At 32.2% G+C, this 65,152-nt stretch overlaps 4 protein-coding genes and 1 long non-coding RNA gene across 19 annotated transcripts; 4 read left to right on the top strand and 1 right to left on the bottom strand.

Moving 5' to 3' along the window:
* The first annotated feature begins 11,485 nt into the window (after positions 1–11,485).
* LOC112324940 (uncharacterized) lies at positions 11,486–20,266 on the top strand. 14 transcript variants are annotated; one of them, XR_008058054.1, is made up of 5 exons: positions 11,486–13,831; positions 15,548–15,769; positions 17,473–17,519; positions 19,584–19,630; positions 19,881–20,266. It is a non-coding gene; the product is annotated as an uncharacterized LOC112324940 (long non-coding RNA). The 14 variants fall into 14 exon arrangements; XR_008058056.1 differs by having other exon boundaries at positions 19,878–20,266; XR_002978919.2 differs by having other exon boundaries at positions 19,584–19,746; positions 19,878–20,266.
* A 428-nt stretch (positions 20,267–20,694) lies between these two features.
* LOC7465413 (transcription initiation factor TFIID subunit 5) lies at positions 20,695–26,978 on the bottom strand. 2 transcript variants are annotated; one of them, XM_024589677.2, is made up of 19 exons: positions 26,601–26,978; positions 25,760–25,841; positions 25,573–25,651; positions 25,359–25,456; positions 25,198–25,254; positions 25,020–25,107; positions 24,831–24,940; positions 24,621–24,728; positions 24,277–24,428; positions 23,279–23,398; positions 23,126–23,195; positions 23,012–23,051; positions 22,505–22,669; positions 22,304–22,380; positions 22,021–22,137; positions 21,488–21,753; positions 21,275–21,370; positions 21,115–21,190; positions 20,695–21,010 (listed from the first exon to the last, which is right to left on the bottom strand). In XM_024589677.2, the coding sequence occupies exons 1-19, from the start codon at positions 26,780–26,782 to the stop codon at positions 20,957–20,959; spliced, it is 2,037 nt and encodes a 678-aa protein (XP_024445445.2). In that variant the 5' UTR covers positions 26,783–26,978; the 3' UTR covers positions 20,695–20,956. The 2 variants fall into 2 exon arrangements, with proteins under 2 accessions (XP_024445445.2, XP_002324907.4); XM_002324871.4 differs by having other exon boundaries at positions 23,279–23,389; positions 26,601–26,977.
* Positions 26,979–28,853: 1,875 nt separating this feature from the next.
* Positions 28,854–30,934, top strand: LOC7458415 (putative receptor-like protein kinase At3g47110). The gene is made up of 2 exons (XM_024590335.2): positions 28,854–29,695; positions 29,782–30,934. Exons 1-2 carry the CDS (start codon positions 28,854–28,856, stop codon positions 30,932–30,934), a joined length of 1,995 nt encoding a protein of 664 aa, XP_024446103.2.
* A 14,109-nt stretch (positions 30,935–45,043) lies between these two features.
* LOC7465414 (probable LRR receptor-like serine/threonine-protein kinase At3g47570) lies at positions 45,044–48,666 on the top strand. Its single transcript, XM_002324289.4, has 2 exons — positions 45,044–47,868; positions 48,003–48,666. The coding sequence occupies exons 1-2, from the start codon at positions 45,126–45,128 to the stop codon at positions 48,398–48,400; spliced, it is 3,141 nt and encodes a 1,046-aa protein (XP_002324325.4). The 5' UTR covers positions 45,044–45,125; the 3' UTR covers positions 48,401–48,666.
* A 7,884-nt stretch (positions 48,667–56,550) lies between these two features.
* LOC7465415 (CBL-interacting serine/threonine-protein kinase 5) lies at positions 56,551–58,294 on the top strand. Its single transcript, XM_002324290.4, has one exon. It carries the CDS (start codon positions 56,808–56,810, stop codon positions 58,161–58,163), a length of 1,356 nt encoding a protein of 451 aa, XP_002324326.2. The 5' UTR covers positions 56,551–56,807; the 3' UTR covers positions 58,164–58,294.
* The last annotated feature ends 6,858 nt before the right edge of the window (positions 58,295–65,152 follow it).

Raw genomic sequence — 65,152 nt, 5'->3', positions numbered from 1 at the left:
TGAAAATTGACTCCTCAATATCAGTAAAGCTCACCAGCCAGGTAGAATCGGGCCATCAAAAAATAGAGAAAGGAAGAGAGACCCTCTTTTCCAGACTTCGACGCTTCTTGGGTTGGATGTGTCCTCTGGGTTTTTGTTTTTGTTTTCTTTTCCTAGGCTAATAATATCGCATATTGAGACTACATCTCTCTGTGTTGATCATGGAGGAGACATGCAAATTAAGAGAATGAATGATGCTCATCTGGGTCTGGTAATTCACTTCCTATCTGAGCTTGAGAAGCCCCACACACGCGCGCGCGCGCATTACTATAATGTTCTGGTACGGCGGTAGAGAATGAAGTTTTTTAATTGAAAATGTATTAAAATAATATTTGTTTAGATTTTTATTTAATTATTATATCACTACATCAAAATCATTCAAAATCACAACAAAAATATTAATTTAATGTTTAAAGTAAAAATCAATTCAAAAATCAGGTTATAACGACAAAAATAAACCTAAGCAAAATCCAACAAACTCCTTGTCGGATCCCATTAAATTTTATATTATTGGATGAACACTTTCAACACTCCAATACATTGTTACATTTCTAAAGTAGCCACAATTGACTTCCAACGGCAGTGTTATTATTAAATTGGAACCAAGGCGTAGAATTTTCTCTCTAGGTGTCCTTGTAGTGATGATGCCTCAATATTGCATACCACTGTGCCCAGTACACAAAAATATGTTGTGCCTTATCCAAGTTCTTCTCTCGTTAACAGTGACTTCCTTTTGACTTTTTTTCCTTTTTATTTAATCCTTTCGCAACCACTCGTCAAGTAGTGTTTTGTCCACTTGTTTTCTTATTACAGAATCATATTGCTCCAATATTAATATTCATCTGGGCAATCATATGGTAGCTCTAACTTTCGTGACCTCCGGCCCCAATCCCCACATGCAATAGCAACTTGCTTCCTCCTGCTTAGTGGAGTGCCGCTTTTGTTTGTTGGTTGATGTTGAAACTCTGATTCCAATTCCCTTTTCGTCTCTCTCAATTTCTTACACTTTCTTTGGGGGTAAATGATCTCATTCTCCATTAATTTGTTAGTCAAATGTTACTGCAAATTAAGCAAAGTGTTTAGTGATGCGTGTATCTTTAAAGAGCATGCTAGATACCACGAACCACTTGGTAACCAAGAGATTGTATATTCTCCTCCTATAATGAATTATGAATGGTTGGAGTCATGCTTTAAGTGGGTTGGTGATGAACTTACGGCTAATTCTTCATGTATCTTTAGAAGCTTCTGTCCCCATATAGTGTGCTGAGAGAGTCTAAAAGGGAATTTTGTAGGATGAGACGTGGTGTTTCTTGATGGAGCTAGATGTAAGTGAAAGCTATGTATTCATTGCCACCATCTATATATATAGTGTATATACGAAGATACGGCTAATTAATTAGTAGAGGCATTATCGTTGAGCAACTAGTTCTAAAGTGCCGTAATAATAATTTCATCTTGATTAGTGGGGTTTTTCATGCCTTGGTTGCATAGATTCTAGACATCAAGCACACGCTTTTGAGAACTTGAATAGTTAACATCTACTTGATTTAGTATGTATCAAGCATGTGTTCTTGGCGGATTTCTCAAGTGATAATGTCATTAGCTCACGAGAGCTTTGAATTTACACGTATAACACCAATTGTGGAGCAGATTTAACCACAATTTTGGACAGAAAGTTGTGGTTTGTCAATGTCAAGATCGTTGGTGTGATCTTGAACACTATTCGATACATGTATATTGGATAATGATAAATGACACACGGATCAAGAAGATGAGCAGACATGATGTGGGAGGAAATTAAGCCCCCATGGAGATCTTCAGAGCAAGGTGGTTTAGTTTAGTTGTAGGAGCTCAATAAAGATTTCAATTCCTTGAGAATTAATGTATCGCAGGAAGGTTAGAGAAGACAAGTCTCTTTGAAGTCTGAACATGAATTATAATTTTGGAAAAAATCTCAGAATAGCCACCAAATCATCTACCTATTATCAACAGAATCTCCAAGCTAATAATTTCTTCAATCAAATACCCAATTTATTAATTGTATTAGAATCCCTCAATTGAGAATCCCCATCCATACTGGATAATAATTTTTTATGCAATAAGATAACTATTTTGAACATAATTAAGTTTGTAATGATTTTTAAATGGCGATCCAGTTTAAGGAATTAGTTATAATATGCGAGAGATCCAATTGAGAAGCCTTGTTGTTTGAAAAACGCATCAACAATCAATAGATATTAGATGTAAAGTTTGAAAAATAGTTTGGATTTCTTTTAGTTATCAAGATCATCCAGAAAGTAATTTCTTCATGATTTTCTTAAAATTTGTAATGGTTTTGGATGGGAGTTTAATGGAGGAATTATTTTGAATTTTAGTAGGTGGATGAAGAAACCTAGTTGAGATTTTTTTTTCTTTCTTGATGATTACATTGAAAATCAAACATAGTTGGGGCCACTTTGGGAGAAGTGTGTCTTTTAGCATATATCTTTAGTTGGATGTGCCCATGGTGCTATCAATTCTTATTTTTTTTTTTTTTCCATGCAAGAATTACATTTTCTATAAATTTACTTTATTTTTTCTTATAAAATATAGATAAAGATTCATAAAAGTATACATTTTTATAAGTTTGAGATTTACACTCTTAATCATCAGGTTGATAAATAACACATAAGATAAAATAAGATTTTAAAAATATATAATCTTAAAAACTTAATGGGTCAGTAAACATATCTAAGAATTCAAAGCTCGAGTACAACTTACCCTTCTTTGATTCCTAGTACATCATGTCATACTAACTCAGGATAGGTGGCATAACTTTCAAGAAGTTCAGTTGATCAACTTGCTCATGATGTAGTAGTATCTAAATTGATTATAGGATGCCCACATAACCTAATAAAGCAACACTACTAGATAGAAGGATTGACATATCCAAGGCATAAATTCTGAACATAGTAATAAAGCAACACTACTAGGTAGAAGGATTGACGTACCTAAAGATATAAATCCTGACTATAGTTACATCTTAAGACACGAGTCTAGACAGATATATTCTGACATTGAATAAACTATCTACTCTTTGTACGATTAGTACTTCACATTAAATATCTCACCTTTTCTTGTCATGATTGAGCCTATAAAACAGAGTTAGAGATGCTCATACATAATGACTGACTTACAAGATATCACTCATTATATTTAATAGTGAACCACCAACCATTAAGAGTTGTTGACCTAAATGATTATCACTAAATCAGGTATAGCAATACTTTTCCTGTTGTACTATCATCTCTATGCAAGTTAGCGTAGTTCATGGTTATATATAAATATCGATGATTCATTAAGTCATGTTCTAATTTTCAAATTTCTGAATGCATATTCTTCTTCTTCTTCGATCATTACATCTATTTTAAATTCTCCAAACACATACACTATATAGTTTCTATGGCTCCATTCATCATACAACTGAGTTAACTCAAGCGCCAAAGATCCTTTAAGTCCAGCATAGAATTTGTTCAACAAGTTGATGTACGAATTGGGAAGTTATTTTTCCATAATTATTTTTATTTTAAAAAATTAAATATTATGTATAATAATTTTAGGAATTAATCTCTATAACAACTCTACAATTATTTTAAAATCTCTCTCTCTTCAAGACTGATATAGAACTAGCATAAATAAAACTATTTAACTAGTATTTCAATAGACGATCATAGAGAATAAATACAGATATAGACTTATAATTTCCTTTTTTGAAAGTTCTATCTTCTCTATGCTCTACTAGTCTACTTCCTTTTCTTAGCTCCGGCAAAGTCACAGGTGCCTGCGATCTTCAAGTTCAACGGCATATTCACAGCCTTTCAACCCATTAACCAGATTTTCTTTACAGAAACTGGGCTTGCTAATCGCATGTTAGCTGTGGTGCACAGCATATGCTTATCTCGTTTTGAAAAAAATATTAATCTATCTGTAGATTTTCCCTCTAACCTAGCTCGTCGTATAATATAAAATCAATACATGTCATTTGGGGTTGCGATCCCCAACCAATCAAGATTCCTTGTCAAAGGTTCCCAATGACATGGAGTGTGGGGATAGGTGAGAAGCAATAAGCAGTCTTGTCTGCAACTGAGGCAGCAATATATATACAAACTATTTATTTTTATATATAAATTAAATGACTAATGTTGATTTATTTTTTCCTTTCTCTGCCCCCCCGCCCCTAATATCTTAGATAACTTTTTTTTTTTTTAATTATCCCTTAAGGTATTTCAGCACAAAATTCAAGTTATTTTGAACTAGAGCATACCTACTCACTCAATTGGACTACAACTCATGTATTTAGAATTAAGATTCTGTTGATAATTAAACAAAAATATCTTTCCTTAGTATAAATTAAAAATGGCTTTTTTTCTCCACTGATCAATACTTTTTTTCTTTTTTTTTGCTAAAAAGATTCTGAGATTTACCTTTTTTTGTTCATCGATCATGGCTAATTTTTTACCATGTATAAGCATCTCTCAAGCCATCTTAATTTTTACCATGTTCTTCATGCATAATTTACTGAATTAAAAAAAATAAAAAATAAAAAAGGGATGCTTTAATTTTTACGCCAGTTTTTTTGTTCATCATGGCTTTAAAATTAAGAGGTTGATACATTTTTCTCTTCCTCTTATACATTAAAACCTCAAATAATTAGATTGTAATTTTTTTTTAATCAATTCTCTCTATTATAGGCATTAGATTGCTTGAGAGATTAATTCAATCTCATTATTCTCATGGCCATAAAATTGTACAAAAAAAATAAAAATCCCATTACATTTGCGAGATTGTAGCCTTAGATCAAGTTGTGAATTCAGATTTCATCATCTCCAAATAATTAATTTATTTTAATACTAAAAAAATAATCTCCAAAGCTATTTGAACACCGAAACAGAATTAATTTCACATGAACGAAAAACTTTCACTTTCATAAAATTAGAGCGAGTGCTATACATGTTCCATGAGAAGAGATGAATAAGAATACACATATCACACAATGATCAAGAACTTTTTCCTCTGAAAATAATTGTAAACAAGTTTATATTGTACCAAAATACGTGCTTGCCTTAACTATATATATACGAGTGGTCCATGACCTTAAGCTTACAATGTACCAAACTATGTGCTTGCCCTAGCTATGTATGAGTGGTCCATGACCTTCTCCTTCCTCCATATCCTAAGTTGCAAGCTTTGAAGTTTTTAAATGAGGAAAGAAAAGGTAGATAAGTGGGTCATTAGAGGCTTTAAAGGCGTGGTCTCTGCTTCCCATAAATTCATACTCTTTCCAGTCTGTTTGCACTTATTTATCAATTCGCACAGTATTTGGAGCGCCTGGTCCTTTCAATGTATCGATCGCATGTATAAAATTGTTAGAATGCATGGATAATTAATTAATATGAAATTCTTTCAATTAATTAGTTGTTAATTATAAAACAATTTTCTACAGATGAGAAGTAATTAAAAAGTGGGGATTAAACACATTAATTTGGATGGAAATAAAAAAAGAAAAAAAAGAAAAAAAAAGAGAGAGAAAAGCCATTAGACCGATCATATGGTCCAATTATGTCAAAAAATATAACTTGTACAACCGGATTTCTTCTTTATATATGGAAAACTTCCATTCCATCTCTCTTTGTATTCTTCACTTACTGCCCTTTTATATATATATATATATATAAGAAAGTTCATATGGCTAGTGATAAATCGAAAGGTTACCTCGTAGTTAAATGAGGGTGAAAACGCTTATGGTTATTAGGGTTTAAAGCTTCTCCATGAAGAACAGAGTCAAAGTCCCCACAAAATTCTCAGTTTATTGTGGATATCTTATAAATTTTTAATCAGATCGGAGAGGTAAATTAGATATCATATAGATCCAAAAGAGTTTATGCAAAGAAAAAAAATACTATATATATATATATATACACACACACACACCTAACCACAATTAAGATAAAAAAGAAATGTCCTGTATAAGCCTGTCAGGTAGCCAACAAAAGGTTCCCCTCGAGCATCACTAAGCACTGAATCTCCTTCTGACCCTTCTTCAAATCCAAGTTTTCTTGAAGAGAGGGTGGCCCAGATCGCAAAAAACTTAAAAAAATGTCACTCCATGGAGTTTGAAGATGAAAAAAGGGACATAAATGTAAAAGAAAAGGGATAAAGAGATGAGAAAAAGATAAGACTGGGACTAGAGTATTACAGTACGGTTGGTCCCCGCCCACAACACTGTACATAGGTTGTATTTATTGAAAAGGTTGCCTTCTACTTGGGTTTTGATTATCTGCTTTGCCCTTGTTCTACAGCCTCCACACTCAACAGGGTAAAACTGTAACCAACCAGAATTTGGCACCATGTTCAACTTGATTTCTTAGTCAAGTTGAAGACAGAGCCGTTTGTTCATGTACTTTTTTACTGATAATTTTATTTTTAAGGTATAATCCATTGTTGGAATTTTGGTGTTTAAGACAGAGGGCGAAAGGTGAAGCTAGGCTTTGATTGTTTATATGTTGCGATCTGCGTCATATACTGTAATTTTACATGGGGTTTATTGAAATATTTCTTTTAAAAACTTTAATTAAAAAAAATCTAAAAAATTATTTTTTACATGTTATTTTTTTCAAATTTTTTTATTTTTTATTTCGATACATCAAAATTATCTAAAAACACATAAAATACATGAATTTAACTTAAAAAAAACAATTTAAAAAGCAGAAACTACAACAGTGCAAAACATACACTTAGTTTGAGATGATTCATGTGCTTGATATTTTAGTGTATTGTTCTTTTTAGTACTTTTCATTTAAAAATAATTTTGTTTTAATTTTCAATAGTAGCACATGAAAACCATAAAAAGCACTAACAAAAGTAATTTATTTTTTTTTAAATACATTTTTAAAAAGCAGAAGCAACATCCCTCCTAAAGACACTACAAAAATATTTGAGTGCGAATGGCATAATTATTCGCGTACCTAAAATTCAATCGTGATGATAATTGGTGTGGAACCATTTTTTAATATTCGATGCATAAATGGGAATCCACTTCGAACTTAATTAAAAAAAAAAAAAACCAAACTCCCCCACCATCGATCCCACCCAATAAATATAGAATAGGGATGGGTGAGGTATAACCCGACGGTGGTCAAGAATTTTCAAATTTTATATTATTTCTTTTAGTTGTATGAATTTTTACAATAGTATCCTTATATGTTTTTGAACTTAAAATTTGTAACATTAATTCAATAAAAAAATTTTTATTCGTAAAAAAATAGCAAATATATAGTTTCTCATGTAATCTCGGTTATAGATTTAATTATCTATTTATACACAACACTAAAGTTTTTATTTAGAAAATTGTGCATATGAAATTGAAAAAATACGAGTTATGAGGACAATATATTGCTTTCAAATGAAGAAAGAAGCTCTGTGTATAGAGAAGATCTTGCTATTTGAAAAATGGGTATTGCTAGAATCACTAATTATTCTCACCACTTCCTTATTAATATTTATTATATTCCAGCTTAATGTATTTTATTTTCATTAATAATGACATGAACATGTTATAATAGTCATTTAACAAAAAAAAGAAGAAGTGGGAATAGCAATTTTTACAATGAATTTATATAGCACCAGCCTTAAAAAATAAATAACCAGGATGGAATTAAGTCGTGGATAAACTATAATTTAATAATACTAATTAATATATTTTTTTCTTACATATTTTTCCTACTATTAAACTTTTAATATGATTTTATGCACTTTTATAACATTATCAAAATAAAAAACATATCAATCATCAATGTTTTTTTAGCATATAGGAGTGTTCATGGATATATATATATGGGTTACTTTTATACACAATTATATACAACTCAACCTTTAATATTTTATAAATTATAAATTTAATTTATTAATTATTTTTTAAACTCGAGCAAATTGGATATATCAAGTTAGGTTAAAGTTTTCATAGATATTACGGATATTAATGAGTTGAGGATATGAATTTTCTTATTCTTTGCAAGTGTTGAAAAATAATGTGCAAGTCTGTAGAACCCTCCATATTATAACTGGTATTTTTGTAACATTGAAAAGAATGAAGAAAAACAAGATCCAGCTAAGATAAAATGAGCATGGTTGAGCAAATTAATTATTATCCAAATTAAATACAATTAGCTGGGTTAGCCAAATTAATGGGTGATATGAATTTGGCGGTGGAGCACAACTTAGGGACTTCAATTATTTGACTTGAATTCCAGTCTTAAAACAAGCTAGCACCAGCAATGAAAATCTCACATGTTCCAGTTTTATGAAGTCTTCTCAATTACAGTACTTCAACAGAGAAAATACCAGCACTAGCAACATCCAAAAAGAAAAATAAAATAAAGCAAAAGAAGATAGAATGGGCAATTTTGACTTGTAAGTTTCATGAATAGCTAGCATGCAACAAGAGAATAGGAAATAAATTCAGTAATAGAATAGATATTTACCTAGGGTAATTAATATTATTACCATGTAAATCCCTAATTTCTTCATTGCAAGTCTCTTGCTGCTTGTACCTCAAAACCTAGTTTACTTGTGCTTCTTCCTCAAAATTAAGTCAAAACCATAAAATGAGTCTTTTAGATAACCTAAAAATATATTATCCAGGGAGCTGGGAACCCAAAGGGTAAGCAATGAGCTTTTTTTTTTTTAATAAAAAAAATAACATTAAGTAAATTTCACTCACATGGTCAAAAAAGAACTTCTTTCTTTTAAAAACTTGCCAAACTTTAGGATTTATTCTTGGTAGATGATGGGAAAGAAACTTTAATTTCCCCATCCACACTTATAATATCTATTTTTTTGATTAATCATTATCTATAATATTTATATTATTTAATTTTTACAGTTTAGGTCGGATTAGATATATAATGCAAATATTATAGATTAACCATTTTTTTTCTCAATACCTCACGTATTTAAAATTTAATGAGTGAGATTGATAATTCATGATTCCAGTTCTATATATGTAGTATTGACTTTTTTATGCTACACTAATTTGTTTCTGCCAAAAAAAGAAAAAAAGAAGCTGCAGCTTTTCTCGATTATTAAATTGTTATTCCCACACTCAGCGTAATTAATTAGACAGTAGTAAAACTAACAATCTTTAGAAGTTTTTTCTCCCTCAAATTAATGAAAAAACAACATTATATATATATAATAATAATAATAATAATAATTTAACAATCCATTTTAAGTTTGGATGGTTTTTCGTGATTATAGATATTATGGATTCTTCGATTAAAAAAAAATCATTTTGTTAATATAACATTTTCTTCTCCACCACGAATTTATTGAGAAGATGAATTTAAATCTCTCTGTTCCATGACCTTTCTTGGAGATTTTTTTAGGGGAAAGCTTGTATCATCGAACTATATAAAAATATATGTTAAACCATTTATATATTTTGTATTTTTTTTTAATTAGATAATGCATTATTTATTGAAAACATGATATATAAACAATTCCTTTCAATAAAATAATTAAATGTAAAATAATTTGCAACTGTATTATAGCACTAAAATTTAAAATTTTCTGTACTAATAACCCAATTGTTACACTGACATTTTACCACTGTACATTTTATTTTTTGTTTTGATATTGTTTATATAACTATAATAACATTTCTATTATGTAAATACGTCAGTTCATTAATCACCCATCTGCCTCGAGGGGAACTAGCTAGATGTTATGGCCCATGCTACGGCCTGGGGGTGTCATGGATAAGACTTTGACAAAAGTTTCATTTTAGTCCTGAAAGTCTTTTTTTTTTCTAGGTATGCCTCAAACTTAAGCTTCTTCATAAAAAAAATATAACCTAACACTATTCCATGCCAAAACCTTAATTCCTAAAATCTCAGATCCACTTCTGTTATCTTAGACTTGAATGGTAATAAAATTAAGTTTAATGTAAGAAATCAATGCTTTCTAAAACTTGATCAAGAGTAAATTTAACCTTTTATAATGTAGGATTTCATGTATAGAAATAAGTTGAAAAAATCAATCCGAAAGGATAGATGTAAATTGCAATTTGATATATAATAAGTTTTTATCTGAATTGAGATATGTAAAACTAATTTAAAGGCTGTTTTCAAAGTTAAAATCCATTATAAAATCATGTTTTTAAATTATTGAAATGGTATATATCATTTGGAATATACATAATTTACCATAAATTATCGAGATTTCATTTAATTATTTTATTGTGTTTATTTTTAACAAACACCCTTTATCTTTTTGCTGTAGACTCTGTCAGCAAGAAGAAAATAATAATAATATGTCGGTATCTCAGTTGTTAAAAGAATTATGGAGGATTTGACATCCTAAATTTAGAGGCATCAGGGGTTCAAAACCTTGGAACATCAAGGGCGCTGCACACGACGAGCTGGTTCAAGACGAAGAGCAGTGCGGCGATCTAAAGAGAGAGAGAATACTCTTGGGTGGTGTGTTTGCTGCCATGTTAGGGTCGTAGAGAAGTGCAGAAGAAAGGCTGTTGCAGAGAGACAAAAACCCAAAGGAAGAAAACCAAGAGCATTAGCCTGTCTCCCTAAATGACGCAGTCGCATCACGCCCCATTTCCAAGAAGACACCACCACGAGTAGCTTTAAAGACAAAACATTACCTTGCCATTGGACCCACAACGATGACAATCAAACGGCAGGGAATAGGACTTTGTAAAGAAGTCAAATCAAACGGCTATGTATTAATCAATCAAAGGTCTTAGCTTCAATGAAAGCAACACGGACCTTCAAACAGTCTCCACCAACCAATCGAAAGCTTCTTTCCTCTTGCTTTCTCGAAAAAGCTTCGTGCACTGTACTCCTCCCTCCAAAATCTACCCTTATTAAGCCACATAAGCAGGCAAATCAACAAACAAAACAAGTTTATGTTCGCATAAATGAATAATTTAAATTTTATAAATTTTATTACCATTAAAAATTTATATAGTTTTTAATTTTAGAGTTGTAAAATTAGTTGAAATACACGTAAGCTGACCTGAATATCTATATTAATATATATAAAAAAACAAACCTACAAGACCTAAACCAAAAAAGAAACAAACCCGAGTTCTGTTCCTGCTGCTTGCTTGGAACGTGGTCGTGGTTTTAATTATACCCGTGTTTTTATATCAAAAAAATTATGATTCAAGTTCTTATAATAATATTTTTAGTTTAAAAATATAATTGGAGAGTCGCACCGCATTACCGAACATACCTTTTGCTGGGTTTTACAGGGTTTTACCCTACCCTTTTATTTTTGGGTAAAAATTATGTGGCCGTTTGTTATTGCAAAGGAAAACCACTCCATGTTTTTTTTTTTTTTTTTTTTTAATGAGTGGTTGGGCGTGCGTCTATATAAACTGGTAGATTTTGTTAGAGGAAAGGACACTTGTGTACGTGTCACCGACACCTGTACATCTTGCATGACAGAGAGAGAAAGTGAAGTGCTACTCTACAAAGCCAAGCAGTTTGAGTTCCTATCTACTTCCTTTTCTTTTGGTCTGGTGAGAGTGTGTGGGTAACAAGAGAAGATAAGAGAGATACATACACCGAAGGGTTCTTTCTCTCTTCTTGTTTCTTTGACCTTCTTGCGGTGGCTATTGTTTCTTTCTTTTTATGATCTCTTGGAGAGAAACCCTAAATCTTGATTGGGTTTTGACATACAAAAGAGAGCCAATTGTAGATTTTTGGCAACTTTCCTTAAAAGGGTACCCGTTGTTTTTCAGATCTGACTCATTCTTTTGTACATTTTATGCTCTCTCTTTCCTTTCCATTTTTGGGTATGTTTTATCTTCCACTCAGAGCTCAAAACTAGAACAGAAAAGGTTTTGCTTGCTTGTTTTCTTTCCCGTTTTTTCCAGCTTCTGGGACATTAGAAATTGACAGAAGAGAGTGAGCACACAGAGGCATATTTGTATAAAATTATACCATTGCTTTTGCGTGCTCATTTCTCTTTCTGTCACTTCCAGAGCCGGAATCTGATCTCTTCTCTCTTTGATGATCATCTTTTGGCCTGTTTTTTGCTCCAGAAATTAATTTGTTTCTCTCTAATCTTTTTTAATTCCCTCTCTTTACACACCCAAACAAAGAGAACTCCTGGAGAAGAAAAGATGGTGGTGCATCGTAGGCAAAAAAGGAAAGGAAGCAGCAAGATATCCACTTGGGGTTTCGTTTTTGTTGTTTCAATTTTATTAGTTTATTGTGTATTAAATTGTTGTTTAGTTTAATGGCGTTGCTTTTGATGGTATTTAAGACTGATTACTGTGCAACTTATAGCGGAAAAACACTGTGTAGAGTAGTATATATATACATAGCATGGGACCGTTCCATTCGCGGGATCTCTAGCTAAGTTTTTCTGAGCATGGTCCAGCTTACTTGCAAAGCAAAAACCGTTCTTTTCTTTGCTCTTGTCTCTTGCGCATGCGATTATGCTATGTACTCGAGATACGCATCTGATATGACCTTGTTTTCACCTGAATCTGGCAAGAATATCTAGTAGCTTGTACTTTTTTTTTGTGAAAATGGGTTTTCCTTTTTATTGGCTCAAAACCCTAGTCTAGCTGCAGATAGGGTTGCTTGTTGTACGAGTACAAGAAGGGATTGCTGGTGAGTAGTCTTTGCTTTGCACTTGGTAAAACACCGATCTGATCTTTTTGCATTGGCTCTTGGAAATGGGTTTTGTTTTACATTTGTGTTCTTGTTATGGTACATGTTCGATTTGATGTGAATGTGGTATTTTTTGTACAAAGAAGGGACAGAAAGTCTTTAAACTTATCGTATGATGTTCTTTCCAGAAATAGGAAATTTCTGCAGCCATAGTTGCTCTTTGTTGTAGTTTTTTTTTTTGAGCTTTTGCGGATAAGCCATGGATAGTCAACTCATTTATCATGGAAGAGACAAAAGCAGGTCTGCAAGCACTTCAGATAGCAGACATTCAGCATTTATAGCACAGACATCTGTTTATTTTATGTAGTTTTTGACTAGTAAGGTACTTTCTCTACTGTATATTATGCTTAGTGTAATCTCTACTTCATTATTATCTTCATTTGTTTGCTTAAGGATTATAATTTGAACTTATACATGGTTTTATCTATCAAATCAAATCATCTTGTTTTGTGATTTTTGCATTGCAAATTTAAGCAACCTCTTACATGGCTTGTGATTCTTGTTTTCAAATTGAAACACCAACCAGTTTCTTTCTTCTATTCTGGATTCACATCAAGATATAGTCCAAGATTCTTGATAAGATTAGAGAAATGAAGGTGTGTTATCAAGCCAAAGAAGTTTCCAAATGTTGTGTTCTACCTTAGTCTGCACAGTCTTGATAAACTGTAAGTTATGATACAGCATGAGTTTTGATTAAACATTTACAGAAAATTCTTAAGACATTTTTCAGATTTCTCATCTTTTGATATTTCCTTTTTATCTGTTGTCATCATTCTTGGTTTCAGCAACAATCATATAAATTGGATTGAACTCTGTGCTATACTTCAAGAAAATTTCATTACTTTCTGTGTAGAATCAGAAAGAGTCGATCTCTAATTTTTGTGTTGTGACTGCAATACAGCACAACATTTTGTTTGTTATATCATGGCAGGGTCATCCCGAAGAGTATGAGCACGGTGATAGTTTTGGATGATGACTCAAGGGCCTTCAATTGCTTTAGAGAACAAATGGTGGCAATGATCCATGGAGTGTTTAATAACTCGTTGTTTGCCAAGGTAACCATTTTTTTTTATCTCTTCAATTCTTTTGAGCAACGAGACTTTGTTAAATTCTTGAATTTTAAAGTAGTTGATACTGCTATTCTAGTAGTTCAATTCTTGAAATGCTTTGTGTGAGAGTTCATGTTACATCTTTCCAACATTTCGATTTCTTTGTAGCATGCCCTACTTCTGCTACTTCAATTAAAAATTACTTGTTTATATCAATTTGCCTAAAGGATCCTACTCTATATGTAATCATCTCTTGCACAAGATGCTTAATTAGTTCACCAATCCGCCTGTTGGGAGAATTTTAGGAATAATTATCTAGATATTTTAGCTGGCAATTATGAGGACTTCCTAGCTAGGAAGTAAAATTAACTGCTCTTTTATGTTATCGAGGTGGCTGGTGCATTCATTAGGGATTTCAGCAATATTTTTTGTTTGTTTCATCTCCATGATTACACGAATGTGGACGCTGGCTTGATACAGCCTGTCTTTGTTTTCCCTCTTGTTCTTTGTCTTGTTTTTCCCGATACAATGTATCACGAATTTACTTCTTAAATACAGTAAAGGCCTGGTCAGAATGTTTTGCAATTGCTACACACAAAATTAAACAATTTTGTAGTTGTTTGTGGGCATGCACCCAAACATCAGAGGACAGCTAGTTGAGAAGTTTTTAGATGAAAGTTGGTATGGGGTGCTGAACATGAATTTTATATATTTTCTTTAAAAGAAGGAAGAATCTTAATTATATTTTCCAAGCTGATGCCGATGCTTTGGAGAATTCAAGTTCTTGATTTTGAAATGTGGAATGAATATATATGAGCTCAACAATCATATAACAAGATATGTGATAAGAGGAAATGCCTAAAGGATGATGAAAAAGAGGTCCGAAACAGCATGAATTTAAGAAGACATTAAGAACTCTGATATGTAATAATTGAGGGTCTTTGTGAGCAAATACTTCAACTCTAATACACAAACTAGATGACGATGCTGTCTGATTCGGTTTCGATAATCCGTCGGGGATCGGTATATATTTTAGGCCAACCTATAATGGAGGAAATTAACCCAAAGAAAAAAAACAATGTGTGGTTCTAGCTAAGAAGGTCAGATGATTAGCCTGTTTTAGCTTTTGGTGCAAAATGAAGGCACCAACTGATGATCACTTTCAACTATTGGGTTGGTCTAGTTAGCCTGATCAGATGAGCCGCCTCACTTTTACATTACTCTAACTCAATGCATCTAGCATGGCCTTCGTTGCTATTTCTATCCCTTTCCAAGCCAACGATTTAGACAATTTGGTGCTTGTTATAATGGATGGACAAGTGATTTCAAGTCAGCACCACTGCTTGAAGTTCCATGGCATCCACTTACATTTTGTAGCTGTAAATTTTAACTCAAAAGGCATGTAACTACTCTATCTCTAAAATTTTGTAACCTCCAGGCATATTAACACGTAGCAGAGGGTGTCCGGGAATAATAATGATTGTTTTTTTGAATAATTTCTTGAAAACACCGTTTCAAAAACGTTCCTAAACAGCACTTAATCTTATCTTATCTTATCTATGTGGTGAATCTTAGTGATAAGTAATAGTCTGTCCTTGGGTTTGCCTTCCCCTCGTATTTCATGGTAGCATCACACACACACACACACACACACACGGTGTTGAGGTAACATTTTTTCTACTATTGACAAAGTTGAACTGCCATCTGCTATTTTTTCTGCAGGTGATTTCAACAGTAAAGAAAAGAATAGCTATCAAATGCATATGTTCTTGAACTATTAGGTGTACATCAAGATTAAAATTTAGGCTTAAAGCTCTGCGAAACCTAATTAGGACAAGGGAGATTGTGGAAACCTAGCTAGTGATGACACCTTAAGGCAATGGGGAATCTTATCCCATAGCAAAGCTTGGATTGTTCATCACCCTTTTGGCCTCTTCTATTTAGGTGAGATGATGTAGTACAAAGGTACTTGACATGTGACAAGATGTAGTACAAAGGTTCTTCACACACATCTTAATTAGGACTTGCAATCTACATGCATGATAAGCCATAGCCATAATCCTTATTTAATCTTACAACATGGCATAATATTGTGACTCATGCATAAGATCTTGTATCCCTTTTTTTTTAAGTTGAATTTTATGATTTAATTCATAGATGTTTTAATTTTATTACTCTTTCCTTCTCAAGAGCATGCTTGTTTTTGTATTTTAAAAGTATTTTTGAAAAAAAATGATTTTTTTTATTTTAAATTTTGTTTTTGTTTTCTGATCATTTTGATATCAAAAATAAATTTTAAAAAATAAAAAAAAATATTATTTCAATGTATTTTTGTTTAAAAATTATTAATTTTTTTTTTATATAAATAATAATAAAACTTGTCGTGAGGTTATGATAGTATATGGCGCAAGTCTCTACTTAATTTACAAGCAAACTTCCTCTATAAAAATGAGTTTTTTTTTTTAATTAGGAAAGTTGATAAAAATAATTAGTAAACTATAGCATAGCTAAGAAAAAACTAAATTGTTGTGCCTCCTTATAAATAAATAAAAAATTAAGAAGGTTGAGCTACATCATTAAAAAATAATTAAACTATTTTAGACTAGCTCATGGATCTATTAAATGAGACTATACCTACAAGTAATTTTGAAAAATTACCTAAAACCTTGAGCTTTTCCTTTTGACATTGAAAAATTATACTTTGCATATTTAGTTGAGAAAAACTTATATACTGACCTCCAATTGTTATTATAATTGATTTAATGTTCAAATGCTCTTTTATATATATATATATATATATATATATATATATATTATTTTTTTATAATCTTCTTCTCCCTCCTACCATTGCTTTGGATTCCATATCAAAACCCAAGTATTTCTCCTTTGCCCACCACTAAATCAACATGACTACTACCACTCGGATCCCTTCGCCCACCATGCACTCTCGATTTATCCCAAAAGACAAACAACCACTAGTCAGAAAAGATTCTAGACAATTCTTTCAACTTGGCGAATCTAGGGTTCTTCCATATAGCACCCACTAACTATGGATTTGCTTTGTTCTTGAAAGAACCTGGATGCACTATTACATAGGGAAAAACAAAATTAACTAACATAGATGGAAACAACACATAAAAACAACAATTAATGATCAAGAAAGCTAAAATTCTGCTGAAAAGGTTTCCATCATAAGAATTCTACTTCAATTTTTTATTATTCAAATATTTTCAGCTACTTATATACTAAGAAAAAAAATCTTAAGAAATAACTAAAGAATTTTAAACTAAAAAAAAATCATAAACATTGTAAGGACTACACAATGACTTCTAAGCCTAAATTAAGGGCTTAACAATCTCACATGGCTAAAAGATAAAATCCTATATGGAGTAGGATCTTATGATCTCCTCGAAAATTTTTAGTTTTATCTAATTATTGGATTAAAATTTATACCCTTTACCATAAGACCATGTTTAGCCAAAAATTATGTGTATGATCACACTTTAAAATAATTCAGAGGATAAATATTTTTTTTATTATTATTAGGCAAATTGATGCAAAGCTTCTTTTAGATTATTTTTAATGGGTTTTATATTTAGTAAACACAACATACGACTCACCTTTTCTTACTTTGGCCAATGTAGCAGGACCAATTAACTTGACAAGGAAGCTGAATCTCTCCCACATAATCAAGGTATCAATCACTTTGTGTCTTCTTTTCTATTACTGTTTATATATATATATATATATATATATATATATATATTGATATGTGGAAATTTCTTTTTGGGTTTAATAAGTTTCTTAATATGTGAAAATTAAGCGTGACTTGTATTTGAAATTTGTTGTCTTTTTTGTGTTTTTCTATGTCAATAGCATTGTTCAAGCATAGATTATTTAACTTTTGTGAATGAATTCTACTAAGAGGTGTCATTTGAATTTGAGTTGAGAATGAATGAAATTAATGTGTAACTTTATTTGTAGCATGTTAGTGTCAAGGTTGTATATTCCAATATTATTGGTTGCATGTTGTTGTTAGGATTTTGGATAATATGATTGCTGCGGTTGGGGATTATAAGATGATTTTTTTTTTGTAATCTCAGACGGAAAATTCTGCCGGGAGACTAAATGATGATGAAATTGCTGACAGAAAATTCCGTCTGTGTTTTTTAATTTTCTAAAGATATGGTGAGTGGAGTTTGGAGAAATATTCCTAGGCAAGGAGGGTTGTGGTGCATGTAACGGTTGCTTAGAATGAGTGTAGGATGATATTAACTAAGATAGGGTCTTGTGTTTAATAGGTTGGTGAGATCCAAATGCTAGCAAAACCAATTTATGTACTCTGGGGAAGGAAAATATTTGGTCAAGTATCTGTGGGAAACATCTTACATGATGAAAAATGCGAGCTGTGCTAGTTCGTTTTCCTTAAATCAGTGAGGAAAGTCACTTCTTGATTTCACAATCTGTTAAAACCAATGACCAGAGTGCCACAAGAATTTCTTCATGCCTTTTTTTTATTTTTGAAATTTTATTCTTAATTAATAATATCCTGTTTACACTATCAACAACTTCAAGCAGGCTCGAAACTACTCCTTTCAGCCAATTTATCAGAAGTCTCATCCTAGCCGCACTGAATGTATTTCTATGCTGAAAACATGAATCTTGTCGCTGAAAGTCAGACGACGCCAAGGAATCTAAAAATCAAACTTTCCATGAGAACAACACAGGATGGAGAGATTCTTTTTCTGGTTTACTTAAGCACACGAGAAGGGGAGTAGCTTCTAAGTTAAAAGTATGACCAAAGATGCAACATGGAGGCTGATCTCCAAGGACAGCACAAGGGCAAATGTTTGAACTGTATATATATGATAACTTTTTCCTGTATGTCAGAATATAGCCTGGTGAATTCCAAGCAGTTTTAGGAAATTTCACAGGATAAGCAATACCACTATCAATTTTAGGGTCTACCATAGTCTCTCACAGTATACTGGGCAGACTACTTGCTCAAGTAGTTGACGAAATTAGGCTTTTCTTCTTTTATAGTTTGTAGTGGGGAATTGTAACTTGGGCAAACTCCTAAGCCTCAACCTAAATTTTTTTTCTCGCCGATCATGATCATATGGCTGATGAAATTGCATGTTACCTATGTGTTGAGTTAATCTCTTGAGGGTTATTGGTTCTTGTAATGATCACTAGACCATTCTACACTATGAAAAGTGCCTGGCTGGAAATTGTTTTCACTTCCAATCATGCCCCAAGAGCACCTTGTTCATATGCTGAAATCTCAAGAATTGCAGACATTAAGCGAATGCTACTTGCATGAATGGCAATTCATGATGTCTAGTTAATTCCAGCATTATTTTCCTATGTATCACATACTATATATATCTATCATCGGACTGAGCAAGCTGAATTAAGCTCTAGAGTTGAATCACCTGGTGAATTCTTTAAAGAACCCGAGTATGAGGTAGTCGGTGCAAGAGTTGAGGGTTTCTATGTGTTTATAATACCAAGATTTCAAATTCCAAGTTGGGATTAGTCCTAAATTGAGTGATTGCAGGATTGTGATGCACTAGATTAGCATATAATTCGCAGGACTTGTGAATTCTAGTTGCAATTTAATACTGGTAATTAACGAGTTGAGATTTCTAGGTTTCCTGTTGGTTTTGATTTACAACTTTTTCTTTCTTTTTTCTTTCTTTTTTTTCTGTGGAGTTGTCAAAAATCAGATGGCTAAAATTACAACACTCTCTTGCAGGTAGATGATGAAGAATATTGAGCCTCATGCTTGCTTGTAAAGACAAGGTCGCCTTTTGCCTACTTTCTGGTTTTAGTTTTCTTGTGAATTACAGAGAACCATGCCTAGGGTTTCGTTACCTCTACCAAAAAGCATCAACCAAAATAAATAAATAAATAAAAAGGTATCTATAAACTCTGAAATCATATTGAAATAATTGAAAGAAGCAGCAGAAAATTTTCAAGTGCATGCTTTAGGTTCTATAATGCAAGAGAAAGCAAGCAGATATTGATGGCTTACATGAAACTTGGGCAGCAGATACAAGGGCGGACTCGAGTTTTCACCAGGGCCCTGCATACATCGGCTTCGAAAGCCTTCAAAGATCTTGCATGGAAAGAGAGGGGAGATGCTGAAACAACTGCACACGATTTTTACTAGATCTTTGGAGAGAAAAATCTGCAGAAATATGACTTACCTTACGTTTTTTCAGTGCCTGAGCTTGTTTTTATGTATTAACTTGTATGGCAATGTGTGGAAACAGTTTATCCACTTATTTTCTGACTGATGGGGACACAAAAAAGTGCTATGGCGGGAAAATACAGGGAGGATTCCCAAATCCCAACTGTTTCTTCTTCCAGTAGGCTGTACCGTTTTCTGTACTGTTTTTGGGAAGTACTGTGTTTTGAGAACAGGGCATTTTGTGACTCCATGATTTCACTTCTTTTTTTTCCTTTTTTTTCCCCTCTAGGATGCACAAATTGGGCTCTCCAATTCAAGGTACAAAAGGGTTCTGAACTTAAATGGTACATGAATCCAAGCTTCATCGTATGGATTGTAATGATTAGAAGTAAAAACTCTGACCAATTGGATCTATGCATACTTGTTGATCCTGTTGAATTCATTGGTTGGCAGCTTTAGCTTTTGTTGAAAATTTGGAAACCCTAAGATATTTTATCATTTGCCCTAGTAATGGATAGACACAAAATTAATACCCTACCCCTCTTGCTTGTAGACTAGTACGAAACTAAAAGCCTGATGGTTATGTGAACGCGAGCCGGTAAGTACTATCATAAGTATGACATGACAAGTAGCTAATCCAGACGGCACACAGAACACGGCACACAGCGAGAAATTGCTTAGAAAAACGAGGGGCTTCCTTCTTCCGTTCCGTTCTAGTTAAATTGATTATGTGAATCTTGATACACAACCTTGAAATTGCTAAACAAACTGTGCCAAGCTAAAAAAAAAAGGGCAGTGTCATAACTGATTAAGATTGTACAACAATTTTGATTTTACTGCTAGTCAGTGTCAACTGATGGTGGACTTGCCGGGGGGGAAACTCGGACCATTTTCAGTTGGTCAACCCGTCCAGTCACATCATGCTTTAATAATGGTCACTGACTTTTAGCGAGGGCTCCAGCAGCGAAAAGCAGATTCCTACGGGAAAACTGTCCAAATAATATGGTGCAAAGGTTATATACTGGAAAACCAATATCGAAAGGCATAAATAAGAGGAAATCAAGTTCAAGGAGTTGAGCTTTTAGAGAATTACCCTCAAAGTGTAAACTGGAGTAGACTTCGTCGGCAAAGTTTTTAACAATCTCAATCTGTTTGTATTTCCACTTTTGCTGATTAAATGAAACAGGTACTGTAAATGGCCCCGCAAAAAAAAAGTTCAGAACATAACGAGCTACTTTAACAGGGAAACTAACCTTTCTTCTGTCCTTGGGGCCTTTGTGCTCGTAGTTACATCCCATAATTTTACAGTACAGTCAGCTGAACCAGATGCTAGAAGTGATCCTTCACAACTGGCATTCAAGATGAGAAAAATAGGTTTTGTTAGAAATCTAGCCATCAATGACTAAATATTGACAGAGTCCAAAAAGTTGTTTTGAAATTTCTTCTAGTGTCTCTAGGATTTGCACCTGAAGGCAAGTGACCATACACATGAATTGTGGCCTATCAAAGGTGATATGCAGCGTCCACTTGAGAGGTCCCACATCATGATTGTGCCATCTTCATCAGCAGATGCCATATATCGACCATCAGGTGACATGGCCAGTGATAAAATCATACTCCTATGACCAATAAAAATGCGGACACACTCCCCGCTTTGTACATCCCACAGTCGAACTGTTTTGTCACTGGAGCCAGTGGCAATGTAGTTGCAGTTGGCATGCCATTGCAAGCACTGAAATATATGGAATCCAATTCAATGTAGCTGATATTGCAGAATTAGAAAACAAAGGAAAGTATTTTACTAAATTTGCTGACTTAATATTATACATAGAGCAGGCTCAACATGATAAATTCATCCTCGGTGGATACAAAAATTTATGAGGGAGGTTAACTTGAAGAATGCATTTCGCCCATTTCTTCTATTTAAATCTCATGAACTACTTTGTTGCAACCAAATCCAGACTACCAGACCAATAAAATAGATGTAAAAGCTACTTACATCAACATCAGACAAATGACCTGCCATTATCCTCAAAGGCTGTATCCTATCCATAGACCAAATCCTTGCTGTGCGATCATGTGAAGCACTGGCAAAATATTGTCCCACAGGACTGAACTGCACCAATAGTTTAGTATGAACACATGAGAAGTGAGGTATGGCCATTAGTATTATGGAAATCTCTGCCATAGTCTCCTCAATTTTTATCATGATCATCAAAAGACGATGGATGGATAAAACAATAAAATCAAATCAAAATGAAGTGGGAAGTTCCCATTTATACCTGAACATCCCAGACAGGGTAATTATGGCCCTTGTAGCAAACAAGATTTGCATTGAGTTTTGTGCTCCATAATCGAACTGCAGCAGAGCAGTGTGTCATTTGCAAAAGAAATAAAATAAACAAAATATCAAGAACAAAAGAAAACTTTCATGTTCGCAGAGAGAGAAATAAGCAGTGAAATGATAATCTAAGAGAATATACCTGTCGTATCTGCTGAAGAAGACAAAATAAAATCCCCAAGAGGGCTAAAAGTGGCTGAATGAACTGGACCTGAATGACCCTGAAACAATGTATAAGATCTTTTGCCACTGTTTGGACTCTGGCCTTGTTCACTCGGAGCAGTATCATTTTCACCCTGCAAAATAGCTGACAGCAGAAACATTTACCATTATAACTCCTCTTTGCCACAATGACAACCATATCAGAAAGATATAAAATTCTGGATTATGATGAACTAACATCTACAGTGTTTTTTCATTATGTCTCTGTAGTAGCTCTTTGGCTTGACTATAATTGAGAATTTTCCAAATGGATAATGTACAAAAAACACACAGAACAATTCATCAAAACTTGGTATTTACACCGTCTAAAATACATTTTGAATTAGTAAAGTGTCATAAGATATGATTTGTATAGTACTTTACTGCTGCTGGAGTCAAAGAAATAAGAAATTATCAAACAAACTAATCCTTATTTGGAGAGACTTACAATTGCCAGCTTGATGTCCAAGCTTTGCCATGTCCCAAACCTGTAAAGGCACAAATCAGAATTAGCAAGAGCAGCGGCCAACATGTTGGATTTGGGTCAAGTATGGGAGGCAACCTTCAGTGAGGAGTCTGAGAATCCACCAGCAATCAAGGATCCATCATGTGAAATTGATGAACAGTTTAAACTGGAAGAAAAATAAAAAAATGAACAATTGATCATGTAAAAAAACTGAGAAGCTTGATAAAAACACATAAGTTCTGAAATTACCCATTATGCGTGTTGATAAAGGTATAAAAGCTGACAGATGGCAGTGTCACACTACTCAACTGTACACGGTTTCTCAAGTCCTCAAGAATAGACTGTTCCACCTCAGTTGGCCTGAAGGAACCGTTAATTTATTAATTATCAGAAATTAAGAATGCAGCACTAACTTATATTAGCAGGAGAATCAAATGTTTATTCCTGTTGGACCTAAGTCACGCAAAAGCCTTATAGCAGAGACATCATAAAATATAGTCATGTGGGAAAAGATGCATGACCAAGCTCACGTTGTATACATTATGAGCCTAATTAGGTTCCAGGGGTCAATGATAAAGCATGGTAATATAATAGATTAATCAAATGAGGAAGATGACAGGATAAAGGAAATGAGACTTTGAACAGTCAACAAGCGTGCCTGTAAAAACCTTATTAATCTAGTTGATAGAGACGAGGAGTACAGTGATTATGAATCCATAGACCAGTTCCCCATGGAACCCAGCTTCTGTTCATAGCCACACTCACACCATGCTGAGGACATGTAAAGTAACAACTTACCTTGGTTAGGTGTTATTAAACATTAGTGCATGCTCATGTTTTTCAGCACCTAATTAAAGCGAGTTTGTCACCTTGCATGTCCTCATAACATGCCTAAATGACATGTCCATTTTATTCTAACACACCTGAAAGCACATATGATGTGTTACAAGATGTAAAATATCATGTGTTCAAGTGTGTTGAACAAGCTTTGTTGAATAAGAATTCCTACGTGTATAACATGCAAGGCTTCTCAATAGTCTATAAAAGGGAGCCATAAAGATTGTGACAGGATCAAACTTCCTATGTTCGTATACATTTTCTTCTCTTTAGCCTTGGCCTTTTATGCAACACCCTCCTCTTTGTTAGCCTTGTAGATATTACCACCATCCATGTCCCATTTAGATAATATATATCACAACAACGCCATTGATCTAGTGAAGAAAATGACTTGGGATTCGAGAAAATACATTACTGGCAAAGGAAGCTCGGGTTTGACTCGTGGTGCTGCAGATACTGTATTAGCTTCAGGACGAGCAATTTTAGTTGTTGCACTAGCAGCTTTATCCTTTTTTGACTTTTTGATTGAAGCTCCTTGCTTTCCACCATCTATTGATCTTTTCTGAACAAGACATTGAAGACATCAATGTAAAGAATAACTCAAGCTTTAACAGAAAGGAAAACCTATAGGACAATCAAAGTAGAAATAACATATATTACAAAATTAAATTAAAGATAAGCAAGAATTATTAAGCATATGAAATCCGCATCAAGGAAATTATGGAGGAGAAGCAGGATTTGATGAGTATTATACCTTATTCTCATCCATGTCCCCCTCTTTGGTTTCTCCTTCCGTCTTTTCAGTATCTGAGAGAAAACCCCCTGTCTTCTCCAATCGTTCTTCTAAAGAATCTTCAAGCAACTATAGCAAACAGAGAAGCTCAAAGTTAACACCTAAACAACAAAAGCAATAAAAATAACTAATAACTTCCTCAATTACTACCAAGATGAAGAATGCACTCACCCCCCAATGTATTTCTTTTTTATTTATCTGATTAGCTGCATCCTGGCTGCTTCCAATTAATGTTACAGCATCAGGATCATCAGAAATTGAGATGGGCTGTCCAGGAGAAACTGCCAACATAAAAGAACTTGTACCAAATTCTTCATGAACTGGACATGCAGATGCAACTAATTTGGAAGTAAAACGTACCTTGGAAGTTAATATGCTCATTGACAATCCCGAGAATTATAGTCCATTTTGACTTCCGAAGATACTGCATCAGGAGCTCGTTGGAGTACTGATAATAGGGTTAAAACCAACTTTTGAGAAATATACTCCACCAGAATTCTTATATGTTACAAATTACAGAAGAAAACCCTTAAATCACCTGACATATCTTAATGTTGACTTTACTCTGCCTAAGAGTATGAGCAAATTCCATTTCCTGACAGAAAAAAAATTAAATAAAAATAATGAGATCTTCTACAGAAGTAATTTAACCAAATTAAGAATGGAAAATGTAATGCAAAATCTTAGAGAGGTATTAACCTCCAGATGAGAGGGAGAAAGAACTCCTTCCAACTTTTGAAGGTCTCGTGAGTGCATCATCTCATGATCTTCACGGAAGCTATTGAAAAAATTTCTTGCTGGGGATGTAAAATGATAATAGCAAAAATATGAGACAACTGCCACGCTAACGAGCCACTTAGGAATTTACAGGTTTCAATAAGGATTAAAGAAGAGGAAAAAACTCAATATTTACCCTCTTGGATATGTCCTTTAGCAACAATATCCATATAACAATGGACAAATACTGGATAAAGCACACGAAGCAACTCATGCTGCAGAGTTCAAAGGCAACCCACATCAGCAAAGTACAAAAATCATATGCCAAAACAAATATGTACATATCGAACCATGCACAAAGAAGAAATTAATCACTAGTTTACCTTGTACAGATCAAGCGAACTATAAGCCCACGACCTTAGTTTACTATACTCATCTTGGTAACGTGCCGGACTATCCTCTGGTCTGAATGACAAAAATAAAATTATTTTGGAAATGAATAACCACAGTCTCCAGACCGAATGAATAACCAAACTATTAAAAAACTTGAAAGAAAAGGACATTCTCATTCCCTTGTAAATAAAATTCTCCAAATTGAGCATTTTCCAGGAGCCATTTCTACTTTCAAATTCTTATTCAAAATCTTCACTCTCGACCAATCAATTTTAGAATCATAATGAGGGTTTCTCGCACACATTGTTGTTTTAAGTGCCTCTTATTTCTTTTTTTCCAAAGGATTGTTACAGTGTCATTGAAATTCCAGTAAGTAATTGAACATAAAACTACTTCCATGACTAATTTCCACTCTCAATGTGAATTAAAAGTGCCTATTTTTCACTAATGTTAAACAGTTTACTTCCCTCACTTCAGCTAAAACCCTAAATACATTTCTAAAAAACTCAAATCTTTAAACAAAAAAAGTCCAAATTAAACAGTATAAAAGCAGATAAATTTTTCACTCTCTATGCTCACTTAAATTCGTAACATATTCGAATCACAAAAATACACTAAAATTGCTCATTTCACATTGCCCATGAAAGCCATTTCTTTCTTCTCCAACAATAAAACCAGTGCACAACCAGCTAAAACCCTTGACTACTAACTTATTCAAGAACCCATTATTTCTTTAGCAATTTAGAACTCTGTGCTAAAAAAAAAAAAACTACAAAAGCATCAAGCTGAGTAAAAACTAAAAAGAAAGAAAGAGTAGGGTTCGTGAGTTACTGAGAGAGGGAGTGAAGGAGGGAAGAGAGATCAGGATCCGAGTGGATACTGATAGCATTATTGCTGTTGTTTTGTTGTTGATGCTGCTGCTGGATTTCTTCATGGAAAGCGAGCTCTGCTTGCTTGAACCCTTTCTTCTTTAAATATGTCTCCACAAATTTCACTACTGCTTCTTCGTCCATAACTGCTCTTCCTCCTCCTCTTCTTCTTCAAGTAAAAGACCAAGGCAACGTGGCCCTTCTTTATCTTCTTCAAAATGAAGCACGCATCTCTCTTCTTTCTCGCTTGTTTCCTGGTCGAAGCTTTGCTGATTTGGGATGGCGATAGGGCTTTGATGTATCAATCTGGAGCCCAGCAAGAATGTCATTTTGGGTTCGGGGTTTGTTTGATAATTGAGTCTTGCGATTGTTGTTGGAACGTATTTTTTAGATTTTAATTTTTTAAAATTAAAATATTTTTTATTTTCTTGATTTACTGAAATTTTATGTTAAAAATAGTAAATAAAAAAATATTATTTTTATATATTTTTAAATAAAAATCATTTTCTAAAACATCATACATCACAATTTTAAATACAAGTCTGAACCTGAATCTAACTATTAAGTTTGTATAATGGGTTTTTAATATATATATTAAAAATACTCTCTCGCAAAATATAATTTTAATTATGAAATTCAATTAAATTCATTAAATTAACTCAATAACTTTATGATTCAAACTTTATATAAGTTAGATTTATTTTTAATCTATATACAAAGTTGATGTGATAAAATTAAAATTACTTAATTATCATCTCATCACTTCAATTTTTCTTATTAAACTTATATAAAATTTAATTAGGTCAATTCAAAAGATTTTTTTTAAATATTCAAACAATATTATTTTGAAATTAATCTACGTATCTATACTTATAGGTTTACTTCGCAACTTGAGGTGAGCAAAAAAATAAAAAAACCAATTAAACTGAGAAAACCGGAAAAATAATAACTGAAAAAACCAAACCGTGAAAAAAACCGATTAAACCGATTAAAATTTTAAAAAAACCGACCAGTTCAATTTGATTTGAATTAATTTCGGTTTTTTTTTAAAAAAATTAATTTAATTATTTTTTTTAATAAAAACTAAATCGAATAAAAAATAATTATTGATGTTGGACTTGAGTTGAACTTTGAATCGTGTCTGTAACTATCAATATAGCTGACGAAGAACTATATCTTTACATGAATGAAAAAGAAGGGAGAACAACACCAAAATATACTTAAAATATGAAATAATCTTTGCGAAAATATAATCAACCTATCCAAATTAGATATGTTGGGACTTAGAACTAGCTTTCATATTTTTTGATATATTAACGAGGAACTGCTTAGTAATTGATGTTTTCTGTAATCTTAAGTTTTAACGATCAAATACTTCTCTAGATTTTTCATGAAAAATTAAAATTTCTTGATCATATTTTAAAACATATCATATGATTAAAAAAAAATTTAAAAATTTTTTAATTTTTTTATATCACAACCATAAAAGTTACCATTACAATTTAAAAATAATAGATTTTAAAAATTTATATTTACTTAAAACTGCTATGAAATAAATTTTTATATATAAAATAAATAAAAAACAAGTTTTCATGAGTAAAAAACATATTATTCTAGCTTCTACGAAACCAGAATTCTTCACTCTTTATGCTTACTGAAATTCTTAACACACTCTGATCACAAAAATTGTTCATTTCATATTGCCTATTAAAGCCATTTCTTTCTTCTGCTACTGTAAAATCAGTGCACAACTAGCTAAAACCCTTGACGACTACTCAAGAACTCATTATTTCTTTACCAATTTAGAACTCTGTGCTCAAAAAAAAAAAAAAAACCCACAAAACCATCAGGCTGAGTAAAAACTGATTTACTTATAATTTAAACTACTAAGCCTACCTGTTTGTAATTTATAATGGGCAAAACACATTAAGATTAAAAATATTTTGCACATGGTGTCCCCTGATAATTTTGTCAAAAACAAGAGAAGAAAAGGACATTAAATGGCTAAAAATATATACTTGTAGATTAATTTGTAACAAAGCTCGATGGTATATGCTAACTAATTAAATTTATTCCTTAGAATCGCCGAAGCCTGTCCAAAGATCTTCGTTCGTATGTCTTGTTGTCTCATGGTAGTAAAGAAAAAAGACGTTGTCTTCAACCTGCTTGCTATCAGTCTATCACTGTACAATCGTCATCCCTCTAAATTCCAAAGATGAACCTATTGTCTTCATTTTGTGTCCAGAACCTTGTTGCTGTGCTCATTGTACTGATGCAAGGAAAAGCACTGCCACTGATTTCAACCTACTCTTTCCTCCTCACTGCAGCTTCAACAATCACTGCTCCTCGTAGCTTTGGTGGAAACGAGACGGATTATGAAGCCTTGCTAGCCTTCAAAGCAAAGATACAAGACCCGCACAGTAATACCTTGAGCTCGTGGAATGATTCTCTCGATTTCTGCAACTGGCCAGGGATCACATGTGGCCGTCGACATGGAAGGGTCAGAATTATCAATCTAGTGGACCAAAAATTGGCTCCTTACGTGGGAAACATTAGCTTCCTTCGAGAAATAAGACTCGCAAACAACATAATTCATGGTGAAATTCCACCTGAAGTTGGGCGTCTGTTGAGATTACGAGTTCTGATGCTGACCAATAATTCCATAGAAGGCAAAATTCCAGCCAACTTGTCAGGCTGCTCCAGCCTTGCAGAGCTCTATATTGATCGTAACAAGCTTGGGGGTGAGATTCCTATGGAGCTTGGTTTCTTGTCAAAGCTCACAATACTCTCTTTTCGTCAGAATAATCTCCAGGGAAAGATACCGCACTCCATCGGTAATCTTACCTCCCTTGAAAGTTTGTCTTTGAGAAGAAATGTTTTGGAGGGAACTATTCCTGATTCTTTAGGCCGACTGAAGAGATTAACTAGTCTTCTGCTCGGTGAAAATAAACTTTCGGGTTTCATCCCTCCATCTCTATATAATCTATCGTTGATTACTACTTTCTATTTGGGTGGCAATGGATTTCGCGGAAGTCTTCCGTCGAATTTAGGCTTGCAGTATGGCAGAACCACTTTTCCGGACCGATTCCAGGGTTATTATCCAATGCTTCTGAGCTTGATATTGTTTCTTTTACATATAACAGTTTGACGGGAAAAATACCTGATATTTTTGGAAAACTACATCATCTCTCTCGACTGCATTTCGGAAGTAATAACCTGGGAACCGGAGGAGATGATGAAATGGCGTTTCATGCTTCTCTGACCAACTGCAGCATGTTAAAAGTTGTGAGCATCAACAACAACAGATTAGAAGGATCGCTGCCGATTACAGTAGGAAATCTTTCAACATATATGGCTTATTTTGGGCTCTCAGGAAATCACATAGTCGGACGGATCCCTTCAGGTATAGGGAACCTAGTTAACTTAACTTTCCTATACATGGATCGAAATCAATTCACTGGTGAAATTCCAGCTTCTTTTGGTAATCTACGAAAGCTAGAGCAGTTTTCACTCTTTTCCAATAGACTGTCAGGAAAAATTCCATCTTCTTTAGGAAATCTGTCATTGTTGAGTGTCCTTTATTTAGATGATAACAAATTAAAAGACACCATCCCTGCTAGTCTTGGAGGTTGTAAAAACTTGGTGTCGTTGGGCCTTTCTAGAAAAAACCTCAATGGCAGCATACCAGAACAACTTTTCGGTACCTCCTCTGTATTATTTTCACTGAATCTATCTCATAACCAATTTACTGGTTCCTTGCCTTCAACCATTGGTAGTCTAAAAGGTCTGAGTGAACTGGATGTCTCTTGGAACATGCTGTCTGGTGAAATTCCAACTAGCCTTGGAGGATGCACCAGCCTCGAGGTCCTGCACATGGAGGATAATTTCTTCCAAGGATCTATTCCTTCATCATTTAGTTCTTTGAGGGGAATTCAATTTCTTGACCTTTCTTGTAACAATCTGTCAGGCCAACTTCCAAACTTTCTTGTGACAATCCCTTTCATAAGTTTAAATCTTTCCTATAACAATTTTGAGGGGGAGGTTCCGAGGAAGGGAGTTTTCACAAACGAGAGTGCAGTATCAGTTGTTGGAAATGACAAACTTTGTGGTGGAATTTTGGAATTGCATTTGCCTGAATGTCCCAACAAAGAGCCAAAGAAGACAAAAATGTCTCATCTGCAATATTTATTGGCAATCACAATACCTTGTGCTCTTGTTGGAGTCATCACTGTCTCATCTTTCTTGTTTTGCTGGTTCAAAAAGAAAAAAAAGGAGCACTCTTCTAATACTCAATAGAGTCATTTCCTCAAATCTCTTCCGAAAGGCTCTTTAAAGCAACCGATGGATTTTCTACAACCAACTTCATTGGCTCATGCCAAAAACATCTCTTAATTCAATTGCAAATTTAAGTATTTTATTTTACCTTATCAATTTGCATGCAATCATTTTTAAACATTTTAAATTGAACTAATTTTAAATATATTACATATAATCTCTTAGATTAAACTATACATTTGTAATTTAATCAAAATCATCTTGTAAATAGTTTATCATTATCATATTTCTAGACAGTTACACCTGTACTTAATCCTTTGCAGGCAGCATCTCATGGGCCCGTTGCCAGGTTCAATGGTTTCAAAATCTGATGGGGAAGACTAAAGAGAACTAGAAAGCTTCGTAGTGTTATAGCCACCATGAATGATGTAGTTGACGTGCCTATGTCAGCACCACAATATTCTCGCCGCCTGGAAGACTTTTTCTAAAGAAACAAATTAGAACACGTCCGATGTCTGTTCTTTAAGATAAATAATACTGTTGGGAAACGCGTTGATATTAAAATTTTTAATTTTTTTTATTTAAAATTAATATATTTTTAATATTTTTAAATTATTTTAATATACTGATATCAAAAATAATTTTTTAAAAATAAAAAAAATATTATTTTAATATATTTATGAATGAAAAGTACTTTGAAAAGCTACCACAATCACACTATCAAATATAGTCTAGTGATAATAATAACATTTATTTTTAAAATATTTTTTATTTTAAAATATTTTAAAATAATATATTTTTTTTATTTTTTTAAATTATTTTTAATATTAACCCATCAAAACAATCTAAAAAGATAAAAAAAAATTATTTAACCTAAAATATCCTAAATTCTAAGACAATCACGGTTAGATATAAGAAGTCTATTAGACAAATACAAAGCCATGTTCATTTATGTGAACTCTCTCTCTCTCTCTACACACACTCTTTATTGCGATACCTGCATGTGTAATTGCCCTCCAAATTTATTATCTCCGACACATTATATAGCATTTGTTCGTCAACATACCTATTTCTGATTTATTTTTAGGGGAGAAGATGGGATTAGTTGAGCTCCCACCTACATCTGACTCCTCGAGTCTCAAATGCTTTAATTTGCTGGCTCTTGGGCATTTCTTACGGGCTTTTAAAGTACATCATTGGACCAATTAAAGCTTTTTATTTCTATGTGTTATAAATAAAGGCCAAAAAAATCATACTTTATTTTATTTTCTCTTTCAAATAATATTGTCAAAAACAAGAGTAGAAAAGCACATTGAATTGCAATATATATATATATATTGAATTGCAATTTAATATATAAAAGGCTGGAGAAAAACACTATGCATGTACTATTAACATATACTCATTGTACTGTGAACTATATTGTAGATATAAAGTGTTTGAACTGTGGACGACATTGTAGCATCATGGGGTGTTGTCTTGTGTTTTTTAGTCAAAAAGTGTTGTTGGGTCTAGCTTGGCCATTAGACCCAAGGCTGATGGGTTTTGCACGGCGGCCAAACCTAAGGATATCGGGTCTGGATGCCCAACAGGACCCACTAGCGTTGGTTTCGGCTGCCTAGCAGGACCCAATAGCATTGGGTCCTGCTTCATCCTCTATGAAGTTAGCGAGCTACAGTGTTATGAGGGCTTTTATTTGCGCGTGGGCAGTTTCTATTATAACACAAGGAATCAGTGTCCTTAGTCTAAGCTAAAAAAAGAGCGGCCTTCCACAGTCTCTTCAAGATATTTTTGTTATATTCGGTGCCTCCTTTTTCACTCTGGGCTCTAGTAGTCAACCGTTTACTCGATGAAATGCCTAATGCTCCAGCCTATGATTATACCTATTAAGAATCTTTGGATGATCATGACTACTTTGCTTCTATCCAAGGATGCAGGGATGCGATTCATTTTCTTACTCTCTAGTGAAGAAAGTTAGAGAGTCAGGTGAGATTTTTCTAGAGGAAGGATTGTAAGGCGGCTTTCAAAGGGTGCTGGTGATAGAAGAGGAGGAAAGAAACGTTGGGTTCTGTCTCCTAGTAGGACCCAATAGCGTTGGGTCCTACTACCCAATCAGACCTAACAACTTTTGGACTTCTAGGCTGCCAGACCCAAGGATATTGGTTTTGCAGCCATATCTAATAGCGCATTGGGTCTGACATTACCGTCAGACCCAAGACACTTAATATATTCTCTATACTCTTCATAATTTTTTACATTTGAAAAAAAATTATTATTGACCCGTTGCAGAGCGCGGGCCAATATGCTAGTATATATATATGATTTGTTGGAAAACTTAAGAATATGATAGCTGATAAATTAAAAATATCCCTCAATAATCGCAGAAGCATTTCATTGCTTGCTAACTAAGACTATAATTATTAAATCTGAATCGAAAGTTTAACTATGACAAGGCTCAAATCATTTATTAGACAGGTTATTTAATTTTTTTTTAGACTGATTAAAGTATTTGAGACTCGAGGAGTCAAATGTAGTTGGAAGCTTAACCAATCTCATATTCTTCCCTAAATAAATTAAAAATAGGTATGTTGACAAACAAATTCTATATAATGTGTTAGAGATAATATATTTGGAGGGCAATTATGCATGTAAGTATCGTAACAAAGAGTTTTTTTTATATATATATAGAGAAAGAAAGAGAGAGTTCACATAAATTACATGGTTTTGTATTTGTCTAATATATTTCTTATATCTAAGCATGAGCATGATATTTATAATTATAGATCAAATTTTATAGATGTGTATATTAAACTAGTGAGTAATGATGTTTAGTTTATCATAACAAGTCATGCTAAACATAAGAAAGTTTTCAAAAAAAACCTAGAGTTCATACAAGTTTAAATCTATAAGCATGCAATAAATAAATAACTCGTAGCAAACATGTTTTCAACACAAATATAATACTAGCATGCATACCAAACATATATCCAAACTTATAATTAATATTAATTCAAAGAACTAGCATGCATACTAACAATAAAAATATCCAAACTTATAATTGATATTAATTCAAAGTCCTAACATGCATACTAATAATAAAAATATATATGTTTAAATTAAAATAAAGGAAGGTACTTACTTGTTGAAGCACTTTAAAGTAATGAGACTTTTGTTGTTGTCAATGATGATTTTCTTTTTATTCTTAAAGCTTTATTACTCCTCACTTGTGCAATTAGGATGTTTGCAATATGCCTTTCAAGATTCCAATAACACCACCTTGGTTTAGATGTATTTTTAAACAAGCTTTTTGAACCAAAGATTATATAACTCAAATATCTCTCAACAAGATGAACTTAAGCTCTGGATTTGAGAGGAAAATCAAAGCATAAAAGGAATGAAAACACTAAAAATAAGGTGCGTAAAAGTGTGGAAAACCCTATAGAGTTGGCATAGCAGAGAAGAGCTGGGACTTGGCAGTGTGCTCTTGTCCAAGATCCTAGGTTCGACTTTTGTCAGGTGTAAACAATTCTATGGGGCCATCGGAATTTGGCAAAGCCCATGACTTAACCATGGTGCACTTGTAGGAAACTCCTTGCCGAAAGCCTGTGCACCCTCAAGATTAGTCGGGCCTCGACCTGAATACCTGGTGTTAATACAAAAAAAGTGTGGAAAAATACAAGTTCTAAACTCTTTCTTCACCCTCTTTTTTATAGTGAATTTTGGAAGCTAAAAGGTTGAAGAATTAATAAAGATTGATTCCCACCATTATCAATCATTCATTAGTCACCATAAATAAAGAACTAAATCTAGAAAAAGCAAGAGTTTTTTTAGTGGAAAAACCAAGGGTTCTTTGAGATTAATTTCTTATTCACCCATAATTTATTCATTTAAAACAAAATTTTAACAATCCCCTATATATATAGAAATTGTCTCACTAGTTTGAAAATGATTTAAAGATTTGTTGAGAGATACTGATTTCGTAGATTATAATATTAGGATAGGTAGCTTTTAGCTTTGAACTTTCTTGAGTGAAATACTATCGGATTCACTCGACTAAATAGTGAACGCGAAGTCTTGAACTATTCAGCATTTTATATAAACCAAGATGATAGTACTTATATAGTTCTCTACCTAGAGATTTCCTTTAGTTTTCACTATTGTGTTCATTTTGGCCCTGAACAACTCTTGGATTCTTGAGTGCTTTAGAGAATTCAGCCTTTATCAAAATTCTCAAAGAAACAACCACATTTCTCACTCATATAGGTGATCTTTCATTAAATTTTTTTTGCTATACTCCACTTGGTGTACCAAGAAATAGAAATCATTAAGAGCTTGGTTCACATTTTATCACACTGCAACTAACACTTATTTTATCATAGGAATAAGTAGGAAAAAATAATTTTCTAGTGCTACCGAGAATGTTATATGACTTAGTTTTCTATTTGAATCTAGATCTTGGAATCTCCAATCAACTAGGTATGGTTACCATCATTACTCTCTTTCATTTTTTAAAGGCTTTAAGCTCATTCCCCTTATGAATTATACACAAGCTCTATTGTCAAACCTTTGGTTAAGACCCTGCAATGTTTTTCTTTGACTTTACATAGTCGATGAAAATAATTTAATTTGAGAGCAAGCGTCTAACGATATTATATCAACGATTTATATGTCTAGACTTTCCATTATACATACTACTTTGTGCCCTTTTAATTGCTGACTGACTATCGCAATAGACACAAATAACTGGCTCTAGTTTTGGCCAACATGGAATATTCTCTAAGAAATTCTGAATTCATTCGGTTTCCTCTCCAGCTTTATCAAAAGTAATAAACTTTGACTCCATCGTGGATCTAACGATACATGTTTGTTTGGAGGATTTCCATGACACAACTACTCCACCATATGTGAAGAATTATATCCACTTATAGATTTCAAATTCTTTGTGTCGGATATCCAATTAGCATCACTATAACCTTCTAATATTGTTGGGTAACCATTATAGTGTATAGTCTAAGGTGTATTTATTTCCTTCCAATTATCCATACTTGAATTACTTGTAAATCTACTCAGTTTACTAATTGAGTAAGCAATCTGAAGCTTTATATAATTCATAACATATATTAGGCTTCTAATATTCCAATTGGTTTATTCCCTTACCTCTATTCTTGGACATATGTACACTTATATCAATTAGTGTTTTGACAGTGTTATTGTCATCTTTAAAAATATTTCTCAAGAATTTTCTCAATATAATAAGTTTGAGACAATACTAATCAATTAAATGTCTTATAAATTTTTATTTCTAGTGTCGCGGGGTGACGTCGAATGGCGGGCTAGCCTCTTGAAAAGTATTGGGAAAGGAAAGGGTTTTGGGTATAATCATAAAATTATGATTATAAGGTTCAGGAGTCGCCACCTAGTATTATGGTTACTAGAAAATTTATGGTCTATAAGAGTCCGGGTAAAGGACTGGTTGTACAAGGGGAAGACGCATCACCCCCAGTGCACCCTACCTAAGGTAAGCAACATTGTTGTTTGATTGTTTTTCTAGGTCGCTTTTATGTCCATTGGTCTTTTTCTAAGGTTCAAGGCAAATCTCCCGACGTGAAAGAGTCTCTATCTTATTGAGTGAAATCCTAACCATTCTAAAATCCAAATTATAACATCGCATTTATTTTCTAAATATAACTAATTCCTAACATTTTAAACAAAATAATTATTATGAGTTTTTTTTTTTGTCAAACCCTAATGGATAATCATGAACTGGTTATGATATTCATTTTTTTTTAAAACAAAGCATGATAAAAATGTTGTGATTTTTTTCTTTTCAAAAATATACTTGGAAAACTTTTAGGATTTGACCATATGCAAAAACAAAACATTTTTTGCTTTTTTTAAATGAATTTTTTTTTTAGTTTTTGAATTTTATGATTTGTTTTTTTGAGATTTCAGAGGAAACCAGATATTTTTTAATCCCAGATCTATATCTTACAGTGTAAGTCTACAACCTGATATTATGCAAAATTGGTAGAAAAACATGCGAGAAAATCATGAATGTTTTGAAATGACCCTTGGAATTTTTTTGATTTTTTTTGTTTTTTGTTTTAATTATATTATTATTATTATTATTATTATTATAAATTAGGTTGGACCCGACCCAAACATCCAAGTTGGCTCGAAACGGGTTTAGCCCGACTCAATCGGGTTAGACCAATTGGCAGTCCAACATACCCTTCTTTTTTATATAGGCTCGGCTAGACCTAACCAGGTTGGGTTGGGCCGTTAATGACCCAACAAACTTGACTTTTTTTAAGTGGGCTGGGCCAGAATGAGTCCAACCCAGCACAACTTAGTCACTGGCCCAGCCCTGTGACTAAGTTGTGCTTGTAAATGGCAGAATGTGAATTACAATTCGCATTTTGCACATTTACATGCAACAAAAGATGAAGATAAACAAGGGAGGGAGGAAGAAGAAGGAAAAGGTTACCTGTATAAAGGGGTGTTGTTGTCGTTGCTAGGAGGTCTGGTATGGTGGTGTGGCTGCCGGAGAGGGTGAGGTGGAGAGGTTAATGTTGCTAGGGTATAGGAAGACCGATGAAAAAGAAGAAAACGAAAAAGGTGGCATTGGTGGTGGTTTTTATTGCCGACGAGGAAATGTGTTGATGGAGGGGTTTATGTTGTGGTTGTTCACGACGGTGCTGAGGTTGTGGCGGCTGAAAACATGGTGGAGAGAGAGAGAAAAAAGAGAGAACTATCAGCTGGAAGAAAAAAACTAAGGAGGGAGGCTGGTTTTTTGTCAACTTTGCAACCAATTTTTTTTGTTCTTTGGCTATGAAATCCACTCTTATTTATAGGGGGTGAAAGAGTGATGTTTTGTCTTTAATGGTGCAAAATTTTGGCCTTTGATTCGACTCGAAAGAATCCTAACTTTTGGCTTAAAGTTTCCATTATGGCTTGAAAAAGTTGCTGCAGAAAGGCTGGTTGGGTTGGCCATTTTGGAGCGGCATCGAGGCAGCTGTGATGTCAATCGGCCATAAAGAACCATACTAGGGTGTAATCAGATGTCAGACCATCATTTGTGTACCTTGAAAAGGAGGCCATCCGAGCAGCTTTCGGGCGAAACCAATGATGAAGAAGATGAACAGTTCCAGACAACACATCGTCTAATCAGTCCTTTTTTTTATTGTTTGGTCAAAACAGTGCCATTTTGGTTAAAACATGTCGTTTCATTTAAATAAAACGATGTCATTATGACTTTTAATTTAGGGGTTTGGAAAATGTCAATTTGGTTATCCGTCTTTTAATTTCTCTCAATTTCACCCCTAATTGACCATAAACTTCTAATTTTATGTAATTTTGCCCCTGCTGAACTTCAATGTTAGCCCTGAATTTCAGCGCCTTTTTCATTTTGATCCTTGATCTTGGATTTATGCAAATTGACCTTAATTGACCATTTAACTTTCAAAGTCTCTTCATTTTCACCCCTGATTTCAATCAATTGGGTCCTCATAGTTCGACACCTTTTGCAAAATAGTCATTGGCTGTGAATTTCTTCGATTTAGCCATTAATTTGAACCAATTAACTTTGTAAAAATTAAATTTGGTCTCCTAAAATTTCAATCTTCTCAATTAAGATCAAATTAGACTCCAAAACTTATTTTTTCACCAATTAAGCCCCTAATAAAATTAATTTGAACCATTTAAAGTATAATTAAGTCCTTGCACCTAATTAAATCTTTTAATTGGACCCAAATTAATTCTTAAACATAATTAAACTTTTAATTTGGCCTATGATTAAATAAAATTAGCTTATTAAAAATCTAATTATGTCCATGAACTTAATTTTTATGGAGATTCATCCAATAATCATGTAACTTGACATTGAATCTGTATTGTCTTTCTAGTTTTGGGTAAAATGGGGTACAATTAGGCTTTCGATTCCATCCAAAATTGCAGCTTAATTTTTTCTACATTTGAAATCCTCCCAACTTGGTTTTGTCAAAATGCTAATCTTCTTGCTATTATTATTTTATTTATTTTATTTTTTATTTTGAAAAGAAAAAAGATGAATTTGGAGAATAACCCAGAAATGAGTTATGACGCCTAGTATGATATTTACAATACCTAAGTCTTTCATGTCAAACTTGTTAGTTAACATTTTTTTAGTAGACTTGATCATGTGATCATTGCTGTCTAAAATTAACATATCGTCCACATAGAGACATATAATGACATGGCCTTTATATATGTTTTTTACATAAACATATTTAGCAACTTCGTTGATTTTGAATTCATTTGACAACATAACTTTGTCAAACTTCTCATGCCGTTATTTAGGTGCTTTTTTCAAACCATCTAATTATTTAACAAGTTTACAGACTTTCTTTTCTTGTCTATTGACAACAAACCCTCAGGTTGTTCCATGTAAACCTCCTCTTCAGGGTCACCATTTAAGAAAGCTATATATATATATATATATATATATATATATCCATTTGATGTATTTCAAGCTTATTAATAACTGTAATGGCTATTAATATTCATACAGAAGTTATTCTTGACACATGTGAATATGTGTTAAAATAGTTCACACCTTCTTATTGTCTAAGTCTAATTTTATATTGATCAATAGTGCCATCAACTTTCATCTTTCTTTTAAAGATCCATTTATGACTTAATGGTTTACTTTCGAGAGGAATTTCCACTAGTTCTCATGTATGATTATTGATAATGGATTCAATTTCAGTATTGACTGTCTCCTTCTAATAAAAAGCTTTCAAACAAGATATTTCCTCGGAGTAGGTTCAAGTTTCATTTTCTAACAAGTATGTTAAAATATCAGGACCAAAGGTTTTGATTATGTTTGCCCTTTTACTCTTTCTAAGCTCAACTTCATCATCTTCTAATTGATGATAACTACTTGAGCTAGCCTCAAGCGTTCTCTTAAATGAACGATATTCTCATGTTTCCTTCCATGGAAACATATTCTCAACTAATATAACATTTCTTGATTCCATAATAGAATTAGGATGAATATCTTCAATACTTGACTTGTGTACAAGAAATCGATATGCACATCTATTGTATGCATATCCGATAAATACACAATCCATAATTTTAGGTTCTATCTTGACCTTTTTAGGATCAAGTATTGTTACCTTTGCAAAATACCCCTACATTTTGAGATATATATTGGAAGGTCTTCTACCTTTCTATAATTCATATGGTGTCTTATTTAACTTTTTTTTGGAGTACTTTATTATGTATATAATTGGAAGTTAAAATTGACTCCCTCCATAAGTTCTAAGGTGCTCTCGAACTTATCAACACGACATTCATCATTTCTTTTAATGTTCAGTTCTTACATTCCACAATGCTATTTTGTTGTGGTAAATAAGGAGCAGTAGTTTGGTGGATAATATCATTTTGGGAACAAAAATTCACAAATGATGCTTCGTATTCTCCACCCCTATCACTTGTTATTACCTTTATCTTTTTGTTAAGTTGATTTTCAATTGTATTCTTGTAATGTTTAAATATTTCAAGAGCTTCAACTTTGCTTCTAAGCAAATAGGTATAACAATACCCTATACAATCATCAATAAAAGTAATATAATACTTTTTTTAACTTTTAGTTTGCACAAACTTTAAATCATTAATATCTAAGTGGATTAAGTCTAGAGGTTCACAATTTTTTTTAATTGTTTGAAAAAAAAAAGTTTTGTGAATTTTGATTCTACATAAATTTCACATTTATGATTTTTCTAAAAAATCATACTTGATAATAATTCATGGTTTATTAACCTTTATATAGAATTATAATTCACATGACCTAACATGTCATGCCACACATTACAAGACTCAAACAAATAAGAAGAAGAGGCAATCTTATTTTTGTTTTCATCATTGGTTACAATGCTCATTACATAAAAAGAACGTCATGCATATACCTCTTTCCTACAAACATACCACTCTTAAGAGTATAAATTTATCACTCTAAAAAACCATTTTAAAACTACTTTTGCTCAATAATAGGCTATACATTAAGTTTTTTCTAATGTCAGCAACATACAACACATTGTTGAGGGTGAGGAGTTTTCAAGAGATCATTTTTAGTATGACATTTCCAACACCAAATACCTTAGAGGTTGATGAGTTCGACATGTATAGGTTTTCTCCATCCACTTCTTTGTAAGTGGAAAACATCATCTTCTCAACGCATATATGTCTTGTAGCACTGGTGTCAACTTACCACTGTTTAGGATTATTGATAAGGTTGACTTTGAAAACAATACAAGACAAGTTCATTTCCGAACTTCATTGGTAAGGTAACCAACCTCGGTGACATTGGCTTGAATAATCATTTTCATAGGGTTTCTTTACTTACCTTTATTTTTGTAATCTTTAGCTAGATTCTCAATCTTGTTACAGATAAAGCATTTTCCATTGAACTTCTTGGCAATTTCTTTACTTTTCACAACAAGCTTCATTTTATTTTTGTTATGAGACCTCACCACTTGTTCTACAACATTTGCTTTTAGGACACCAGAAAAGTTGGTTCTCATTTCAGATAACTTATTATCCTTTTTTATCCCCAACCTCAAAATAAGGTCTTCAATTCCTATCTCATTATGCTTATGCTTAAGATAGTTCTTGAAGTCTTTCCAAGATAATAACTTTCAATGATTGCAGCTACTTAGAAGGACTCACTCAGAGACATACCTTCAGCATGTATATCATGTAAGATGAGTTGAAACTCTTGAACTTGGCTCATTATCGTCATTGAATTAACCATTTTGAAATCTAGAAAGTTCTCAACTATGAATTTTTTCATACCGACATCTTCAGCTTTGTACTTTTTGTTAAAAGCTTCTTATAATGCCTTTGCACTCTTAATTGAACTATACACATCATATAGTGTATTGTACAACCCATTCAAGATGGAGTTCTTTTACACAAAATTAGTATGATTCCATGCATCCACAATAGCCACAGTAGTAGGGTTAGATTAATTTTCTGATGATTTTGGCACTTTCTCAGTTAAGAACTTTGTAAAGTTCAAGGTAATCAGATAGAATAACATTTTCTGTTGCCACCTCTTAAAGTTCAATCCATTAAACTTTTCAGGTTTCTCACCATGCACCATAGAAGGTGATGGTCGAATCTTCACTATCAAAATAGTACTTACCGATCAACATTGGTGGGCACAACCAAATCTTGAGTAGTAGAAAACATGATATAATCTAAAAAAATAATAGCCAATAATATTTATAAATAAATATTTTAGCTCTATAATAAGCAAGTAATAAAATAAAACTTGTAAAAGAGTGGCTTTTTAATAAAAATATTTCAATTATGCAAGATAAAATCAATGGTGATTCACTTACGAACTTACCGTATAAAAAAATAGCATCGTGTGAATAATACTTTCACTAAGTAAGTTTCTAAGAAAGATTGGTGGGGTCACAAATAGTTCCTCTTAAAATCCAATCTCATTAGACAGAATTTTCTAGATTGTATTTATTCATCATACTAACTTTCTATACATGTGAACAGTAATGTATATGTGAACAAAACTAACCTAAAAAATTTAATGTCAATCTTATAGAATATAATAAAGATAGCACAAACTATCATAAACAAATCAAGAATTATCTTATCGGAAAAAAATAGATCTATAAGATTTATAACATGCATCAAATCATCCAAAAAGCATGAAAAACAATTTTAGAAGATAAACTATAAATTTTAAACAAAGATATATAACAACCTTCTAAAAATTAAACAAAAAAAGTCATAACATACCAAAAAGTTATAGATTAAAGCTTAGAGAATTAAAATTAAATCTATATGTGAGAATATAGCATAGAAAATGAAGTTAAATTATAACTTAAATTTTAAAGATGCTAAAAAATCTTTAACAATTAATCTATATAATCAATATTATTAATATTTTTTCCACATAATAAACTAAACAAAGTCTCATATAAAGAATAAAGCTTTAAGAATTGTAGATCAAATTTTGTAGATATGTATATATTAGACTAGTAAGCAATGATGTTTAGTTTATCATAACAAGACATGCTAAATATATAAAAAAAGTTTTCAAGAAAAGCCTAGAGTTCATACAAATTTAAATCTATAAGCATGTAATAAATAAATAACTCATGACAAACATGTTTTCAACATAAATATAATACCGGCATGCATACTAAATATGTATCCAAACTTATAATTGATATTAATTCAAAGTCCTGGCATGCATACTAACAATAAAAATATATATGGTTAAATTAAAATAAATGAGGGTACTTACGTATTGAGGAACTTTAAAGTAATGCGACTTTTGTCGTTGTCAAGAATGAATTCTTTGTCCTTAAAGCTTTATTGCTCTTCACTTGTGCAATTAGGATATTTGCAATATGCCTCACAAGATTCCAACAACACCACCTTTGTTTAGATGCACTTTTAAATAAGGTCTTTGAACTAAAGATTATGTAACTCAAATATCTCTCAATATGATGAACTTAAGTTCTGAATTTGAGAGGACAATCAAAACATAAAAAGGAATGAAAACACTAAAAATAATATGAGAAATAGTGTGGAGAAATCTGAAAAATACAAGTCCTACACTCTCCCTTCACCCCCTTTTTATAATGAATTTTGGAAGCTAAAAGGTTGAAGAATTAATAAGGATTAAATTCCACCATTACCAACCATTGATTAGCCACTATAAATCAAGAAAAACCAATAGTTCTTTGAGCGGGAAAACCAAGAGTTCTTTGAGATTAATTTCTCATTCACCCATAATTTATTTATTTAAAACAAGTTTCCAATAATAATTGGGAAACAAATAAGAAAATAAGTGCTTTAGAATGCAAAACATGTAAAATTAAAAGGTATTATATAAATTTTTTAAATTTTAGGACTAACACATAAAAGTTTTAAAATTTAGGGTATCATGGTTGCCTCACCCTTCAATGTAGTTCTGTCCCCATTGATATATAATATTAAACTTGGCCTTATCTAGGGGGTCACTCTACTGATCTACTGACTTGAAACTTGATCTAAATAAGTTTTTTTTTCCGAATTGTTTTGAAAATTGACTCGGTCAAATCTAGGTGATCAACAAGTCAACCCACGACTAGGTTGACTTGGTCAAATCCGAGTGAGACCTAATTGAGTTAACTTCAATATTATTTCTTTTTAACTTTTGTATAAAATGATGTTATTTCAGTTTTTTTAAAAGTTTATTCAAAACGACATCATTTCAGAGTGACACGGGTTAATCGGCTGACCCTTGGGTTAACTTAGCAAGTTCATAACCTCAACCTTAAATTAGATCAAACCTCTGAATGAGTTTGATAACTATGATTAATACATGTAGCATTGAATGAGTTTACTTTTTTTATTTAGTTAAAAACCACTCGTCTTCTATTTATAATCTTCAAACTTAAATGTTAGATTTGGAATGTGACTAGCAAAATCAAATAGAATTCCAGGCTTTAGATTATGTATATTTGGTATTGTAGTAGTTTTTGCCATTATAGATTTAAAAAATTAGGTTTAAGAAAAACACTTTTAGTTGTGATTTTAAAAAAATTAGTTTTAAAAATATGTATTTTATTGAAACTACTATGAGATAAATTTTTGCATGTAAAATAAATGAAAAGCAGGTTTTTAGGAATAAAATAGAGGTTATTTTAGCTTCTACAAAACAAATGTTTAAAATGCAATTATGTGTAGCGTCCATTGCAAAAAGCAAACGTTATTTAACTAACTAAATAATTTTTCTTTATAATGAGAAAAAAAAACAAATTATCACAATATTAAGCACTCTGATTTTTTTAGCATTGCGGTTCAACCGTGTTTTTAAAAAAAATTATTTTTTTTTAGCTTCAAATTAACTTTTATGATGTTTCTGGATCGTTTTAATATACTGATATTAAAAATAAATTTAAAAAATAAAAAAAATATTATTTAAATATATTTTCAGATAAAAAAATTTTGAAAAATAATTTTCCATGAGTCATTAGTCATGAGCATATTCTCTCTATTATGTAGACTTTATAAAGTCTTGAGCAATCCACTAACATTATCTACTGAATGATGAATGATAGTGACCTATTATGTAGACTTTATCAAGTCTTGAGCAATCCACTAACATTATCTACTGAATGATAGTGAACTATTATCATTTCCAAAAACAAAAATGATGAACCTGTTGTCTTCATTTTGTGTCCAGAACCTTGTTGCTGTGCTCATTGTACTGATGCAAGGAAAAGCACTGCCACTGATTACCTCCTCTTTCCTCCTCACTGCAGCTTCAACAATCACTGCTCCTAGTAGCTTTGGTGGAAACGAGACGGATTATGAAGCCTTGCTAGCCTTCAAAGCAAAGATACAAGACCCGCATAGTAATACCTTGAGCTCGTGGAATGATTCTCTCGATTTCTGCAACTGGCCAGGGATCACATGTGGCCGTCGACATGGAAGGGTCAGAATTATCAATCTAGTGGACCAAAAATTGGCAGGCACCTTGTCTCCTTACGTGGGAAATATTAGCTTCCTTCGAGAAATAAGACTCGCAAACAACACAATTCATGGTGAAATTCCACCTGAAGTTGGGCGCCTGTTGAGATTACGAGTTCTGATGCTGACCAATAATTCCATAGAAGGCAAAATTCCAGCCAACTTGTCAGGCTGCTCCAGCCTTGCAGAGCTCTATATTGATCGTAACAAGCTTGGAGGTGAAATTCCTACGGAGCTTGGTTTCTTGTCAAAGCTCACAATACTCTCTTTTCGTCAGAATAATCTCCTGGGAAAGATACCGCACTCCATCGGTAATCTTACCTCCCTTGAAAGTTTGTCTTTGAAAAGAAATGTTCTTGAGGGAACTATTCCTGATTCTTTAGGCCGACTGAAGAGATTAACTAGTCTTCTGCTCGGTGAAAATAAACTTTCGGGTTTCATCCCTCCATCTCTATATAATCTGTCGTTGATTACTACTTTCTATTTGGGTGGCAATGGATTTCGCGGAAGTCTTCCGTCGAATTTAGGCCTATCCTTTCCCCATCTTCAATGGCTTGCATTATGGCAGAACCAGTTTTCCGGACCGATTCCAGGGTCATTAACCAATGCTTCTGAGCTTCAAATTGTTTCTTTTACATATAACAGTTTGACAGGAAAAATACCTGATATTTTTGGAAAACTACATCATCTCTCTGGACTGCATTTCGGAAGTAATAACCTGGGAACCGGAGGAGATGATGAAATGGCGTTTCTTGCTTCTCTGACCAACTGCAGCATGTTGAAAGTTGTGAGCATCAACAACAACAGATTAGAAGGATCGCTGCCGATTACAGTAGGAAATCTTTCAACATATATGGTTTATTTTGGGCTCTCAGGAAACCACATAGTCGGACGTATCCCTTCAGGTATAGGGAACCTAGTTAACTTAACTTTCCTATACATGGATCGAAATCATTTCACTGGTGAAATTCCAACTTCTTTTGGTAATCTACGAAAGCTAGAGCAGTTTTCACTCTTTTCCAATAGACTGTCAGGAAAAATTCCATCTTCTTTAGGAAATCTGTCATTGTTGAGTGTCCTTTATTTAGATGATAACAAATTACAAGACACCATCCCTGCTAGTCTTGGAGGTTGTAAAAACTTGGTGTCGTTGGGCCTTTCTAGAAACAACCTCAATGGCAGCATACCAGAACAACTTTTCGGTACCTCCTCTGTATTATTTTCACTGAATCTATCTCATAACCAATTTACTGGTTCCTTGCCTTCAACCATTGGTAGTCTAAAAGGTCTGAGTGAACTGGATGTCTCTTGGAACATGCTGTCTAGTGAAATTCCAACTAGTTTTGGAGGATGCACCAGCCTCGAGGTCCTGCACATGGAGGATAATTTCTTCCAAGGATCTATTCCTTCATCATTTAGTTCTTTGAGGGGAATTCAATTTCTTGACCTTTCTTGTAACAATCTGTCAGGCCAACTTCCAAACTTTCTTGTGACAATCCCTTTCATAAGTTTAAATCTTTCCTATAACAATTTTGAGGGGGAGGTTCCGAGGAAGGGAGTTTTCACAAACAAGAGTGCAGTATCAGTTGTTGGAAATGACAAACTTTGTGGTGGAATTTTGGAATTTCATTTGTCTGAATGTCCCAACAAGGAGCCAAAGAAGACAAAAATGTCTCATCTGCAATATTTATTGGCAATCACAATACCTTGTGCTCTTGTTGGAGCCATCACTGTCTCGTCTTTTTTGTTTTGTTGGTTCAAAAAGAAAAGAAAGGAGCACTCTTCTGATACTTTATTGAAAGAGTCATTTCCTCAAATCTCTTACGAAAGGCTCTTTAAAGCAACCGATGGATTTTCTACAACCAACTTGATTGGAGTTGGTAGTTTTAGCTCTGTGTACAAAGGAAGGATTGATGAAGATGGAACACTGGTTGCAATCAAAGTTCTTAACCTGCAACGCCGTGGAGCGTCTAAAAGTTTCAAAGATGAATGTGAAGCCTTGAGAAACATTCGGCATCGAAATCTTGTGAAGATCATAACTTCTTGCTCAAGCATTGATTTTCAAGGTAATAATTTTAAAGCTCTAGTTTATGAGTACATGCCTAAAGGGAGTCTGGAGAAATGGTTGCATCCTACTCAAGAAACACATGATGATCAGCAGATAAATCAAGTTCAGCGTCCAAACCTTCTTGAGAGAATCAACATTGCCATTGATGTGGCTGCTGCACTTGACTATCTTCATCACCATTGCCACAGCCCAATCATTCATTGTGATGTAAAACCAAGTAATATTCTTCTTGATAAAGACATGATTGGCCATCTTGGGGATTTTGGGCTAGCTAGAATTTTTCAAGAATTTTCAGAACCAAGTCTTGAAAGCAGCTCGGCTGGAATAAAGGGAACTACTGGATATGCTGCACCAGGTAACAATTGTTCATTTCCATTGCCCATTCCCCTTAACATAGCCAACATCTCCTAGTATATTTGTCATGTAATAAGGGGAAAAAAAATCTTTTTCAGCTATATTTACATATATCTAAACTTTCTCGAGTGACAGAGTATGGCCAAGGAAGAGAGGTGTCAATAGATGGAGATGTCTACAGTTATGGGATCCTATTGTTGGAGATGATGACAGGGAAGAGACCTATCGATGACACATTTGAGAAAGGCCTTAATCTTCACATGTTTGCCAAGATGGCCCTGCCCGACCATGTTATAGAGATTACAGACCCAGTGCTTCTAAGTGAAAGACACTTGGAAAATGCAGCAAGCATGGAGGAGTGCCTGACTTCTTTGGTGAAAATTGGAGTGGCATGTTCCATGGATTCACCTAGAGATCGAATGGACATGAGCAGGGTTGTCCGCGAGTTGCTCATGGTCAGGGATACTTTTCAAGGAACTGCAAGTAGGCCCGAAAACAACAAGTATCCAGGTGCTCATGGTTTTCACAGCTAAGGTAGGATTCTCTGGAGAAAACAATGAACAAAAGTGCCTGAATATGTCCAGACTTGCTGCTTAGGATGGCGATTATGGCATTGAATTGTGAATGATTGAGCCCAACAAGACTGCCTCAATTTATTTTCTGGGCTTGTATATTGAGGATCTTGCCAAGCCCGGTGATTAGCAATTATTTATGGGTGGCTAACTATGTGTGATATTATTTTCAAACCACCATGAAAATTACCACCGAATTTGTTTTAAGAACATGATTTTGAGGCTAATATGATTCATTTAATTTTCATGTTAAAATTTTATTAAAAATTGTTCTTGAATAAAAATATTTTAACATAGAGTATTAACATGTTTAAAATAAATTGTGGGTGGATAAAACATTTTAAATTGAACTAATTTTTAATTTATTAATTACATATAATCTCTTAGATTAAACTACACATTTGTAATCAACATCATCATGTAAATAGCTTATCGTTATCATCATACTTCTAGAACGAGAAAGCTTCATGGTGTTATAGCCACCATGGATTGTTCAATTACTGAGGTTATTGGGGGTCTCTGGGGTTGAAGTGCCTATGGGAGCAGCACAATATTCTTGCTGTCTGGAAGAATTTTAATTTCTAAGGAAAAAAAATTAAATATTTTTCGTATAATTAAAACCACGTTTAAATTTTTGAATAATCCATTTATATCTGCATTATATATTTTGATAAATTCCTTTCTACTGTATACTACTGTATACAAAATCGAATTTTTAGCTTGTATGTTTGGCAATGTGGTAGAATTTATTTTTCAAATAACTTTTCGTGTCGAAATGCATGTCAAAGATGTTTTTTTTATTTTTTAAAAATTATTTTTAACATTAGCACATCAAAACAATACAAAACATATAAATTATATTAAATTTTAATAAAAAAAAATTAATTTTTTTGGGAACGGTTTCTTTTAGAGTGGGGGGTTTCTAAGGGGAGGCTAGCTACACTGCTTCCTTTTTTAATCATGGATTTTCTTTTTTCATTTATTATGCTATGAGAGGGAGAGAATTTAGAGTATTTCTGGAGTAATTATTAATATTTATTTTCTGGAGAATTTAGATATATTTAGATATGATTTTGATATATTTATTAATTTTATAAAAATCATAGGCACATTATAAGGGGGAAAATCATATATACTTTATTTTATTTTTTATTTCAAATAATATTGTCAAAAGCAAGAGCAGAAAAGCGCATTGAATTGCAAAATAAATAAATAAATATTATAAATTAATTTGTTGGAAAATTCGAGGATATGCTAATTATTATTATTTTTATTGTTACAAGAGGATAGCCGATAAATTAAAAATATCCCTCAACAATTGCAGCAGAAGCATTTCCCAAATATCTTCATGTGTCTCGCTTGCTAGCTAAGACCATAATTATTCAATCTTACTTTCAGGTTCACCTCTCACAAATGCTTGGGTTATTGATTAAACAGATTAATTAATTTTTTTAAAAAACTAAAAACAAAATTGTTTTAAAAAAATTTAATCAAAGGCAATAAATTTTAACCGGATTTTATCTAAATTAAATAGATCATGAGTAAACTTATATTTTTTTACCGGATTATACAAAGTTAACTCTTCTAACCCAGGCTAGGTCTTGGATTGAGCCGGTAAGCCAAGTCGGGTTTAATAATAATATTGTAACATATACTAAAAGGGATCGGTGTTTTACTGTGGACTGCACAGTGCAATCCACAATAAAACACTGATCCCACATTGATGCTTTAGGTTTTTTTTTTTTTTTAAAGTTGTCTTAATTGTTTTTAGCTGTTTTTTTTATGCTTTTCGGGATTATTTTTTTCTTCTTTCTTTGTTTTTTTTCTTTTAACAAAATTTTTTTGTTTAATTTAGTTTATTAATGTTTAATTTTTTTATTTAGTTATCAGACTTTCATGACACGTTTTCCGGATTTAATGGGTTAACCTGGTTTGACAAGTTAACCCAAATTTTTTTTTTTTTTTAATTAATTTTTTCCATTTAGTTTAGTTTGTTAATGTTAATTTTTTTCTATTTAGTTATCAGACTTTCATAACACATATCCCGAGTTTTACGGGTTAACCTGGTTTCACGGGTGAACCCAATTAATTGTAACATATACTAAAAGGGATCAGTGTTTTACTGTGGACTGCACAGTGCAGTCCACAGTAAAACACTGATCCCACACTGATGCTTTATGTTTTTTTTTTTTTAAGTTGTCTTAATTTTTTTTAACTGTTTTTTTATGCCTTTCGGGATTATTTTTTTCTTCTTTCTTTGTTTTTTTTCTTTTAACAAAATTTTTTTGTTTAATTTAGTTTATTAATGTTTAATTTTTTTTATTTAGTTATCAGACTTTCATGACACGTTTTCCAGATTTAATGGGTTAACCTGGTTTGACAAGTTAACCCAGATTTTTTTTTTTTGCTTTTTAATTAATTTTTTCTATTTAGTTTAGTTTGTTAATGTTAATTTTTTTCTATTTAGTTATCAGACTTTCATGACACATATCCCGAGTTTCACGGGTTAACCTGGTTTCACGGGTGAACCCAGTTAATTATGGGTTGACCGTCAATTTTTTTTGTTTTTTTATTTTCATAAATTGTTTTTGTTTAATTTAGTTTGTTAATGTTAATTTTTTTTTATTTAATTATCAGACTTTCATGACACAGATCCTGGGTTTAACGAGTTAACATGGTTTGACGAGTTAACCCAGATTTTTTTTTCTTTTTAATTAATTTTTTTTGTTTAGTTCAGTTTGTTAATTTTTACTCTTTTTTTTATTTAGTTACCAGACATTCATAACACGAATCCCGGGTTTAATGGGTTAACCTAATTTAACGAGTTAACCTGTAATTTTTTTTTTTGCTTTTTTTTTCTTTTTAATTTTTTTCCGTTTAGTTTAGTTTGTTAATATTAAATTTCTTTCTATTTAATTTTTTTTTTCTTCTTAGAGGTTTTTTTTCTTTTATTTTTTCTTTTTAATTAATTTAGTTTATTAATATTAAATTTTTTTCTAAGTAGTTCTCGGCTGATGCCTTTAGTTTTTCTTTTTGTTTTTTTGTTGTTTTTATGCCTTTGACTATGAACTGCACAGTGCAGTCCACAGTGAAAAGACTGATGCCTTTTGTTTTTTTTCTTTTTAATTAATTTTTTTTGTTTAATTTAAATTGTTAATGTTAAATTGTTTTCTATTTAGTTATTAAACTTTCATGACACGGATTCCAGATTTGACAGGCTAACCTGGTTTGACGAGTTAGCCCAATTAATTCTAGGTTAACCCATTATTTGTTTTTTCCTTTTTAATTATCAAACTTTCACGATGCGAATTCAAGGTATGACGGGTTAACCTGGTTTGAAGGGTTAACCCAGTTAATTCATATTTTTTTTTCTTTTTCTTCATTAGTTTTTTTCTTCATGTTGGTTTTTTTTCTTTGTTTTTTTCTTTTTAACTAATCTATTTAATTATCACACTTTTATGACACAACCTTGCAGCCAAACCCACGTCCAATGCTATTGGGTCTGGTATTGCAGTCCATACACTTTTATGCTAAGGGTTAACCCAAGTTTAATGTTATTATTAATATTATAAATATTACTCTTGGGTCAGGCGTTGCAACCAAACCTAAGACTCTTGGGTATAACTTTGCAAAAAAACCTAACACTTTTAGATCTTGATTTTTTTTTAAAATGCAAAAAATAATTGACCCGCGGCATCGCGCGGGGATGTAACTAGTAATAGCTAAAGCACATCCAATTGCCAGTAGCACTGGACGTAATGACAATAATATTTGATAGAACAGTTATGAACACAATCCAAGGTAACATTTAGCTGTCCAACCGGTAGATCTTATAAAACATTTTAAGGAGCATATGGATAGTTAGCCATTGATGATATTTAAGGATGACAACAAGTGTGGGTTTTATGGGTAAGGTTTTTTGCTATTTGAGGAGATAGAGCGTTAGAGATGACAATGAATATTTATGGATAAGGTTTTGTACATCCGAATTCCAACCTAAAATAATAATTCAAACCTAACCTGAACCCAATTGAATATGAATTTTTTATTCTAGATTTGATCTGATGAGTTACTCATAACATTATTATTTTTACCTTGAAATTTTACAAAAATTCTCCAAACTGTTCAGAGTTGATTAGAATAGATATCTATCTGTTTCGGGTGAAATTATTATATATTTTTCACCAGGATTATCCCTATAGTACACGATACATCTCTTGTAATGATTGAAGAAAAATAATGTGATTTTGCTTCTTTGTGGTCTCAGGTTCAAACTCTATGGTTGCTCATATGATGATCACTGGAGACTTACATGGTCGTTAACTTCAGGACCTGTGGGATTAGTCGAGATGCGCGCAAGCTAGCCCGAACACCCACGTTAAACTAAAAAAAAAAAATATAATGTCCTTTCTCGTTTTGGCAAATCTTGGAAGTTCCAAGCTTTCGTGACCGCTCGTAGCAAGCTCAGTTAGGAACCACCAGTCCGGTCAGATTAAAGTCTGAATCAAAGAACCAACAGGCAGAACCGCTGTGTGGCAGTGGCTAGATTTGGTGGCTGATCATAAACCCAAGAGGAAATCACCACCTGGTTTGGTGGCATGCACAAGCTTGCTTGGAGAGGGAGGGCCCAACCTCTCATGGAATGTGGCGTTGCTCTCACTCACGAAAGCTGACACTTTGAACCACATTCCATGCTGAATCTAAGCTGTCAAAACACAATAAGGCTATAGTGGAGTCAAGTCACATAGAAACTCTTTCGAAGTACGTTATTTCCTCGATAAATTAATAAAGAATATTTTTATCTATTTTTATTTAAAGTTAATATTTAAATAATATCTCAATTAATTAATAAACCTTCATGATCTAAAAGTATTAATTTAAAATTAATTTTTAGATTCAAAGTAATTCAAACATGGTTAATTAATTAATTTTTAAGCTTACTAGTATTTGGAACAAGTTATTTCATTGCTGTTGGATAGATTCAGATTTCCATCAGATAGTAAAATAAAAAAACTCTTTCAACATAAAGTCTCAATTTTGATTCGATTCTCTGGTTTTTATTTTATTAACATGAATATTCGGGTCAATTTACGTGCACATCGACTAATCCCACAGGCCCTGAAGTTAACGACTATGTAAGCCTCCAGTGGTCATCATATCAGCAACCACAGGGCTCGAACCTGAGACCACAGGGAAAGTAAATTTTTTAATCTCAAACTTTTACCACTGGATCACCTACTAGATGGTTTAATCTCTAATTTTTTTTTTTTTGTCTTAGAGAGATGGATTGTTCGTGATCTATTAACCAGGATCGAAAAGATTTTTTTATTATTTTACTATGATACAAATGTAATAAAATTTCTTCAATGTTCTATATCCTCGACAAAAAAAAGGACAATTTGTTTTTTAATGAGAAGCACGATAAACTTTGAGTTATTGCAGGACATACACTTAATTTATTTTTTTTTGGAATCTAATACAATTTTTTTATTATTTGAATTTAATTAAAATCTTCATAAAAATATAGTAATTCTTAATCACTGAAATCTCTCGTTAAAGCAATCACATACACTTTGTCTAGAAGAAAGATTCAAAACAAGGACATACACTTTGTAGGGTGTAGCCCATGTAATTATGTTGCTGTTCTTCGGCATGAACCAAAATGTTCAAGATCAAAAACACTTGCATCAAGTAGCTAGCAGGATGCTTAGGAACTCAAAAACAATACATGAATCAGCAACTTTTCAACAAAAATGCAACACCCAATAGGCCTTTTGTCATGATGTAGAGTTCATCTCAACGAACCCTAATTGTAATTGTATTTCAAAATAGTGCGTGATGATATCTAATAAATCTCAAAGAATAGAAAATAGTGGATGGTGCTGCGATGCCTGGCTTACTTGCAAAAGCAAGCAGTACGCATGGGACCTCTTCTGCATATTTCTTTGCTAATAATGCAAGCCCTTAAAGTTTAATTATTGAAAAAAGAAGTGTTTTGGTTTTGTATTTTGTGCAAAGACATGCAATTATGCTTGCCACCACCCTATTTATGGGATCCAAAAACTCAATTATTTCACTAGTGGGGAAGATTAGTGCAAGAAGATGTAGACAAATCAAGCAAAATAAATATATTTTTTAACTAAAATATATACATAATTAAAATTTAAAAGGGTATGCTTTTATGAACATAGAAGATATTGCTCATTTCTCTTGGTATTAGGCCCCCCATCGCTGTAGTGGGAAAAAACTACATGTGATATATATCTTATAAACATGAGACAAACACGTATTAATTATTAGGATTTGAGTTTATTTTAAATATTCTTGTTTATCATGAATTAATTAAAATAAAAAAAGAGCAAATTATGTATTTATCTTGCATTTTTAGTTATTAAAATAAAATCGATTGGTAGGCCTTCAATTTATTTTCATTCTAAAATCTCTAGTTTTTTCTTTTAACGTTTTTTTTTCCACAGTAATATTTTAGGACTTAAATAATACGAAAGGTTGTAAGAAATTAATAGTGAAAATAGTAATTTAATTGAGAAACAATTGTGAAAAAAAAAATAATGTTAAAAAATCGATTTGAAACTACCATATTGGTAAAGAAAAATAGCTTAAGTTCTTGGGATTTTGCTGATGTGTTTTCATGTTTAAGCATGTTTAGTGTTTTCATTTTTAAGCATGTTTAGGATATGCGGTGCAAACCGTGTTTTTTTTAATTTTTTTTAATCGTTTTGATGTGCTAATGTTAAAAATAATTTAAAAAAAATAAAAAAATATCATTTTAATGTATTTTCAGGTGAAAAGTATTTTAAACCGTCATCGTTATTATAATTTCAAACAGGCCTTTCATCACATATAAAACAGTTTGGAAAAAAAAAAGGTAAAAAAAAAATATCTTTCTTCTCAAAACAAATCCCTATATTTTTAAATTATCCATCTACTTTTGTCTTCAAGTCCTCAAAATTTTTCATGAATTTTGTTCTATGTCGGCATCTGATTTGAATATCTGTAACCCTGGAAGCCTTGAAATATCTTCAGGAGCCGGTCAGTAATTGACAAATAAATTAGCTGAAATCATGTTATAGAATCACAATTATTAAATTCCGTCTGTTCTGGTAAGTCAACATGATCTTCAACATGATTTTTAAAAAAAATTCAACTCAAAGTTTACTCGATTTGATTGATAGATTCAACGAATTAACTTGAAATCTTGTCAAAATTTATTTTAATATTTTTTAGAAAACAATAATATTTTAATTAATTAAAGTTAACCTGGATCGGTTTCTCTAACCACGTACAGAAATGAGTTTAATAATTTTAAATAATTGTATCCATGAAATATCTTCAGGCGCCGGTCATATTATGAAACGGATAGAAAAAAAATACTAATCCTCTCTTTAATTACAAGTAAAGTACGTATTATTATTTAATCATATCAAGGAGCGTAAGACTTGTCCCTTTAATTATCGCTCTAATTAAAAAAATGATTCAAACTTTGAATCTTATCTTTCCTTTCAAAATTCCAAGTTTCTAACTGAAGTGATTCTAAGTTTTTCTATATAAATAAATAAAAATTTAATATTTTAGAGGTCTCCCCATAAAATTAAGTATTTTATTTATATCAATACATCAAAATTATCTAAAAATATTTAAAAAATTAATTTAATATTTTTTGAGTTAAAAATCAATTTATAAAATATTTTTTAAAAAAACATGTAATAGCACAGAAATAGACACTCAACGTCTAAAAATACACGCCGACAAGAGTTGAACATTGTTAAAAGAATATCTCTCAGTAACCATAAATCACTAATCAAAGACTCCAATATTCAACTGTGAAGCATCGAACCCAACAAACGTGTCTTCTCCTGTAAGTAAAAATAGATACTTGTTAACTAGATAGTGATCCAGATAATAACTTCAGATTAAAATATATATATATATTTTTTTTTCAGGTTCGAGCCCTATAGTTGCTTATATGGTGGCCACTGGAGACTTACATGATCGTTAACTTCAAATCCTATGGGATTAGTTGAGGTACACGCAAGCTAACCCGGACACACGTTAATCTAACAAAAAATTGTTTATATTTCAATTCTTGCAGCCCCCGAGGGGAAAAAAATAAATTCCTTGGTGCTCCTCTGTTGGCCTCAAAACAATCAACAAATATCCCTTCTTCTTCTCGATTTTATACGACCATCTCCTTCTTTTGACAACCCCTTTAATGGGATCCATCAAAATTAGCATCTCTTCCATCCTTTCTTGGATTCCCTTACATCATGTTGTATAGCCAAATCACTAAAGTCTCAAATTAAACCAAGAAAGAAAATCTCGATGACAAGTTGTTGAGCTTTATTCAGTCATGGAGGAGAGGCATGTTCTTTTTGGGAAGTATGAGATGGGGAGGCTACTGGGGAAGGGGACTTTTGCTAAAGTTTACTATGGGAAACACTCGGTAACCGGAGACAGTGTGGCTATCAAAGTTATAAACACAGATCAAGTCAAGAAAGAAGGCATGATGGAACAAATCCAGACAGAGATCTCAGTGATGCATCTTGTTCGTCATCCCAACATTGTTGAGCTCAAGGAAGTCATGGCTACAAAGACTAAGATCTTCTTCATCATGGAGTATGTTCGAGGTGGAGAGTTGTTTGCCAAAGTAGCCAAAGGAAGGCTCAAAGAAGAAGTTGCTCGAAAATATTTCCAGCAACTAATCAGCGCGATTGATTATTGTCACAGCAGAGGTGTTTATCATCGAGACTTGAAGCCAGAGAATATATTGCTTGATGAAGACGAAAACTTGAAAATCTCTGATTTTGGCTTGTCAGCCTTACCTGAACAATTGCTGCAAGATGGACTTTTGCATACTCTGTGCGGGACTCCTGCTTATGTTGCCCCAGAAGTTTTGAGAAAGAAAGGCTATGATGGATCAAAAGCAGATACATGGTCATGTGGGGTGATTCTCTACGTGCTTCTTGCAGGATTCTTGCCATTTCAAGATGAAAATGTTATGAAGATGTACAAGAAAATCTTCAAGGCTGAATATGAGTTTCAGCCTTGGTTTTCAACAGATGCTAAGAGGTTGATTTCAAGACTTCTTGTTGCTGATCCTGAAAGGAGAATCACAATTCCTGCCATAATGAGAAATCATTGGTTTCTGAAAGGGTTTTTAAGACCAATGGCCTTTTCAATTCAAGAATCAATCATGGATAAAACAGAAGAAGATCAAGATCTTGATTCTTGTTCTGTTGTCAAGCCTAAAGTATCATCACCAAGATTCTTCAATGCATTCGAGTTCATCTCTTCAATGTCATCTGGGTTTGATCTGTCCAGTCTTTTTGAGACTAAGAAGAAACCAGGGTCGATGTTCACTTCGAAAGTGTCAGCAAGTGCTATCATGGAAAAGATTGAAGGAGTTGCAGAAGGGCTGAATTTTAAGGTAGCAAAAGTTAAAGATTTCAAAGTGAGGTTACAAAGTCCATGTGAGGGAAGAAAGGGGAAGCTGGCAGTGACAACAGAGGTGTTCGAGGTGGCACCGGAGGTTGCGGTGGTGGAGTTCTCCAAGTCTTCCGGAGATACCTTGGAGTATGCCACGTTCTGCAAGGAAGATGTCAGGCCTGCACTAAAAGACATTGTTTGGACATGGCAAGGAGACAATGTTTGTACTAATGATAACAACAATAGTCAAGTAGAAGATTGTGAAATTCAATTGTTGTAGAAAGGCTTTGATCTTAACTGGGGGAGTTTTACGATTTTCTGTCATCTGTAAATAAGTTTTGGTAAGTAAATTAATGCAGAGGTTGAGTGTCTTCGTTAAGCACAAAATAACCAGAAAGTTTTACACTCTCTTATGATCATCTTATTTAGTTTCAATATTGGATCATCTTAATATCAGTTTTACTTGCAAGAAACTTGTATGCTCGATGGAGGAAAAGAATTTTGGATGCCACCAATATAATTTGATTGTCTTAAAAATAAGAGAAATTATTCAGTTTAACATAAGTTAATGTTCTTCTCTCTAACATATAATCTCAATATACGCAAGACCGGTCCAAAAAGACTTAAACTAGTTTAGAAAACAGTTCCACTGGCTGGTAGGTGTACAAATGGTAGGAAGAACTGAAAGTGGTTATGCTTTCATTGTCGTGTTGGTTTCCCTCCCAGCTATCTATGTTAATGTTCTTTATTTGAGACACGCGTTCAACTATCATGGGTTTTGGCATGGCAAGATCCAAGGAAAAAGGGGAGGCATTTCTCTAGTAGGAGAGACAAAAACCTCATCACCTTCATTGGCTGGTTTCCCACTATCCAAATGCTTTTCTTTTCTTTTTTTTTAATTTCTAAAACTAGAAACTATAAGAGAAGTTTTGGATTTTGCTCGATGTAATATATGATTGGTGATGACGTACTATGATCAGGCACTATATTCAAGTATCAGGTTGTTTCATATTTGAACCGTGGTTAATTAAATATTTATATTATTATTATTTTTTATTAGTTTAGGAAGTACCACACTAAGGGTAAAATTTTAGTACCTACTATCTTTTTTTATCATAAAATCAGTAATTTTAAATAAAAAACAATAAATAAATAAAAAAGCTTTAAATTTCAAGAATAAAAATATTTGTTCTTATATTTTTTAGTGTGATTAATGCTTTAAAATACACAAGCCTTTTAAAGTAAAAAAAGTTATGAACTCTTTACTTGGATAGTTCAAAAGGTATTTATAACCTCTGAATCCTGACGTCTTTATAAAAAAAAAAAGACCAGGAAGTCCTTCACTTCTGATGACATTAATGAAGGATAAATATTTTTTATAAATCATTAATGAGATGAAAAATATAATAGGCCAATTGAGAAACCTTTTATACATTTATATATGTAGGGATATGATTACCTCCTACATGAACAGTTCATATAGATAAAACTATATGGTCATAACATGAATTTCTAAGTTTAACTGGGTCTGGCATCTTACCAAATCCACGGTGATTTGAACAACTCATGGATGAATCCAAATACATTCAGTCTGATATTTTGTCAAACTCATGGTGACCTGCGCTGAACTCATGGTTGTACCTAAGTATATTGGGTTTGATATCTCGCTAGACTCATGGTGACTTGGACTTAGTTCATAACTGAACCCAAACATATTAGGTCTAATATCCTATTAGATTCATGTTTGATTGGGCTAATATATTATCTATGGGTTTGAATTGTTTCAAAACATAAAAATATTGACTCATGAAAAACAAGTTTGGACCATTCATGGGGATGAAAGTCCTATTAAACATTCGGAATGTACCACTCCCATCTACCTTTTGTTCTAGCTAACGAAGTTGTTCATGGCTTCTTCTTTGCTTAAAATTAAAAGTATTGATTCTTGAAAAACCATAGTCTAACTATGAACTTCGTCTTCTTCTTCTTGATTTTTAGGGTTAGGATTTTTTCAACTTTCCGTGCTAACAAATGTTTTTTTAATGATTTAATAAAAAACAGACTACCCATATTTTTTTATTGGATGGGTTATTTTAGAGATAAAATTACGTGATATTCCATCGTAGATTGTTTAGTTATGGAAACTTTTTATGCATGGATGGGATCATGATGCTGAACATATATATATATATATATTTGGGAATTTTATAAGCTTTTTCACATATATTATTTCGAATACTTTATTTGAGAATTTGGAAGGATGCGTTGACATCAAGACTAAAGATAGTGTAAATATAAATCTCCTGGTGAAAATGATACGTAGATTATCCATTACAACGTATCCTAAATGGTGTGGGGAAATCACTGTTTTTCCACATACAAAACACTGTGGATTACAACAGTAATCCACAGTGCTTTTTTTTTTCTTTTTTCTTTTTGTTTTGGTAACTTTTTCCTTTTTTTTTTATTTTTGTTTTTTTTTTTCAAAATTACTTTTTTTTTCAACTTTCCTATTTTTTTTCATTTTTTTTTCTTTTGTTTTTTCCAAAATTATTTTTTTTATTTTACTTTTTAAATAGTGATCTGGTTAAAAAATTTTCTTTGTAATTTTTTTCTTTAAAATACTATGGATTTCTGCGATGTTTTTCCACATAATTTTTCTATTTTATTTCTTTATTTTTTAAAATTATATTTGTCGATTTTTTTTAATATGGAGCTGATTGAGAATTTAGTTTCGTAATTTTTTTCTTTTAAACATCGTTGATTGCTACAGTGTTTCTCCGCATGGTTTTTTTTATAATTTTCTCCGAAATTATTTTTTTTTTATTTTATTTTTTAATATTGAGCTGGTTAAAAATTACATTTACAATATGTGAGGAAAGCACTGTAACTTTCCTCGAAAATTACTGTTGATTGCTACAGTGTTTTTTCCCACATGGTTTTTTTTCTGTTTTTGTTATGTTTTTTTCTAAAATTATCTTTGTCAATTTTATTTTTTTAATATTAAGCTGGTTAAGAATTGCAATTACAAGTAAATACAAGTTTTTCCTCACAAAACACTATGGATTGATACAGTTTTTCCTCACATGGTTTTTTTCCAGTTTCTTTTGTGTGTTTTTTTTTTGTAATATTTTTTTCCAAAATTATCTTCGTCGATTTAATTTTTTTTAATATTGAGTTGGTTAAAATTTAACTTTGTAATAAAGCTTAATCATGTGGGGAAAGCATTGTAGCTTTGCTCATAGAATATTGTGGATTGTTATAGTGTCTCTCCGCATAGTTTTTTTTTGTTATAATTTTTTTCAAATTATCTTTTTTAATTTTATTTTTTTAATATTGAGTTGTTTGTGAATTACAATTACAAGTCATTACAAATAAGGCTAAATCATGTGGGGAAGCACTGTAGCTTTCATCACAAAACACTGTGAATTGCTACAGTGTTTCCAACATGATTTTTTTTCTTTTTTTTTGTGTTTGTTTTGTTATTTTTTTTTCTGAAATTGTCTCTGTTGTTTTTTTTTTTAATATTGAGCTGATTAAGAATTTAGCTTTGTAATTTTTTTCTTTAAAACACTGTGAATTGTTGCAGTGTTTTCCTATGTGATTTTTTTATTATTTTTTTCAAAATTATCTTTGTCGATTTTTTTTTGAATATTGAGTTGGTTAAGAATTATAATTACAATAAAGCTAAATCATATGAGGAAAGCGTTGTAGTTTTTCTCACAAAACACTGTGGATTGCTACAATATTTCTCTAAATGGTTTTTTATTTTATTTTATTGGGAAAAAAAGCTATAGTTTTCCTCACAAAACATTGTTAATTGCTGCAATGTTTTTTTCTCATGGGTTTTTTTCCTTCCAAAATTATCTTTGTTGGTTTTTTTTTAATATTAAGTTGGTAGAGAATTTAGTTTTGTAATTTTTTTTGCTTTTTATTAACTGAAAAGCTAAATCATGTGGCGAAAGCACTGTATTTTTCCTCACAAAACACTGTAAATTGCTACAAATCATTTTGTTCAGTCTTTAAGTTTTTGATCACCAACACAACTTTTTTTTCCGTCATGAAATATTTGCTTCATCATACCTTTAATTTCTATTACTTATCTAGCGTTGGTTCATAATTATAACACTATCAAGTACATTTATTTTATAAGCCCGCGGCAGCGCGCGGACATGTCATCTCGTATAAATAAAATCATGTTGATAAGACACAAATTATATATAATTAATTTACAACCTTCTGAATTTATATATATATATATATATATATATATATATATATATATATATAAAATAAAATAAAATAAAATCTTTGTCATGGCATGTCGGGTAACAAAGCATCAAGCACCCTCAATCCTGTTATAGATCTTGCGATTGATGAGTGATAAATCTCTCAAGTCTTTTCATTAAAGTGGAAACTTTTTTACTTTTCAAGCAAACTCCGTAAGCTAAAAGTGGAAAATGACAATTTTTTATTTAACTAGATGTGTCGTCTGGTATATATGCTTTTTAGAGATTAGGAAAAGAAAAACATTCACTCGTAGGATAAAAAACTATATTCTTAAGTTGTGTTGTGTTAAGTAATAATTAATGCCCCTACGATCATAAAAATTATTAATTATTAATTCAAAATTAATTCAAATTAGTTTGTAATGAATCCATCTTTTATATATATATAAATAAACACAATATCATTGTAATCGATATTGTAATGTATGTGTAATATTTTAAATATGCATATGCATGCACCAAACATGATCTATCTATATATATATATATCAGGATAAATTAAATCCTTCTTTATTTCGATTGTTGAAATGCAATTTGTATATAACAGGTTTTTTTGTTTCAAAAGCAAGATTCATAAAATAGAACTTAGTTATTTAGTTATTGTGTGAGGATAAAATAAAAATAAAAACAAAATTATATTTAGTTTAAGAGATAAAGATGAAAACTTAAAATAAATATGTTTTTGAGATAATTTTAAAGTAAATTTATGCATTTTTAAACATGAAGTACATGAAAATATATTCTCTTTATCTTTATTGGCCTGTACCTTTTATCTCAGAACAATAACTAAACGACATCTAAAAACTCAATAGTATTTGATGAATTACTAATCCTATTTGTATTTATAATTATTTGGTGAGAATTAATAAAGGATAATATATATAATTATTTTCCGTGCTTTCCAAAAATTTTAAACTTTAGTTTTTGAAAAAGCTTTAAATTAATATTTTTTAGTTTTTTTTATTATTTTGATATGCTGATATTAAAAATATAATTTTATTTTAAAAAATAATTTTAATATATTTTTAAACAAAAAACAACCTCTAATACACTAATACAAGGAAAAAAAAAAAAAGGTGAAGAATTACCATCAATGTCTAGAAATAAAACAAAATCAAATTGTGCAAGATTACTTGAATTTGGGCGTACCACTAAGATAAAATAGGCCCAATTTCTCAAGAAGAGACAGAGTAGGCCCACTGCAAAAAGACATAATGGGCCTGGATAAGTTTAGAAGAAAGCCTATGGGCACGCATCAAGTCAGTTCTATTGCTTCAATTTTTTAGCTCTCACCAGCCCAAGCCAAGATTCTTGAATTGCAAGAAAAACATTGGATCATAATTCAAGAGCGGGCTGATTATTTCTAAATTAAATAACCCTTTTTTTTACCCCATGAATTACTATAATACTCCTTCATCATTTTTAAGGCTCGGGTAAATTTTGAGCTAGATGGGAGGTAACTAGGTAAGTTAACACCATAAATTTACTGGACCACCACAATTAAAATAAATTAAGAATCTTTCATTAAAAAAGAAAAAAAAGTTAAAGATCCATGTGGCTCAGCAGAACCTAGAAAGCTATAAGGTTCCATTTCCAGTATATGTTTAAAGTGATTTTCACTGATTTGATTTTTTTATGTGTTTTTTAATAGTTTTAATGTATTGACATTAAAAATAAAAAATAATCTAAAAAAATATATTTTTAATATATTTAATTAAAAAATACTTTTACAAAATCACTCTCCATTACATTACTAAACATATTAAATATGAGAAACAATTGATGAAGCCCATAATAGAAGCTGAGAATGGCAGTCCAAGTCCAAATATATTGTGATACTAGAATTCTTCTAATTTTACCCCCTCTTGAACAAAGATAGGGATAACATTAGAATTTGTACTCATGCCCTCTATTCCAGATAAAGAATTAAGAATAAATTGATGTTTATAACCATTGAAAATTATTAGTGTTGTTGTTAATTTTTTTTATATTATTATTATCATAGGTTGGATGAGTCAATCCAAAACAACATTGCTTTAAGATTTTTTTTAAACAAATTAAAATAAAGTCATTTTAATTATTTTTTTCCTAAAATCTCACATTGATTTTGTCTAGGTCAATCCAAAACGATATTGTTTTAAGATTTTTTAAAAAAATATTAAAACAAAGCCATTTTGATTTTTTTTTAAAATCTCACTTCGGTTTTGTCTGGGTCATAGGTTGATCATTCTGGTCAACTGAATTTAACCTGATCAACTATCATTCTGGTTTAACCTTGAAACCCAATTCAAGGCAATTCATCACCATGCCGAGTTTAATAATATTGGTTAAAAGAGAGAAGTTTTATTTTATTCTTAGAGTAATTACAAAAAATCAAGTTTATTTCAAGAGCAATTGTTACAAAAAATTTTATTCTTTATTTTTGGGTTTGTTTGGCAAAAAATATTTTTATTCAAAACAAAATTGTCAAAATAAATTTAAGGGTGTGTTTGACAAACAACTTCATTGACAAAAAGTTCCTCAACAAAAAATGCAACCAACCAAACAAAGATTTAATACCTGATCCAAAACAAAATCAATCGGGTTGAAACACTGGTTCAACCCTCAACCAAATCGAAAATCATGATTTGACCTGAAACTAAAACAAATCAAACAAATTAAAAACAGATGATCAAAACTTAAAAGAAAAACACAAAAACATTTTTTTTTTTTAAAAAAAAAAGACTAAACACCAATAACATAAAAAATACGATAATCATTCCAAACGAAACTAAGCAAACACAAATCACAAAAGGGACAAATCACCACGTATGTGTGCTGATCTAATGGATTACAACATCATGAAAACAACCTCAAATTTGCAACCAAGTGGTAGGGACATGACTTCTAGCTACAAGAGAAGTGCTTGCCGTTGTTGACTTAAAAATAAATCCAAGTCTTCCACGTAAATGTAAGTGCTGATTCCACCTTATCATTAGAC

The sequence above is a fragment of the Populus trichocarpa genome, chromosome 18 (assembly GCF_000002775.5).
Source record: "Populus trichocarpa isolate Nisqually-1 chromosome 18, P.trichocarpa_v4.1, whole genome shotgun sequence".
In the NCBI taxonomy this organism is placed as follows: domain Eukaryota; kingdom Viridiplantae; phylum Streptophyta; class Magnoliopsida; order Malpighiales; family Salicaceae; genus Populus; species Populus trichocarpa.
Note: the sequence above shows the minus strand (reverse complement) of the source record. Positions and strands in the feature narration are given on the sequence as shown.

Coding starts and splice junctions, on each gene's coding strand:
- LOC7465413 (XM_024589677.2), bottom strand. CDS start 26,782: ATGGACGAAGAAGCAGTAGTGAAATTTGTGGAGACATATTTAAAGAAG. Junction 25,108..25,197: donor TCAACATTAAGATATGTCAG/GTGATTTAAGGG, acceptor CCCTATTATCAG/TACTCCAACGAGCTCCTGAT. Junction 22,670..23,011: donor TGGACATCAAGCTGGCAATT/GTAAGTCTCTCC, acceptor TTCTGCTGTCAG/CTATTTTGCAGGGTGAAAAT.
- LOC7458415 (XM_024590335.2), top strand. CDS start 28,854: ATGAACCTATTGTCTTCATTTTGTGTCCAGAACCTTGTTGCTGTGCTC. Junction 29,696..29,781: donor CCGTCGAATTTAGGCTTGCA/GTATGGCAGAAC, acceptor TACATATAACAG/TTTGACGGGAAAAATACCTG.
- LOC7465414 (XM_002324289.4), top strand. CDS start 45,126: ATGATGAACCTGTTGTCTTCATTTTGTGTCCAGAACCTTGTTGCTGTG. Junction 47,869..48,002: donor TACTGGATATGCTGCACCAG/GTAACAATTGTT, acceptor CTCGAGTGACAG/AGTATGGCCAAGGAAGAGAG.
- LOC7465415 (XM_002324290.4), top strand. CDS start 56,808: ATGGAGGAGAGGCATGTTCTTTTTGGGAAGTATGAGATGGGGAGGCTA.